The sequence below is a fragment of the Mauremys reevesii genome, unplaced genomic scaffold, assembly GCF_016161935.1.
Source record: "Mauremys reevesii isolate NIE-2019 unplaced genomic scaffold, ASM1616193v1 Contig7, whole genome shotgun sequence".
NCBI lineage: Eukaryota > Metazoa > Chordata > Testudines > Geoemydidae > Mauremys > Mauremys reevesii.
The window spans coordinates 798,602-870,149 of NW_024100884.1; the positions used below are offsets into that span (position 1 = coordinate 798,602).

General features: G+C 50.4%; 1 protein-coding gene across 1 annotated transcript; it reads right to left on the reverse strand.

Annotated features, from left to right (window-relative positions):
- Window positions 1–5,449: 5,449 nt before the first annotated feature.
- Window positions 5,450–53,890, reverse strand: LOC120394623 (butyrophilin subfamily 1 member A1-like). Its single transcript, XM_039518861.1, has 10 exons — window positions 53,638–53,890; window positions 41,162–41,443; window positions 33,548–33,664; window positions 29,495–29,527; window positions 29,157–29,189; window positions 29,036–29,068; window positions 20,344–20,364; window positions 18,107–18,112; window positions 17,992–18,018; window positions 5,450–6,101 (listed from the first exon to the last, which is right to left on the reverse strand). Exons 1-10 carry the CDS (start codon window positions 53,888–53,890, stop codon window positions 5,542–5,544), a joined length of 1,365 nt encoding a protein of 454 aa, XP_039374795.1. The 3' UTR covers window positions 5,450–5,541.
- Between the last annotated feature and the right edge of the window lie 17,658 nt (window positions 53,891–71,548).

Here is a 71,548-nt window from a genome sequence, read left to right on the forward strand (position 1 = left end):
AACTACGACATGAGATTGCCTGTGGCATTCACGGATGTGCTGACCACCATGGAATGCCACTTTTGGGCTCGGGAATCGAGCACTAAGTGGTGGGATCACATCGTCATGCAAGTCTGGGATGATGAGCAGTGGCTGCAGAACTTTCGGATGAGGAAAGACAATCTCATGGGACTCTGTGCTGAGCTTGTCCCCACCCTGTGGTGCAAGGACACGAGAATGAGAGCTGCTTTGCCGATGGAGAAGCGTGTGGCAGTTCAGAGTAAGCAAGTCGACTGTTGGACTCATGTTGATGGAAGTGTGCAGGGTCATTAATCACATCCTGCTCAGAAAAAATGTTGCTCTGGGAAACGTGCATGACATTGTGAATGGCTTTGTACAAATGGGATTCCCTAACTGCGGAGGTGTGATAGATGGCACGCATATTCCAATTCTGGCATCAGACCACATAGCCTCTGAGTACATTAATTGGAAGGAGTATTTCTCTATGGTTCTCCAGGCGCTTGTGCATCACCGTGCAGGCTGGTCCGGAAAGGTGCATGATGCACATATCTTTCAGAACACGGGCCTGTTCAGGAAGCTGTAAGTGGGGACCTTCTTCCCGGACCAGAAGATCATCATAGGGGAAGACGAAATGACCATTGTGATCCTAGGAGATCCTGCCTACCCCTTGATGCTGTGGCTCATGAAGCCTTGACAGCAGTAAGGAGCAGTTCAACAAGAGTTTGAGCAGGTGCAGAATGACTGTCTTTGGCCCTTTAAAGGCCTGCTGGTGATGTCTGTATGAGAAGCTGGACCTGACCAATGACCACATCCCTATGGTTACAGCCGTGTGATGTACCCTGCATAATATTTGTGAAGGGAAGGGTGAAAGTTTCACTCCAACCTGGAGCTCTGAATCTCAGTGGCTGGAGGCTGAATTTGAGCAACCAGAGACCAGGGCCATTAGGGGGGCCCAACATAGGGCCATGAGGATTTGGAATGCTCTGAGGCAGCAATTCGATGCTGAAAGCCAGTAATGTTTGGTGCCATGCACAGGAGTGCAGTGGTTGTAATGCTAGTAGGTACCTAGTGCTCCATATGATGCACTGACTATCAGTGCTTGTTGCTTTCCTGGGCTATGCTTGCTTTCACTTAATGCAATTGTGACATTGCACGCCATATACTTTATGAAAATATGCTTATTAACATGAATATAACGTAACTGAAATATGCTTTATTCTCAATGCCCCATTAGAAAGGTTATGATCTACTGTGGTGGTGACATGGGGGCACAAGGGAAAGAGATTTGGGACACCGGCTGCAGGTGCAAAGCTGCTCCGTATGCAGTTCTACGAGCACCTGCATCAAGTCCGCTTGCAGCTCCATGATGTTTACGAGCTGCTTTTTGTTCTCCTTCCATTCCCTCATCTTGCTGTCACACCACTCCTGCATTTTTCTGTTCTCACCAACGGCCTGCTGCATAACTTCACGCAGCAGGTCCTCTTTACTTTTTCAAGGCCTCTTTCTGAGTCTTTGCAGCCGTTCAGTCGGATGCCAAGGTTGCCTCTGTGAAGGCAAAATGCAACATTTTACAGAGGCACCATTGTTAACACTAGACAGAGCAATGATACGGCCAGTCTTAAACACAAGCACAACTCACATACTTATCACAACTGTCTGTCCCAAGGGAAAAGCACATAAGCCATGAGACCCCAAGAATGGTGAGAAACCTCAGGGGCCAGGGGAACTCATTGCTCAGGGACCATGTATAATGGGGAGAGCTAACACTGCAGGGTGAGCAGGGAAGCAAGTCAGGGTTTTCGGCAAGACTGCGGATTCCACCCTGGCCTTTATGTGGCTTCCCTTTGTGCAGCAATGGTCTTGACACCACGATGGCACAATGGAGTGGGAATGTTACTCTTAATGGGACAATGAACACAGCAGCATTGCCAAGGAACCTACAGAATTGGATTTCCCGGTATCTGCATGAGATCTTTGATGAGATCTGTGAGGCCAATTGCCAAGATGTGAGAGATGCATCAATGCCCTTTTCCACTTCTAGGCACTGCACAGACCCAAGCCTCTTTTCTGCAACTCTCCTGGCCCCACCAACCTGCCCCCAACAACTCGCTTCTCAAAATCAAAGGCACTTACCAGGTGCTTCCTCTGATCTTTGCGATTCCCCAAGTTCCAGCTGCTGCGACTGACTAGCTTCCTCCAGGCTTGAAAACAGCTCCTGGATGCATGCATCTATGGATGCAGAGTCATCCTTGGTCTCTGGGCTCCCCTCTTCCTCAGCACCTTCGCTCTAGATTTCCTCCTCCTGGCTCGTTGCACTCTGGGCTGGCATGGCCTGTGAAGTGTCCATGGGGCTCCTTGGAGTGGAGGTGAGTGTGATGGGTTGGGTCAAAGAGATCCCCTTGGGACTGTCACCTGATGTGCTGAAATCACCTCTGAGCCCATTTTCCATGCCAGCCTGGGCCCCCCAGAACCCCATCTAGTTAAGCCAGACACGTTAGCCTGCCCAACACAGACCTAAGGTCTGGGCCAAGCCCCAAAAGCTGCAGGCTTCACTGAAAACAGCTCAGCAAGTTACCTGCCTCCAGACCCCAGATACCCAGCTTCCAGTGGAATCCAAACCCCAAATAAATCTGTTTTACTCTGTATAAAATTTATATAGGGCAAATTCATAAATTGTCCGCTCTCTATGACACTCACAGAGAGATATCCACAGCTGTTTGCTCCCCCAGGTATTAATCACTTACTCTGGGTTTATTAATAGACAAAAGTGATTCTATTAAGTATAAGAGGTAAGATTCAAGTGGTTTCAAGTAATAACAGACAAAGCAAGGAAGGTCACAAAAGTAAAATAAAACAAAATGCAAGTCTAAGCCTAATACATTAAGAAACTGATTACAAGTATTATCTCACTCTCAAAGCTATTCCAATAAGCATACTGCACAGACAGGATTCTTTCCTAGCCTGAGCCCAATCCTTTTCAGACCAAAGCTGTAGTTTATGGCCTGGGTCCAGCAATCTTGAGCCAGCTGAAGACAAACTGGAGGGGTTTCCAGGGCCTTTTATATTCTCTGCCTTATGGGAGGAAACCCCTTTGCAAGATTACAGCAGCTAGATGGAGTTTGGAGCCACGTGGGCAAGTCACATGTCCATGAATGATTCAGCTTTCTGCAGGCCGACCCACCATTGTTTACATGTTAGCTTAGCACATGTGGATTGGTGTCTCCCACAGTCCATTGTTAGTCACCTACTTCCAATTTACTTGAGTAGTCCTGACAACAATTTGGCTCACCCTCCCTTATGTGTTTCCCACAACAAACACTTAACATACTAGACTAGAGCCAACGCTCATAACTTTAGATATGAAAATGACACATACATACAAATAGGATGAATATATTCAGTAGATCATAACCTTTGCAGAGATATGTTACATGGCATATTTAGCATAAAGCATATTCCAGTTATGTCATATTCACATTCATAAGCATATTTCCATAAAACATATGGAGTGCAACATCACAGTGGGGTCGCCCCCAAGTATCGCATCCAGCTCTTTGTAGAACCGGCAGGTCATGGGGGCAGTACTGGAGCGGTGGTTTGCCTCCCACGCCTTGTGATATGCATTGCACAGCTCCTTCACTTTCACCCTGCACTGCACTGCGTCCTGGTCATGGCCCCTAAGTATCATAATTCCTACGGCTGGAGCTCACCTGGGACTGGATAGCCTCCTCTTCTCAAATGCTGATGAGGTCTAGCATCTCAGCATTGCTCCACGCTGAGGATCGCCTGGAGCGTGGAGGCATGGTCACCTGGAAAGATGCGCAGAGAGTGCTCCACGCCTTGCTCAGCAAATAGGAAGGGGACTTTCAAAATTCCCAGAGAATTTAAAGGGCGGGTCTTACGGTTGGTCACCTGAGGTCAGGGCAGTAGAGTTCAAATGGATGACCAGAGTGGCTAGAACAGGCATTGTGGGACATGTGGGCATCCACACTGGCACCGTGGCACTTTAGCCTGGGCGCAGAAAGCTCTATGCCTCTTTTTACCAGGAGCGCTCCAGCTGCTGAGTCAGGGTGCTCTAAGTGCCTTGCCAGTGTGGACATCTCGAGAGTGATAGTGCCCGTGACTGATTTAATGCTCTCCAGCATGTGAGGTGGAAAGAGGACATGTAAAATTATATATCAACATGGCTGTCCAAAGCAGATACTGGCAGATCTGGGTTCTGAATGTAATAATGAGGTAAAAGTTTACATTTGGTGTTATTTTCACTATATGGTCAATTACACAATCATGGCCATGTGACAAGGTGCTGAAAGCAGCTACAAACTGAGCCCTTTGGAAGCCAGCACCCTGGTCACTGAGCACATCCAGGGTACCGGGTGCAATTAGAGTAGGAGGGACTGAGTAGTTTGGGTTTGGAAGGGCAGAGGGGATCGCTTGCACCTGTAGGGAGCCTGATGAGGTCATTAGCTCAGCTCTGAGAAGAAAGCAGCAGTATAAAAGGCTGAACCAGGAGCAGGAAGGGGGCTCCTCGTAACTGCTGCTATCTTGTGATGCACGACAAATGGTAATAAAGACACTGGGTGGAGGTTCCCTGCAGACTGCCTGCTGCTTAATTCACACAGAGGTCTGCCACCCAGGTGTTGCAGGTGACCCTGCCAGCAGGTAGGGGATCTTGGGGGACATCTACTGCACTGGTGGGGTGCAAAAAAACTTTATTAAGAAAATACAAAAAACAGGGAAATTTTCAAAGGTGTAATGCAGGAGGAGGGTGTATGTACCCTGCCTTCCAGAGAGAACCAGTCAAGACACTAATGAGAGAGAGAGAGAGAGAGAGAGAGAGATGTAGTTGTGATATTTATGACATGTACATTCTAACGGAACAACCCAGTCTGACAGTTTTTAATAATTATTTTGATAAGATAAATATTTTGGATTTTCTGAAATGACACAATAGAAATACAAATGATGCTATGTAGAGAAGTTAAACCTCAGTACAGATTTGAGGGAAGAATAAAAAAAATGTAAATAATTACATTTCTAAAAATATGCTTGTTTCTGAAGTACTGTTGAAATGTAAATGAAAATGGTTTTGTTTACAATAACAACATTTTCTAATTTAGAATAATTTTTTTTCATATTTTGCATGGAGATTTCACAGGGGTAAAAAATTCTTACAAGAGTGAATGATCCCTGTCCGTCACCATCTGCTACTCCTGGGTAGGGGACGGGGAAAGGTGAGGGCAGCAAAACCCACCAGCTGTCTGGCAGGATTTCTTACCAGCATTGCCCTGTGCCAGGGGTGGAGCAAACACAGGGGAAGGGGGTAAAATCTGTCTGGCTCCTTCCAGCAAGTGGGTCCCATTCACCCAGCCTGAACTGGGGTTGCCAGGTGTCCAGGTTTCTACTCCAGCTGAAAAGAGAAACTGGCAGCATCTGGACAGCACAAAAAAATCCAGTTCCCTGCAGTAACCGGCCTCCACCACCAGGGGGCGGGAAGAGCAGCAGGGCTGGGAGGGGCCAGTCTGTGCCGCGGGGTCACTGTCAGGGACCGAGATTCCCTCCGGCCGGAGCTGGGACCGGGCAGATTATCAGGGGAGCCGCGTTTGTACCCCCAGCGTTGACACCAGGACGGAAATAAGGGCGGAGCGTCCCGGAGAAGGTGCCAGTGAAAGTGAAGAGATGGGACCTGTCAGTCACATTGTAAAACGAGACCTCGCCCGCCTCATAGTCCAGGAAAATCCCCACCCGGCTGGGCCTGACGCTAACGGGGAGGGGGGTCGAGGGGGAGGTGCCGGCCTCGTATTCCCCACCCCTCAGCCACACGGCCCAGTATCCATCCTCAGGTGTGTATGTGACCGTCCCCTTCCTGCTCACAGATTCCCTACAAACCCCCAGGTACCATCTCGTCTTGTCTCCCACCTCCACCTCCCAGTAACGCCTCCCACCCGCAAACCCCTCAGCACCCAGGACACAGACACAATAATCAAATCTCTCAGGGTTGTCGGGCAGATCCTGTTCTGTGTCGGAGTCTCTCACACGTTTCCGATCCTCAGACAGGTCGAGCCAGGGATTTGCCGTGTCTGGATCCAGAGTCACGTCCACTGGGGAGAGAGTCACAGAGTCAGGGCCGGGGGCAGGGGCTGGTCACTGGGATCAAAGGGAAATTAACCTGTGTCCCCGTTAATCACTGTGCGGGGGGGGGGGGGTTTGTTTCCTTAGGGGAGTCAGGCCCTGTCTGCCTGTGAGGAAATTGCAGACACTGGGGGAGGGGGTGGGAAGGTGTCAGTGGGGACGGGAGAGCAGCAGAGGGATGGGGGAGGGGAAAGCGTGATGCTGGGAGAGGCAGGGCTGCCCAAAGGATTCAGGGGGCCTGGGGCAAAGCAATTTTGGGGGCCCCTTCCATTAAAAAAAAGTTGCAATACCACAGAATACCATATTCTTGTGGGGGGCCCTCTGGGGCGTGGGGCAAATTGCCCCACTTGCCCCCACCTCTGGGCAGCCCTGGGGAGAGGAAAGGGGAAGGGCAGGTGATGGGTTCTGGGGAGAAGAGGGGCAGGCACAAGGGCAATGGGAGGGCAAGAGGAGCCGGCACCAGGAGGGCAGAGGGGAGGTGAAGGGGGCAGTTTTGAAGGGGCTGCAGGGGTGAGGGGTGGAGCAAGGGGAGAGGAGGGGAGGGCAGACACAAGAACAAGGGGAGGACAAGGGAAGGGGTGGGCACCAGGAGAACAAGGGTGGGGAAGGGGAGAGCAGGTGCCAGGGGGTGAGGGGAGGGGTGGGTGCCAGGGCAGAAGAAGGCGACAGACCCCAGGGGCACATGGAAGCAAGGGAAGGGGTGGGCACCAGGGGGCAAAGGAACATGAGGGAATGGGGGGGGCTCCAATTGGCTAGGAGAATCAAGGGGAGGGACAGGTGCCAGGGGGTGGGGGGATGAGCAGTAGGGCAGATGCCAGGACCTTGGAGGGAGGGAATGGGCAGGCACATGGGGGATGAAGTGATGCATGAGCCTGGGGACAGAGGAGCTGGCTAGTGCAGGGTCAGTCACCAGTGGGCAAGAGGAGAGGCAGGTACCAAGAGGCGGTGTGTGTTGGGGGGGGGGGGGGTAAGCTAAGGAGCATGTGCCAGGGGGGCAGAATGGGGTGATAGGAGGGATGGGCACTGGGGGGGCTAAGAGGGAAGGGGAGGGGCAGGCATCAGGACTGTAGAGTATGAGTGAGAGGCAGGACTGGTGCCAAGGGAAAGAGAGAGATGAGGGGAGGGGTTTGCACCGGGGGACGCAAGAGGTGAACAGAGGGACAGGCGCTAGGGAGGCGGGGGGGGGGGGTAGAAGGAGAGACTGCCACCCGGGGACAAGGAGGGGGCAGGAGAAGGTGCAGGTGACAAGGAGAGGAAGACAGGTGAGGGGTAGGGCAGATGCCAGAGGGACATGGGGGGACAAGGGGTGAGGCAGACCCCAGGTGGCAACAGTGGGGCAAGGGAAAGGGCAGTCAAAAAGGGGGAGAGGGGCATGAGGGGCATGTGCCAGGAATACAGAGGTGGGGTGAGGAAAGGGGTACTCACCAGGAGGGATGGGGGGGTGAGCATTGGGGTAGATGTAAGGAGGGAAGAGAGAAGAGGGGTGGGTATCAGGGGCAGAGTGGGGCGAGGATCAGGTGAGCACAAGGGGTCAGAGAGTGGGGTGTGGAGATGTGGGCACCGGGGGCAGAGGGACGATGTGGTTAGGAGTGGCAACCAGAGGTTAGGAGAGGGGGAGGGGAGGGGCAAACACCAAGCGGCCCAAAGCGGGGCAGGGGAAGGGGTTTGCACCAGGCAAGCAGAGGGGGCAAAGGAAGGGGCAAGCACCATGGAGGCAGATGGTAAAAATGGTAGAGATGGGCCTCAGGGGGGCAGAGGAGGAATAAACAAAGGGGCTGACACCAGGGGACTAAAAGGGGTGAGGGCACTGGTTTCAGGGTGGCTGTGGGTGAGGGGCGGGGGAAGAACTACGGGGAAGGTGGCAGTGGGGGTGTGTGAGGGAAGGGGCAGTCACCAGGGGTGGGGGTGAGGGAAGGGGCTTTTGCTGAGGGGAGAGGTGGGGACCAGGGCGGGAGAAGGAAGGGGCAGGAACCGGGGGCAGAGTGGGGGAGAGACAAATGCCGGAGGGGACAGTAGTGGAGCGTGGAATGGGGAAAGCACGGGGCAAATGGGAGTGTGTGAGAGAAGGTGTGATCATAAGTGGGTGGGAGGGCAAGGAATGGGTGGGTGCCAGAGGGCTAGCGGGGTTTGAGGGGAAGGGTGTAAGTTGGGGGGCACAGGAGGGAGAGCAGATGGGCAGGCAGCAATGGGGCAAGGGGAGGGGCAGGTGCCATGGGGACAGTGATGCAGCATGGAATGGGGCAGGCACCAGGGACAACAAGGGGCAAGAGGAGGTATTGGGGGTAAAGGGGCATGAGGATATTGGCAGATGCTGGGGGCAGAGGTGGGTGAAGGGCAGGGGCACATGCCAAGGAGATAAAGTGGGAGGAGAGGGGCAGGGGCCCAGGGGAGCAGCAGGAGTTTGGGATGAGGAGCAGGGGACAGGATAGAGGCAGGGGTCAGGTGAGCACAGGCGTTGAGAGAAGGGTAAGGGAGTAGTAGGAGGTAAAGGGGGGCAGGAGGGAAGGTGAAGGGAGCAGGCCCCAGGGAATCTCTGTTGCTTTGGGGCTGTGTGTGGCTAGTTTGTTGCTAAGAGCAGGTTGGTGCCGTCCCCACACATACTTGTGGTGCAGCCCTGCCCCATGGGGCCCAGCTGGGACTCTTCATGCTAGGGCACAGGCAGGGTGTCTGGGCTCGCTGGAAGGGGACAGGGTACTGGGGGGATGTGAGTTGAGGGGTTCTGGGGGGAACAGAGGCCATTGCTAATGAGGCTGGGTCAGTGGGGAGGGGAGGGGGCATTTCCCCATTTGCTGCCCCCTCCATCTGGGAGAAGCTGCACCGGGGGCCAGTCCCAGTTCACAGCACGTCTGCACTAGAGGTTTGCAGTGGGTCACTGACATGGCTGAGATACTGCTGTGCCAGGGGCTGTAACCCCTCCCCTCAGTGGGGTTTTGGATCAATAATTACAGGGTCATTGGAGCAGGGGAGCTGAATTTTGGGACTCCCAGCTGGGGCCCAACCCACTGGGCTGCAGAGTCATTCTCACTCCCATGATCTGGCCGGGGGCCCATGGCAGTGTTTAGACACAGGAGGCATCTTCATCAGGAGAGATTGAGGGAGCCCCACATCAGACACCTGGAGCCCAGTGGTTCCAGCCCTCACCTGATGGGGGGAGACTCACATTCTAATTCCTGCCCCACATCACATGGGGGGGTTGAACCTGGGGCTCCCAGCTGAGGGCCCAGCCACTGGGCTAAAAGCTAGAAGGGAATTGGCAGTTGGCACCTTTTTCTGTTCATTGATACTATTCAGCAAACTCAACATGGATTCAGGAATAGTTTCAATTGACCCAAAATATAATTTTTCAGCCAATAAACTATTTTCCCCCAGAATTACACCCAGCTCCCTTTGAAAAGTGTCCCAGCAACTTAGGAGCCCAAATCCCAGCGACTTGCAGTGAGTGACTGTCAACATCCTCAGAAACACACAGTTACGGGCAGGCCAGGCTCAGGACATGAAACACTCCAGAGCTGCTGTTAAATTTGCCCTTGATAGAAAAATTCCCCTTGGGTTCCCATAGCTCTTTCTCTGAAGGCTGCGGGGAAAAAAGATATGGCCAGTAGTAATTAGCAACACTAACAAGAAGCTAGTCTGAATGAAAGAGACCTTGGAAGAGACTCGTTGCAGATTTATGTGAATTCAGGGGATACCTTTACCTGGTAGTTGTGGACTATATTTTCAGGTCTATAGAAATTGTGTACTTGAAAGACGTAACACACCAGAGTGTTATAGAGCAACTGACGTGCACTTTTGGTCATTTCAGGGTTCCAGAAGAACTTGTGACCACAATTCACTGAAGTAGAATTTAATTTATCCCAACAAAATATGATCTTCCTCATATGACTAGCAGCCCATATTACTCACAAGTGAATGGAGAGGCTGAGAGCTGTACAAACAGCCAAGAACATCCTTCAGCAGGGAGATCCATTCTTTGCTCTTCTGAGTTATAGATCAACACCAATAGCAGCTACTGAATATAGTGCAGCACAACTCCTGATGGGAAGACAACTCAGAACTGCCCTCTCAACTTTGGAAAAGAATCTATATCCAAAGTAGCCAGATACGTAGAGAGTAGCCAAATCGAATAAAAAGGCAAAAAGAGCTTACAAACACTTTTACAACAGACATCACTCAGAAAACTACCAGGCCTAGAACCTGGCGACCATGTTTTTGTCAAACTGGATGGAGAAAAAGAATGGAATACTCCAGCTGTTGTAAAGAAAAAGAATTCAACACCCAGGTTGTATGTGATCGAGACCAAGAGAGGAGAGTTCAACAGAAACTGTCAACAGCTACAGTTTGTTCCTCATAAAGAACAATCAACTGAGCAAACTCTACAGACGGTGGCTGCAGAACAAGATGATGACCTCAAGTATTCCAGACCGACCATAGTCAGTCATTGGAACTAATGGAAAGCCTGATGACCAAGCTGTCACCTGTTCGCATCATGTAATTGGAAGACCAGCACCATTCAGAGACACCTAACAGACTGATCTGCACTGAACTTCAAAGACAGTGCGATAATGTAAATATTATAAATGGTAGGAATGTAGAAATTAAAGGGGGAGATGTAATGGAACGCTAAACTGTATTATGCTGTTCAACCACTAGGTAGCGCTGTGTGTAAAATACTATATTTAAGCTGACCTCAGCCATACTTGGCAGAACATGAAAGGATTTTGTGATGAGCACATCTGGTGTGTATCTGGCTGAGAGGGAAGGTCTGTAGCCAGCCCATATCTGCTATGCGACCATCACAGCAGTGATGAAAGGCCAGTACTATTGACTATCTCTGCTATGGCCAAAAAGTTGTTCTGAACTATAACATGCTGAAGACTATGTGGGATTTTACCCGTGACATGAGCTACATAGAAAGTTGGGGCATCAAACTCCTGGTCTCTTCATACTTCAATGATGAGAATAAAATTATGGCCAAGAGCCTTGCAGTTTTCCTTGTGGCAGCAGGGCAGAAAGTACCCCCCACTTTACCCTGGCTGCAGAACATAACCAAGTGTCAGCCAGGGTCAAGACTCCCTTTGAATACAGGTTGGCTCTGAGGTTGGGGGGAAATGTGCCAAGAGAGCTGGCGCTTTTATGGCAGTCAGGGACCAGACTACCTGTGACAGGCTCCTGTAAGGGAGAATGAGACAACCCAGATCAACTTGGAAGTAATTAAATCCCTAGGTGTCTAGTTGGCAGCTAAACAGCTAATGAGCCTGATAAAGGGTTCCCAGGGCTCAGCTGAAGGGATCCCAGGGACAGGAAGGTGCTGAGGAGAGGAGCTCCCAGGAGAGCTCACCAGAGCAAGGAGCCTGGAAGGGGAGCTCCTAGAGCAGTGCTCCCCAAACTGTAGGTCGTGCTACCCTACAGGGCATGGAGGAACATTGGAGGGGCATGTCTGGGCCTGGACCAGCCCCCATGGGTGGTGGGAAGGAAATGCCACTCAGACCTGCTTTGCCCCCAGGTCCACTCTGGCCCCACCCTAAGCCCCAGCTGCAGCTCTGGCCCCAGCCTCAGCCACCGACTCCTGGCCCTCCTCCGGGCTGCGACCCCAGCTACAGCTCCAGCCCCAACCATGGTTCCATCCCCGGCTGAAGCCTGCAGCTCCCATCCCCAACAGCGGGTCCACTCCCAGTCACAGCCCCCGGCTCATGGGCCCATTTGTGGCGCCGTTCCTGGCCCAGCTCCTGATCACAGCTTCCAAGGTGGGGGCACAAACCAGGCAAGGGAGGGCATGCTCAATAAAGCTTCAGGACCACTGTCCTAGACAGAGGAGCTCCCCTAACGGGGAGGAGCTGCCAGAGATGACAATGACAGCAGTAGCTGTAGCAGGACAGAACCCTGGAGAGCTGCACCCGGCTGGAGAAAGTGGATACAGAGAATAAAGGCACCGTCTGAAATGACTCCAGCTCCGGGAAGAAGGGCTGGAGTCATCTCATTCCACGATGGAAACTAATCCAAGCCCAGCTCCAGGAAGGAGGACTGACTCCTCCTGACTTGAGGACACTGAGGAGCTTGAGTGAGAGTTGGAGGCTGGAGCAGAGTGAAGGAAAAGATTTTATTTTGGGGTTTACTGGGGCTCAGAACGGACCCTGGCAGGGGACTTTTCTCTCAGATCTTTTAGACTGTGAGGCGTAATTTAAGGAGTGCTGAAGAGGGTAAACTGAGGCAAGATGCTTGCCAAGACACCCTGAAACGGCCGAGGTTGGTACCTGAGGGTGCCACCCCATGATGAGTCTACAACCCTGGAACCCATTTAACAGAACTGCTGCCTTGCTCTCTTCAATCTGTCTGCATGGGCCGCTCACCGCAGCATCTGACCCCAACAGAGCCTGCAGCACAGAGTGGGTACCTGGAGCGAACAAAACACAGGGTTTTGGGCCACCCACCTGGCTTCCAGTGTCCTTGTCCCAACTCCCAGGCAGATCCCACTCCCCCACACCTCCAGCTCCCCCTGACCTCAGGCTGCCTCTGCCCTGTCCTATTCCCTGGGGGGGTGACCCGGGGCCCAGCAAGGAGCCATCAGGGTTACTACAGTACTGTCTGCCACACCCAGAAGACAGTCACAGGATGCGATCGGGGAGTGGCTGGCCCCACAATGAGACCCTCATGCCTCCTCCCCCAACGTTTGCTGCTGCCCTTTCTGGGCCTTGTCTGCACGGCAGCCCCTTGTTCTGTCTCTGCAGTGCCTGGCTCACTCATGGGCGCTATATCAATAATAACACTCACTGCCCAGCCCCTAAGGGCTGTGTGACAGCAGGTGGCCTTCCCCATTGCACATGGGGACCCTGGGGCACAGGGAGCCCTGGTTACTCTGCCCCACACATTCACCCTAGGACTCCCCTGAGCTGCTAGACTCAGGTACCTGGGGTCAGAGCATGGGCAGTTGAGTGGCACTGACCGGCCGGGGCTGCTGGGGTGGGGGGAAGGAAAGAGTTAATCCCAGCATGGTGGCACTTTGCTGCCCAGCCCTGGCTGGTCTCTGCCCTCTGGGTGCAGCTCAGGGCATGTGTCTCTGAGCAGGTCCCTGCCCACTCACCCGCCATTTGCCCCAGACACAGAGAACCCAGGTGCCAAGGGAAGGAGCAGCCCCAGCAGCGCTGCATTGGCCCTGGCACAGGCTGAGCCTGCGAGCGCAGCAGCAGAGGCAGCGGCAGAGAGAGGGGCTCAGCCATTGAGAGCAGCAGCGTCCCCACCCGCAGGGGACAGGTCAGCGCTGGGACAACAGGCCAGGCGGGGTCAGGGGCTGGGAGCTCTGGCAGTGAGCGCGGTGTCAGCACCAACAGCCCTGCAGGAGATCCCAGGCCTGGCCAGCCGGGAGCAGCCAGTGAGTCTCTCAGGGCCTGAGACCCTGCCCAGGAAGGGGCTTCTGGTGGGGCTTCCAGGAGGGTGAAAGGAGGCTCCCCAGGGGCTGGTGATCCCCTAGAATGAGGCACTGAGCTGACTGGCTCAGGATCCCGACTGGCTCAGGGGCCAGGGCTGTGGAATGGTCCAGAGCCCAGTCGTGTTTAGGGTCCAGTGGGCACAGACTGTGCTGGTCTGGGAGCAGCGAGCGGGGAGGGGAGCAGGGATGTGCTGGCTCCAGCCAGTCACAGAGAGGAAGCTGCTTCCCCCACAGCCTGGGGTTCCTGATGAGCGGCGGGGGTAGGATGAAAGGGCCAGTTCAACAATTGCAGACCGAGCTCACTGGTCCCCCACTCCTCTGCCTCAGTTTCTTCTCTGTCCCCCCTCGCTGTCAGGTTTCTGCCTTTGCCCCCAGTCTCTGGGCTGGGGTTGTGGGGAGGGGTTTGGACGGGGGCAGCTCACATTCAGACATTGTGACAGGGTCACACTCTTGTGAGTGAGTCTCACTCACTCAGCAGCAAATCACTGACCCAACCTCACACTGGGCTCTGCTCAGAGCAGACGAGGGTCCCGTAGGATTCAGCTTGTTACCGAGTAACACACAGCCCAGGTCAGATCACAGCAGCCAGACCGGCCCCTCCTGCAGCTCATAAGCTGGGCCAGCCTTGGCTAATGGGGGCTGGGGAAGTGCTTTGCCAGCTTCACCACAGGCTGCCCGTGTGACCTTGGACAAGTCACCGAGTCTCTCTGTGTTTCAGTTCCCCAGCCGTGAAATGGGGATAATCGTCATGGGCGGTGCGTAAAATAGGCCAGGGTCCGGTCCCGCCCATGTTCCGTGCTCTCCCCCAAGCCATTGCCCAAGCCGGCGGGAGCTCAGCTTTGCTGCTGGCCAGAGGCTAACAACCTGGTGCTGGGGGCGGTGCTGAGGCCAGCCGGCGACCTGGCACTGGGGGCCGGCACTGGAGGCAGTACGGTGCTGGTGCCAGCCAGTGGTTCAGGAAAGTTTGGCCAGGATTCCTCTGTCTGTGGGGGTGGGGCGCATTCAGGGCGCTGGTTGACAGTGTGGAGGGGACATTTGGGGCTCCAGCAGATGGGAGTTGGGGGTACGGGGCCTTGGTACGGGGGTAAGGGGCTGGGGCGTGTGGCTAGCTTCCCTGAAGGGGGGCTCATGTGCCACCCATGATAATCATCCTTCCTTCCCCCACCCTGTGTCCGTCTGTTCTATTCAGACTGGAAGCAATTTGGGGCAGGGACGGGCTGTTCTGTGTTTTACAGCTCCCAGCACCAGGGCCCTGAGCGTGGCTGGAAACTCCAGGCCATCCTGCACTGCAAATAACATCAGTGTGTTTAGGGTCAGACTGTGCCCCACTGACTCACGCTGGGCAGCCCCTCGAGTCCCATTGCACCAGGGTGGCAGAATCCAGCCTTTAACTCAATATGAAATTCTATTTGTTTTATGCTGCCCTCAGATTTCCCAGATGCTGCAGATGTTCCTGTTGAAGCCTGAACCTGGGGTGTGGAGTTGTCATGGGGGAGCTGAAGTGTGGACAACCGAGCAAGGGATAGTCAGGGCTTGTGGTCCAGGGGAGAGGAGGGTGGGGATGCTTCTCCTCTTCCCCTTGAAAGTAACTTTAAGGGTTTGTCTACACAGGGAAAAGCCCTGAGTAGCTAGTGCAGAACAGCTAGTCAGCATGGAGTACCTGTGTGGACACTCTGATTCCATGCTAAGAGTGCCTTTGTCTGCTTTGGGGTTAATCCCCATTGGAACTGAGTGCCCTCACCCCCTGCTGCAGACTGAGTGCAGAATAATAGTGTCCACACAGGGAGTTAGTGTGGAATAGCTTTAAATTCACACTCTCACGATTATGGCGCAGAACAGCGATTCCACACTAGCCATGCTGGACTCTTCCCTGTGAATTCCCCACACCGACAAGCCCTCAGTGTGGGGAGAGGAGGTTTGGATGCCTTGTTCCTCACCCCAGCAACCCTTCTAGAGCCACCAGCTGCCCCTCTGCCCTCCACCCACCCTCTGCCACTGCATCCAGCAGGGTTGGATAAGCTCATCAGCTGGATGTTTCTGTCAAAAAATGGTGAGCAGTGAAATAAATAATTAATTGACTAGAGGCTATAACATAGCAACAGAGAGCAGTTAAACAATTGCCTGTGGCACCAGCTTCCCCTTCACAGCAGGTTGGGGCGGGGGGACTGGGTATTCTCTCTCTCTCAGGCCTGGTCTACACTAGGCGTTTAAACCGGTTTTAGGAGCGTAAAACCGATTTAACGCCACACCCGTCCACACTGAGAGGCCCTTTATATCGGTATAAAGGGCTCTTTAAACCGGTTTCTGTACTCCTCCCTAACGAGAGGAGTAGCGCTAGTATCGGAATTACCATATCGGATTAGGGTTAGTGTGGCCGCAGATTGACAGTATTGGCCTCCGGGCGGTATCCCACAGTGCACCACTGACCGCTCTGGACAGCAATCTGAACTCGGATGCAGTGGCCAGGTAGACAGGAAAAGCCCCGCGAACTTTTGAATATTTCCTGTTTGCCTAGCGTGGAGCTCAGATCAGCACGTGTTGCGATGCAGTTAAAAATCAAAATAAAGAAAGAGCTCCTGCATGGACCATGCGGACGTGATCGCTGTAAGGGCAGGCAAATCTGTTCTATCAGCGCTCCGTTACAGAAGACGAAATTCAAAATCATTTTTAAAAAATCTCCAGACAGACGCCATAGCAGGGGCTCAGCGCACTGCTGCGTGACAAACGTAACGGAAAGCCAAAGAATCAAATGGACGCTCATGGACTGGAGGACTCAAGCTATCCCACAGTTCCTGCAGTCTCCGAAAAGTATTTGCATTCTTGGCTGAGCTCCAAATGCTTCTAGGGTCAAACACAGTGTCCGCGATGGGTCAGGGCATAGCTCGGCAATTTACGCACCCCCCCCACCCACCCCCAGAAGTGAAAGGGAAAACAATCCTCTCTTGACTCTTTAACATGTCACCCTATCTTTACTGAATGCTGCAGATAGACGCGATGCTGCAGCACTCAACACCAACATCCTTGCTCCCCCCCGCCATGGGTGGCTGATGGTGCAATACGACTGGTATCTGTCCTCATCATCAGCCTATTGGTACATGGGGCAGTGCAAAAGGACTGGTAACCATGCAGACTAGTATCAGTGAGGTCTATCAAGGGTGCCTGGCCCTAATTTTTCCTGGTAGATGGTACAGTATGGCTGATAACCATTGTTGTCATAGCAACAGGGGGCTGAGCTCTGTCAGCCCCCACCCTTCATGTGTAAAAAAAAGATTCAATTGCTCCTGGACTAGCAGAGGGATGCTGGGCTCCTCTCCTCCACACTCCTTACTGTCCTGTCTGGACTATCATAGCAGCTGGAGGCTGCCTTCCACTCATTTCTCACTAACAAGTCAGTGTGTCTTATTCCTGCATTCTTTATTACTTCATCACACAAGTGGGGGGACAATGGTACAGTAGCCCAGGAAGGCTGGGGGAAGAATGGAATCAACAGGTGGGGTTGTTGCAGGAGCACCCCCTGTGAATAGCATACAGCTCATAATTTCTGCAGGATCTGACACAGAGCAGCTGTGCTCTCTGATACAGTGGTTCTCTAGTACACTTGCCCATATTCTAGGCAGGACTGATTCTATTTTTAGATACCAAAAAGGAGGGATTGACTCTGGGAGTCATTCCCAATTTTGGCTTTTGCGCCCCTGGCTAAGAGCAGCCAGGGGCACTTATGACAGCAGCATATGGTGCAAAACGACTGGTAGCCATGATCATCTTTTTACCAATTTATGGATTGGTAGATGGTACAGTATGGCTAGTAACCATCTCTGCTGTCATGCAAAAGCATGCTGCTGTGTAGCGCTGCTGAATCGCCTCTGTCAGCGGCATCTAGTACACATACGGTGACAGTCACAAAAGGCAAAACAGGCTCCATGATTGCCATGCTATGGCATCTGCCAGGGCAATCCAGGGAAAAAAGGCACGAAATGCTTGTCTGCTGTTGCTTTCCCAGAGGAAGGAGTGACTGACGACATTTACCCAGAACCACCCGCGACAATGATTTTTGCCCCATCAGGCACTGGGATCTCAACCCGGAAATTCCAAGGGGCAGGGGAGGCTGCGGGAACTATGGGATAGCTACGGAATAGCTACCCACAGTGCAACGCTCCAGAAGTCAATGCTAGCCTCGGACTGTGGACGCACACCACTGATTTAATGTGTTTAGTGTGGCCGTGCGCACTTGATTTTATACAATCTGTTTTACAAAACCGGTTTATGCAAATTCGGAATAGTCCCGTAGTGTAGACGTACCCTCAGAGGTTCACATAGACAATGACATTTTGCCCGACCCCTTAGTTACTGTGAGAGCTGTAAGAGGACTGAGCAGGGACAGCGTATCCCAGGGGAATGGGACTGAGAGTGGCTGCGGCAGTATCAGCATTAGTTACCTGCATATCCTCGGGCTCTGGCGAGTCCTGAAATAAACAGACATGAGAATTTACACAAACGAAATGCAGCGTCAGCAAGTCACATACTGGGAAAAACAAATGACATGGAGCTTACCTAGTTCTGCCAGAAGGTCCATGGGAATGAGAGAGGAGAAAAGGGAAAAAAGAACATAAATGAATCATCAGGAGAGATTCTCAGTAACAAAAATGCCCTCTTCTAAACCCACATTACATTGGCCTCAGAGGGAATTTTGCCTGAGTAAGGACAGCAGGATTGGGCTCCTAATCAGTAGTTAGGGCTTCTACTTTATTGCACCTGATCCCGCAAAACGTCCCCCCAGAAATCAATGGGGCCGCACCTGTGGGGATCACTCATGTGAGTCCAGGGGGCAGATAAAGGGCCCAGTTCACTCCCTGCTCTGGTCACTGTGTGCTGGGATGGTGCAGACTGGCTGGGACCAGCCCCGGGACATCAGAGAATTCCCCTGGCATAGGGAGAGCCCAGCTGGGGTAAAACAGCGTTACTGGCTCCCCTGCCAATTGCCTCTCTCATCCTGGTGTAGGGGGAGTGTCAGGGCTGGGACTGAGGGGCTGGGTGTGTGTGATGGGGCAGAGAAGGGCACATCACCAAATCTCAGGGACTACGGCAAGCTGGAGTGAATCAGAACAGCCCCTGGGGCAGCCTGAGAACCAGGGAGCCATAACCAGCCCCCGCCCTGCCCCCGCCCCCCACCTCAAGCAAATCCTGGCCCAGCAGAGAACCTGGGCCTGCAGCTCAGAGAACTCTTCCTTCATTAGTGTCTCCATCATCTGGGTGATGCTGGTGACCCCAAGAGGTGCTGAGCTCCTACAACTCCTGCTGGCTTCAGTGTGATCAGACCCATGTGCCTGATCCTACAGCTGCAGTGTGTGGAGTGCGGGAACCAATAGGGCTCAGAGGGCTCGATCCTGCTCCAAGGAAACCTATGTGTGTGGGAGAACATCCATGGAGAGTTCGCAGGGTGAGCCCTATTCATGTGAAATAATTGTTCTCGTTACAGGGTGTCTCTGGTGTCAGTAAGGGAAGTGTGTTTGTTTGTGTTTAAGACTGTATTTCCAAGGGTTAGTGTGAAAAATAAAACGATTAATATTAGGGTTGCCAGGTATCCGTTTTTTGCCTGGAACGCCTGGTCGAAAAAGGACCCTGGCGGCTCCAGTCAGCATTGCTGCCCGGGCTGTTAAAAGTCCAGTCGGCGGTGCAGTGGGGCTAAGGCAGGCTCCCTGCCTGTCCTGGCTCTGTGTGACTCCTGGAAGCAGCCAGCATGTCCCTACAGTCCCTAGGCACAGGGGTGATCAGGGAAGCTCTGAGCACTGCCCCTGCCCTGAGTGGCAGCTCCACAGTTCCCATTGGCCGGGAACCAGGGCCAATTTGAGCTGCGGGGGCAGTGCCTGTGGGTGACAAGGCACCTGGCTGACCCTGCGCCTAGGAGCCAGACATGCTGGCTGCTTCCAGGAGCTACGCAGAGCCAGGGCAGGCAGGGAGCCCCGCTGACTGGGAGCTGCATGAAGTAAGAGCTGCCAGGTTGGAGGCTGCACCCCAAACCCTCTCCAGCACCCCAACACCCTGCCCCAGGTCAGAAGCCTATCCTGCACCCTAACTCCCTCTCAGAGCCCACACGCCAAACCCCTACCCCAGACCTGAGCTCCCACTGGCACCCAAACTCTCTCCTGGAGCCCACACCCCCTCCTGCACCCCAAACCCCTGTTCCAGCCTTGAGCCCACTTCCACACTTCAAACCCCTTGGCTCTAGCCCAGACCCCCTCCTGAACCCCAAACCCCTCATCCCTGGTCCCACTCCAGAGTCTGCATCCCCATCTGGAGCCTTCATCCCCTCCTGCACCCCTGCCCCAGCCCAGAGCCCCCTCTGACGCCCTGAATCCCTAATTTCTGGTCCAACCCCAAAGCTCAGACCCCCAGCCAGAGCCATCACCCCGTCCTGCACCCCAAACCCTTGCCCCAGTCCAGTGAAAATGAGTGAGGGTGGGGGAGAGCGAGAGATGGAGGGAGGGGAGATGGAGTGAATGCGGGCGGGACTTCAGAGAAGGCACAGAGCCTAGGGGAAGAGGCGAGGCAGAGGGTGGTGCAAGGGTGTACGGTTTTGTGCCATTGGCAACTGTAATTAATATTCATATTTCAGTACCACACATTTTCCATCCATTATGTCAGAGTAATATCTGGATTTCCCATTGTCATGTACATTACCTGTAACAGTAACACATTAATTTTTTACACTAACACGTCTTTGCACACACAGCTCTGAGTGTTCCTTTTCCAGTTTAAAGCATAATCAAAACTAGTAAGAACACACATACCTTTCACTGCCTCATATTCCGCTGGAAAGTCAAAGACATCAGGAGTTAACAAAACTTAATGCACAATAGTCACGCTAAAAGCAAAGTCTCCCTCACTAGTGATGCGAATGTTTTGTAAAATGTGTCCATAAGACGCTAGGCAGAGAACAGCACAGGAGCCGGCTTCTTATGGAGGCAGGGACCCAACCTGTCCTGCCCCAGCTGTTACATGTACTATGTTATACACCTCAGACACTGCACAGGTAAACCTGGACCAGAGAGCAGGGCTTCCTGGCTCCACATCACTACTCTCAGTCCCTCCCATATTGATCCCTGATCCCACCTGCTTCTCTTCAGCCCCTGTTCTCTGCACAGACAGACACACCTTGAAGTAGGGTTGCCAATTCTGGTTGGATGTATTCCTGGAGGTGTCATCACATGACATAATCTATAATTAAACATTCATCTTTAATTCCTGGAGACTCCCGGCCAATCCTGGAGGGTTGGCAATCCTACCTTTCTGATGTCATACCTGCATATCCCAGGACCAGTCTTCTGCCCCCACTGCACATTGTTATTTTCATTCCAGTTGCATCTAGAGGTCGGACTCAGAGCTGGGCCCCACAGCACTAGGTCCTGTTCACACACACTCCAGACTATAAGAAGACAGAATCCCTACTCCAAGGAGTTTACAGTTTCGGGGCCTGACAGTGCAAATATTTATGCCTCGGTCTAACTTTACTCACAAACCTCCTCCTCTTCCCTACCCACCCCTCTAACTCCTGCCCCATCTCCTTCCTCCCTTTTGTCTCTGAACTCAGTGAACCCAGGCTGCAAACAATGCTTGTGTCTCCAGCTCTCCTAGATCCCTTCCCGTCTGACTTCCCGCTCCACTCGAACCGCTCTCACTGGGGTCCCTAGTGATCAGCTTGGCCAAATCTCAGTGCCCACAGCCTTGTGGTTATTTTTGGTTCCTCCCTCTGTACACTCAGGCCATTTCCAAACACTGCTGCTGCTTCTTGAGCTTTATCTCCAGTATCTGCCCTTTTCTCTCCATCCCTGTAGCACAATCTCTCTCTCAGGCCTTCATTAGATCCTGCCACAACTAAAACAACAGCCTCTTCTATGGCTCCCATACACACTCACTGTCCCCTTCTGTCCACAGAAACTGCATCTAAGAAAGTGACAGTCCCTGGCCCAGGGAGCTCACCCTCTGCAGGCAGACTGGGTACAACAGGGGGATGAAATAGACAAGTGGGGAGAAGGGGATGGAAGAGGGAGATAATGATAAAAACAAACCAAAGCCCAGCTCAGCAGGTGCCCAGTGCCAGATGGGAGAGATTCCCACAGCTGGGTTTGGAGGAGGGATTGAAGAGAGAAGGGGGCAGGTTTACTAACACCAGGGCTGCCCGGGTGGGGGGGCAAGTGGGGCAATTTGCCCCAAGCCCTGGGCCCTGCAGGGCCCCCCCACAAGAATATAGTATTCTATAGTATTGCAACTTTTTTTATGGAGGGGGCCCCTGAAATTGCTTTGCCCCCGGCCCCCTGAATCCTCTGGGTGGCCCTGACTAACACTGAGGGGATGTTTTTCCATGTATGGAGTGGGAGGGGGAGAAACCACTGAGGTGTTTAAGGGAGAAGCAGACAGGTGGGTGACCCAGGCTGAGGGTAACCAGACAACCCAATATTATCAGGACCGTCCCAATATTAAGGGCTTTGTCTTATATATGCAACTATCTCTCCCCTTCCCTCCCCTCCCTCCACCCCCGCACACACAAACTGTGTCCAGATTTTTCACACTTGCTACCTGATCACCCTACCCAGTACCCAGGCTGTCAGGATCAAAGAAAAAAAAGCCCTATGGCAGTATGGCTCCCCTAGAACCGGCCCTGCGTGCTCACCCCTGGAACTGGCCCCGCAGGCTGCCATCACTAGCACAGGGAAGGCGGTGCCAATCGCTCAGACATGGTGGGACCCAATGTTGAGTTGAGAGGCCTGAAGGCAAAGACAAGGAGCTTGTTCTGGAGCGGTGCTGGAGGGGCCTCATGGAACTAAGGGGTGGATGTGGCAGGAGAGACGAGCCTGATGGCTGAGCCTAGCAGCCATGCTTTGGATGGAGGTGTGACATTATTGATATAATCTGGGACCATTATTGATATAATCTGGGACCATATAGAACATGGTTGCAACCAAGGTCCTATAGTGGCACCAAATCTTATGTAAAGGGGGTCATATAAGGTGTTTAAAACCAGGTTATGGGTTGCTGGTTATGGTTATGCTGTCTGTATGCATGTGTCGTTTTTTAGTTGAAGTTATGAATATTGGCTGTATCCTGTCTGTATTTCAAACTTGTGCTATGCTTCTGGGAGACATTCCAGACAAGTTGATGTTAGCTCTGCCTAGCCTGCTTGATGGCCCATTAAGGACCATCAGCTATACCAGGGGTAAGCAACCTATGGCACGGGTGCCAAAGGTGGCACACGAGCTGATTTTCAGTGGCACTCATACTGCCTGGGTCCTGGCCACTGGTCAGGAGTCTCTGCATTTTAATTTAATTTTAAATGAAGCTTCTTAAACATTTTAAAAAACTTATTTACTTTACATACAACAATAGTTTAGTTATATATTATGGACTTAGAGAAAGAGACCTTCTAAAAATGTTAAAATGTATTACTGGCACGAGAAACCTTAAATTAGAGTGAATAAACGAAGACTCGGCACACCACTTCTGAGCTATAGAATTGACCCATTGAGAGAAGGCAGATACGCCTTGTAACTCAGCAAAGTATGCAGGGACTTGCCCATGTGACTCCAGACTCCATTTTGCTGTAATTTTCCACAGTAAGAACAAAGAGGTGTTCTTACACCTGGAAAAAGACTATAAAAGGCTGATGCCTCATCTCCATCTTGTCCTCAATCCTGCTTCTTACCTCTGGAGGAACTTTGCTACAAACTGAAGCTCTGAACAAAGGACTGATGACCCATCCCAGCAGGGGATGTACTCCAGAGACTTGATTTGAGGCTGCAGTTTACTCCATCACTGCTACAAGCCTAAACTAAGAACTTTGCCATTACTGTATGTAATTGATTCCATTTAATCAATTCTAGCTCTCATCTTTATCTTTTTCCTTTTATGAATAAACCTTTAGTTTTTATATTCTAAAGGATTGGCAACAGCGTGATTTGTGGATAAGATCTGATGTGTATATTGACCTGGGTCTGGGGCTTGATTCTTTGGGATCAAGAGAACCTTTTTCTTTTATTGGGGTGTTGGTTTTCATAACCATTCATCCCCAGGACAAGTGGCACTGGGGGTGATACTGGGAAACTGGAGTGTCTAAGGGAATTGCTTGTGACTTGTGGTTAGCCAGTGAGGTGAGACCTAAGTCCTCTCTGTCTGGATGGTTTGGTTTGCCTTAGAGGTGGAAAAAACCCAGCCTAGGGCTGTAAGTGCCTTGTTTAAGCAATTGATCCTGAATTGGCACTCTCAGTTGGGTCCTGCCAGAACTGCATCGTCACAGGAGGTGAGGAGACAAAGCAGCTGGCATAGAGGCCAGGCAGGAGGAGATCACAGCAGTGGAGGTGTGAGATGATGGGGTGAATGAGAGCCTGGGCTGTCAGGACAGACACAAGAGGCTGTATCTGTGACGTGTTACACTCGCAGGAGCAGGGAGACTGGGGTGAGGTCAGGACGTGCGGGACCAGTGAGAGGTTGAGTCAGAGACGATGCCCAGATTTCTGGCCTGAATGATTGGGCGGATGGAGGTGTTTTTAGGTGGCCAACACTGTATTTCAAAAATACAGGACAGTTTTTTCTGCCTCCTCCCTCCTTCCTAACCCAGGCCCACATCATGGAGTGATTCTCCCAGCAAGGGCAGGGGAAATAGCCCTGGTCCCCTCCCATAAGGAGTCACCTCAAGCAGGGCTCAGACCCCAGGCCTCCCACTCTGCTCTGGGCTCCTTCCAGTCAGCTCAAGCCTCAGACCCCAGCTCAGGACCACAATCCCTGGCCCACAGGAGGGGCAGAGACTCTGGTACCTTGTTCTGGTGGGGTCCAGTGTGGATGGGAGGCAGGGAGGGAGGCAGGGAGGACAGCCACAGCACCCTGCCTCTGAGAGGGCTCATGGTGCTATCCAAAGAGATGAAGAAACTAGGAAGTGAGGAGGGCTCTGAGGGGTGCAGAAGAGATTAAACTGTTGGATCTAAGTTGCCCTCTGGACATTGATGAGGAGATGTCAGACAGGCCGAGATGTGGGAACAGTCTTTAGTGAAGAAGGAGTTTGAGAGACATTGGCACAGAGGTGGTATCTGAAGCTATGCATGTAGGTAAGAGCTACTAGAGGCAGGGTGTGGAGAGAGGAGAGCAGGGAGCCAAGTACTGGGCTCTGAGGGTATTCTCTGAAAGAGGGAGACAGGAAGAGACCAACCCAACAAAACAGACACCGAAGAAGTAATTAGAGAGGCAGGAAGAGAACTGGAAGAGGATGGAGCTGTGAAAGCAAGTATTCTCTGTGGAGAAAGAAGTGGTTCAGGACTACTTAGAAAAACTGGACGAGCACAAGTCCATGGGGCCAGATGCACTGCATCCAAGGGTGCTAAAGGAGTTGGCAGATGTGATTGCAGAGCCATTGGCCATTATCTTTGAAAACTCATGGCGATCAGGGGACATACCGGATGACTGGAAAAAGGCTAATGTAGTGCCCATCTTTTAAAAAGGGAAGAAGGAGGATCTGGGGAACTACAGGCCAGTTAGCCTCACCTCAGTCCAGGGCGGCTCCAGGCACCAGCACACCAAGCGTGTGCCTGGGGTGGCAACCCACGGGGGGGGGCACTCTGCGGTCGCCGCGAGGGCGGCAGGCAGGTTGCCTTTGGCGGCATGCCTGCGGAGAGTGCGCTGGTCCCGTGGCTTCGGCGGACCTCCCGCAGGCGAGCCGCCGAATCTGCGGGACTGGGGACCTCCCGCAGGCAAGCCACTGAAGACAGCCTGCCTGCCGTGCTTGGGGTGGCAAAATACCTAGAGCCACCCCTGCTTCAGTCCCTGGAAAAATCATGAAGCAGGTCCTCAAGGAATCAATTCTGAAGCACTTAGAGGAGAGGAAAGTGATCAGGAACAGTCAGCATGGATTCACCAGCGGCAAGTCATGCCTGACTAACCTAATTGCCTTCTATCATGAGATAACTGGGTCTGTGGATGAGGGGAAAGCAGTGGATGTGATATTCCTTGACTTTAGCAAAGCTTTTGATAGTCTCCCACAGTATTCTTGCTGGCAAGTTAAAGAAGTATTGGCTGGATGGATGGACTATAAGGAGGATAGGAAGCTGGCTAGGATCGTCGGACTCAACAGGTAGTGATCAAAGGCTCCATGTCTAGTTAGCAGCCGGTATCAAGTGGAGTGCCCCAATGGTCGGTCCTGGGGCCGGTTTTGATCAATATCTTCATTAATGATCTGGAGGATGGCGTGGACTGCACTCTCAGCAAGTTTGCAGATGACACTAAACTGGGAGGAGTGGTAGATACGCTGGAGGGTAGGGATAGGATACAGAGGGACCTAAACAAATTAGAGTACTGGGCCAAAAGAAACCTGATGAGGTTCAACAAGGACAAGTGCAGAGTCCTGCACTTAGGATGGAAGAATCCCATTCACTGTTACAGACTTGGGAACAAATGGCTAGGAAGCAGTTCTGCAGAAAAGGACCTAGGGGTTACAGTGGATGAGAAGCTGGATATGAGTCAACAGTGTGCCCTTGTTGCCAAGAAGGCTAATGGCATTTTAGGCTGTATAAGTAGGGGTATTGCCAGCAGATCGAGGGACGTGATTATTCCCCTCTATTCAACATTGGTGAGGTCTCATCTGGAGTACTCTGTCCAGTTTTGGACCCTACACTACAAGAAGGATTGTGGAAAAATTGGAAAGAATCCAGCGGAGGGCAACAGAAATGATTAGGGGGCTGGAGCACGTGACCTACGAGGAGCGGCTGAGGGAACTGGGATTGTTTAGTCTGCAGAAGAGAAGAATGAGGCAGGATTTGATAGCTGTTTTCAACTACCTGAAAGGAGGTTCCAAAGCGCATCATTTTGCCTGTAGCCAGTAGCTTTGGGAGAGTTTCCCCCAGTGGGCACAGACAAGGTTCCCACACTGTGAGCAGGTTGTAGCAATTTTCCCTGGAGAACTCGTGTAACCCCCAAAGACATTTCAGAGCTCCCGATACAATGAATGGGGAGAAGCAGGCGCCTTATAATGGGATCCACAGAACCCAGTGTGTTAGGAGCCATGTAAGCCAGCCAATGGGTGAAGCTGACAAGAGGGGTATGTGCTAAGCCCCACCCGTCTCCTGATGTTGGTACCTCTCTCTGCTAGTGATCCACAGCCAGGAGCCCCACATTACAAGAAGGATGTGGATAAATTGGAGAGAGTCCAGCGGAGGGCAACAAAAATGATTAGGGGGCTGGAGCACATGACTTATGAGGAGAGGCTGAGGGAACTGGGATTGTTTAGTCTGCAGAAGAGAAGAATGAGGGGGGATTTGATAGCTGCTTTCAACTACCTGAAAGAGGGTTCCAAAGAGGATGGATCTAGACTGTTCTCAGTGGTAGAAGATGACAGAACAAGGAGTAATGGTCTCAAGTTGCAGAGGGGGAGGTTTAGGCTGGACATTAGGAAAAACGTTTTCACTAGTAGGGTGGTGAAGAACTGGAATGGGTTACCTAGGGAGGTAGTGGAATCTCCTTCCTTAGGGGTTTTTAAGGTCAGGCTTGACAAAGCCCTGGCTGGGATGATTTAGCTGGGTTTGGTCCTGCTTTGAGCAAGGGGTTGGACTAGATGACCTCCTGAGGTCCCTTCCAACCCTGAGATTCTATGATTCTATGATTCTGGAGCCAGATTAGGCACCTCTGTGTGTCTGTGAGACAGAGTAAAGTGTGGGCCACGATCCACACAAGATGGCCGAAAGGCAGAGGGGTGTTATAGAGTGATTCTGAGTTAATATTTAATTAAAGTGTAACAACTTGAACAAAAGAGACAGAGAGAGCCTCACATGAGAATGTCCCACAGCCCAGAGGTTAGAGGTAGAAGATCCTTGTTTAAATGCTTTCTCCTCATCTAGCAGAGATGGTGGACTTGAACCAGAGTCTCCTACAGCCCAGGTGGGTACTCTAACCCCTGGGCTAAATGTTACATGGGCAGCTCGTTGCCTCTCCATCTCCCACCTCATTCTATGTGCTGCTGGATGGCCTCTGAGCACATCTACTGAATCAGGCCCCACGAGTGAGCTAGATGTTCCTCCCCTCAGTTTATGTGTCTCCAAGGGCATAGGTGCCCAGATGTCTATAGCAAGGCAGCCGTGTGCTCCACGTGCCCAGAGGCAGAAACTTAGACACTGAGAGAACTTTTACACCAGAGATTCCCAGATAACAACTACATTAATGGAGTTAAAGCTGAGGGAACGTACTTATAACTTAAGGGTAAAACACATTAGAGGAGGAATGTTGTTATTATTCCCAAACCAAGTGTTATACACCCAAGAAATACAAATTATGGTTAAATTATAAAAGAAACCTATGGTCTAGAAATGCAGCTAAGGCACCTAAACAACCTTAACTCTGCCCTGTAGTAAGATCACGAGGGGGAAACTGAAAAGCATTGTTCCTTTAAAAATCAGTTTCATTTAATGTAGAAGCCCACACACTGCTCTGTGCTGATCAGACCTGTATGGTTATTGTCTGGAGTCACTGCAGAGTGGGGCTGAGGTTGTGGGTGTGCAAGGTCACTGAGGGTAAAATCCCTCCCCCCACATATCACATGGACACAGAAGGGCCAGAACACAGGGGGTTCCCAGGTGAGGGATCCTGTCAAACACTGGACAAGTCTCTCCGGGTTCATCTACGCTGCAAAAAACCTTGTGTCTGTGGGTCTGAGCCTGGGGTGACTGACTCGGGCTTGCAGCGCTCGCACTACAGGGCTGAAAATAGCAGCATAGAAGTTTCTGCTTGGGCTGGCACCTGGGAACGGCTACACTGCTAGATTTAGCCTTGCAGCACAAGCCCCAGGCAGTTGACCCAGACTCTGAGACTCGCAGCCACAGGTGGTTTTTTGCACTGTACATGTACCCACAGTCTCCAGCAATGAGACTGACCGAGCTGGGCTGGTGTATTCAGGGCCCTGGGCTCAAGGTGCCATTTCTGTAATTCCCATGGGGTTTATTAGGACAAATAGGCCCTTCACCCTTCAGAGCCTCTTTGTGTCAGTGTGAGCAGCCCTGAGCTGACTGCTTGGGCTCTGGTGCCAATACGAAGACTTTCCTTGTCACTCATTCAAACAGGCTGTAACTCCTCTTGCTAACATTGAGCTCAAGGTGTTAAACACTGACTGCTCTGGCAGTAAATGTGGCTTTCAATTGAGTTAAGTTGGCTCGACTGAGCTGACTTGACTGACTTGACATGAAATCTTCAACGCATCCCATTGGTCCCAGACACTGACCTTTCTGCCTCTTCATCTCAGCTTGCAGGGTCTCTAGGGGGGGAAAAAGGCAAGAGGTGAGATTTCACTGTCGTGTTTATAACAGTAACACCACTATGTAACTGGTCCAGATACTGACCTTTCTGCTTCTTCATCTCAGATCGCAGGGTCTCTAGAGGGAGAAAAGAAGAAGAGGTGAGATTTCACTGTCATGTTTATAATGGTAACCCCATGATGTAACTGGTCCAGACACTGACCTTTCTGTCTCTCCATCTCAGATCGCAAAGTCTCTAGAGGGAGAAAAGAGCGAGAGGTGAGATTTCACCCTGTCAAGTTTATAGGGATAATGTTAATTTTGTAACTGGCCCAGACACTGACCTTTCTCTTGTTCCCGTTCAGACAGCAGGGTCTCTAGAGAGAGAACAGGGTGAGAGGTGATGCATCAATTCATAGATTCTAAGGCCAGGAGGGCCCATTGTGATCACCTGGTCTGACCCCTGTATAACACAACCCCGGGGGCTTCCCCACAATAATTTCTAGAGAGGATCTTTTAGAAAAACATCTAATCTTGATTTACAAACTGCCAGTGCTGAAGAATCCACCACAGCCCTTGGGAAATTGTTCCAATCATTAATTAATAATGGTGAGATTTCACCCTAATTTATTTATGGGGATAACTCTACTGCCAGCTAGTGTGATGGGATCCAAACACTGACCTTTCTCGCTCTCCATCTCAGATCGCAGAGTCTCTAGAAGGAGAAAAGGGCAAGAGGTGCGATTTCACCATTGTGTTTATGGTGCAGTTCCTGCTGTTAATATAATTGTGCTGTAACTATGAAAGTGAGGCAGACAGACTGACAAACAGGACACACAGACAGATCTGTCTCATCATCCCTGCACTCAGCATCCCTGCTGCCTCAGCCCCACTGACCATCACCTCTAGGGGCTGCTCTAAGTGTTTCCCCCAGGAGCCATCCCCACTTCCTGGGACCCATCACACTCCTGTCTGATCTGGCTGTTGCGGGGGGAGGGGGAGAAGAGGGTCTCTTTTTATCCAGTTCCCTGTCTGCTCTCATCTGTGCCTATCCTCTGAAAAGCCCTAGCTCTCCCCAGTTCCTGGCAGTGGGGCTGAGGGAGGGAAGTGAAGGATGGGAATGGGTCATTGACCTGAGCTGGGTAAGGGACAGAGTCTGATTGACTCCATCATAGGTCAACTCCTGGCCATGTATCACTCGGGCCATGTCTGTTCCCTGATCATAGTGATATCTGGAAACAGCTCCTTCTAGGGCTTGAGTAGATGAGGAGCCCCAGCTAAGAATAGGGTGAAGGGGTGTGTCTTTAGCTGGATGCTGGGATACCATGGGCCAGGAAGGGGTGTGTGGATGGGCCCCAACAGGCATGGTCTCCAAGATTTGCTCTTTCCTATTTAGAGCTCATCCACTTAGTACATTAGCCCTGGGGTACTAACACTGCAGGAGATACCATCATGTCTGTCAGTCACTGCTGAGAGCAGCCTGAGTGAGACCATCTTGTGACTCAGTGTGAGCAGCATCTCAGAACAGCCGTGCAAGTCCTGAGTGTGTTTGTGTTATTACAGCATTCTAGCCACAGCTCACCAGTGCAGCTGGTGCGGAGAATTCTCTGACAGGCCCAGGGAACCACACAGTGACAGTTAATTGTTCTGGTTTTTTTAGTGCTTGGAAATGAGCCCAACAGAGCCTTCTCTGGACACATAGACAAATTTTACATATGCCTGAAAATGGGTGAATCCCTGTGTGATGGGGTGTATAAACCCTGCACTGGTCCAACAAAGGCTGTACACAGCTTATGGGTGCAAGAGGCCATGCTTCCTCGCCCCTCTTGGATACGCTCCAACTTGATGCTGGATATACAAGGGAGCAGTTCAGCTCAGTCTGGGCTGACAGGGGAAGAGAACATATGCATGTTCTGAGCTCCTGCCAGGAAGCTGCTAGAGTTGCAACTGAACACACTGAGTCCACAGCACGACCCTGGTAACAGAGGGCTGCTGTTGGTGGAGGAAATGCCATCACTGGAATCACGGGTGGGAAGCAGCCCAGGAAGATTATTTATTGAGGTTGGAACCTGAATCTGAAACCAGGGTTATGGATTTAAAAGGCCCTGGGTTGGGACCCAGTGGAGCAGGATGGGTCTGAGTCCCCCCTACCCTTTCCTGCACCTACCACTGGGTGCAGGGGCCACCCCCAGGATTGGGTGCTTCTGCCTGAGATGGCGACTATTGGGCATTGCTACTGGAGGCTAGAGCCACTGGTGTTAAAGCCCCGGATTGACTGACTTTTGCTGCTAGGCCTCACTGCCCTGAAGATAGCGGCAGCTGTATTGATTCTGGCCATGGGGCCTCACTGCCTTGAGGGCAAGGGCAACCCCATAGATTCTGGTCACAGGTCCTCTCTGCCCTCCACACCCACCCTGCCTAGGTGCTCAGCATGATGGGATTGCTTTGCCCAAATGATCACTTTTGGCTGATGTGGGATCCCCCATCTCCTTGTTATTGGAGCAAGAGTAATAAAGGGTTATTATCCTTGGTGTGTGAATCAAGGGCAGCAGAACTGTACTTGGCATAACTGATTGAAGGACTCACCCTCAATGAAATGACACTCGCTAGGCAGGGGACATGGGCTTGCTTCAAAGCATAAAGATGCTGGCCAGCTAGCCATTTATTTGATCCTTTAGCTCTGCTGTGTAATAGCAAAATTAATTTTGATTCAATTGAGAGTTTTGTTATATACCCCAGAGCTGAAATCACTGATATCTAGGTCTAACAGTTAGACCTGCTTTAGGACAGTGTCTTTGATGTAAGAGACTTCCTAGTGTGCACCAGTCAGTGAGGATCCCACATTCTAACAGCTGAAATCATGAGAGCTGTGCTAAGCCAGGGGGGACCTGAAAACATCCTGGTGGATTGGGGTAGCAATTGGCTAGCAGGGTGGCCAGGGAAGAGAAGCAGAGGGGCAGTTGTCTGTCAACAAAGAGTAGAAAGCAATTGCTTGGGCAGCAGAGCTACTAATGTGCCTGCTCATCCCCTCTCTTTCCCTGGTGTGAGGGGAACTCTGCAGATGCACCTCTGGACTCTGGGTCTGCACTGACACAGAACAACAACTGTGAGTGGGGTGCAGAGAAGGGATGGGAATGTTAAAGGGACATTTGGTTGCTGGACTTAAGAATGTGAGGGGAAAGGACACTGCCTGAGTTTTTGGCTCATTGTTTATGTTTATGAACCCTGTTTGTGGTGTTTTCTCAAATTAATGCTGGACTATTTCCCTCCTTTTATTAAAAGTGTATTTATGCACTGAGACTTTGTGCTTGCAAGAGGGAAAGTACTGCCTCTTAGAGACACCCAGAGGGTGGTATATAATTGTCCCAGGTTACTCAGTGGGGGCTCAAACTGGTTTTGTGTTGCATTGATGAAGAGAAATCCCTAGATATTGCACCTGGCCCTTCTTGCTGCCAGTTCCAACAGACAGAAGGTTTACAGGTGACAGTTCTAAAGGTGCAACAGCCAGTTCCAGCTTTCACAAGTACAAAGCACAGCTCCTCTCTGCTTCTCTGAATTATCTGCTTCCATCCCCACTGGGAAATCAGTGTAACAGATATTTCCCCTTCCCAATTCTTCAGATACTTGTAAATTCCCACACAGAACTTCAGGCAAGAAAACCCTGGCTGGGACTTTCACAGATGTCTTGCAGGGTTGCACACTTGGTGCCCATTAATTAAAACCAAAATTGAGTATTCAGATCCCTTAGGCAGCTTTGAAAACCCCAGCATTGCTAGAAAAGCCCAGATCACTGGCGGCCAATTTCTGCCCCTTGTGATCAGAGGCAAACCTACAGTTGAGAACTTGTTCTACAATAGACAGTTTATTGCCCTGTCCCTGTAACAGAATCCCAGGGCCTGTTTACACCTACAGCACTGCAGCTGCACCAGTGCAGATGTGCTGCTGGAGCGCTTAGTGGAGATGTTACCTATGCTGACAGGAGAGCCTCTCCCATTGGGGTAGGTACTTCACCTCCCTGAGAGCTAGATCGGGATCACTGAGTTGCTCACAGGTGAGGATTTCCCACACCCCTGAGTGAGGGATGTAGTTCTACCAACAAAAGTGTGCAGTGTAGATCCACCCTCAGGCTGAGCACAGCAAGTTTCAGCGCAATAACTTGCCAGTGTAGACAGGCTCCCAGCACCTCATGGAGTGGATTTCCTAGAGTGCATGTAGAGCTCTCTCTAAGTGCTGGCCCATGACCACACTGTAGATAAGATAATTGCTAACCTCTCCATTATCACTACTTTCCCATTTGCAGCTCCTACTCATCTAGATGGGGAGAGGGAGGGGAAGGGGAAGGGGCATGCACAGACTTGGGGGGCAGAACTGGCACTGAAGAAATCCCCTCTCCCCTCCTACTTTATATTAGTTTTTTCTTGCCAAACTACAAATGTCAGGGCTCCAAGCCCAGCTCACCGAGCCCCATCCGGATGTTTCAGTGTAAGGAGGGCTGATCCCCGTGGAATGGTTCAGAATCCCATTCGACTGGAATCCTTTAGTGAGCATTGAAGGGGTGAAGCCATTTGACACCTCTCAGCTTCAATGTAAAGTCATTGTTCACCCTTCTCCCACTGCCCATTGCCTGAAACTCTTCTGAACATGGAATCAAAGCCCTTTAATCCCAGTATCTTTACTTTTGTTTTTCATTTTTATCTCTCCTCCACCCCAAATTCCTGCCCCCCAATTATTTCACCTGTTGCTCTGTGTCGCCTCCAGAAGCAGTAACCGGCCAGGGCCATGAGAACAGCCAGGAGAGCCAGGATCACCCAGAGAGCCACTTTTGGGGGATTGACCCTTGGGAAAAATGGCTCTGCAAGAGAAAGTGGAGCAAACACGTACAGAATGAAGGCAGGACGCTGTGACAGTGGTGAGACTGTGACTAGTTAAAAGACTCTCACAGGGAAATACACTTTGAGATATGGCTCCTTTGTGCTTTATTATTGAGTCAATGAAAGTCCAGGCTTCATTCTTCTTACCGATCATGGTTCATTAATGAGAAGGGGCATGTTGGAGGTAGGGACAGGATGGAGCTCAGCTGTGTTACATCAATCCCCCACTGGCATAAATTCAGGTATTCCTTAGGCTGCTCTAACTGATCCCCAAGCTGCAGACAGTGCAGACTGGCCCTGAGAATCAGAGAGTTGTGACCAGCTCCCTGACACCCCCAACTCCCCTGTGCTCAGAGGGGCTCAGCCACATGAGAGAGTCTGGCCCAAAATCTGTTAATGCAGGATTTTAATACAAACAAAACTTGAGCCTGGAGAGTCAGATTAAAAATTCCTCCAGATTCCTCTTCCCTGGACCCTGAGGCGATGCTGACGACAGGGTCCTTGCTATGTGGTTAGTGTGGTGTTTTGAAAACTGTGTAGAAATCACAAATTGTCACTCTGAATCCTGAGGGGTTTGCAGGCTAGGGGGCTCTGTAAGGAGCATGCAGTGTGGGGCCTCTGCAGTCACTCTGCACAGAGCCAGGTGGGCTGTGTTCTGCCTCCCTGCCTCAGGGAGCAGCCTGCTTTGTCTCTCTCTGTATTTGGCTGTTGTGTGTTAGAGTTCTGGATTCTTGGGAATAAAGCAGTGTTACATTGCACCCTTCCAGGAAGAGTATTTGTTTTGTTTCTAACTCTCTGTTGGTATGCTGTGAACACAACAATCATGTGATACCGGTCATAGCATATGCTTATCAGCAGTGCAGCACTATGAGATCTCAGATGAATAGTGATTAACATATGCAACATTGTTATTATTATAGTGATGAACTACTCATTCTGTATTAACAAAGTTATTTGGCAGATAATAATACAGAAAATATATGAATCTTTTTTCTAAAAATTAAGATGCTTTTTAGCTAAAAGTTTGTTTCTGCATGTTTTGGGCCTGATTCTTTAGTGTTAGCACTGCCAAAACTCTCATCAACCTGGTTATGCAGGGAAAGTAGGATCTGTACCACTGTGTGACTGTGAAATAAAAAACCACAATGTACATTCATGGGCAACGCTGGCTGTGGAGCACTGTGTTTATGGCCTGTATTGTATTTAAACTATGCTACTTTGGGTGACAGCCACTGGTAACATTTCGGGTACAACAATGGAGAAGCCCAACAGGGCTGATGGCCCATCAATGAGGACAATGGACTGTGAAAAGTCTTGGCCTTCCTACGGATGCTCCATACTGCCACTGATAGACGCTGTGATGCTACAGAGTTAGGTGACCTGGTCACCCGATACTAACCTCCATTTTGGACTACTGAACTTTTCCACTGGGGGATGGGAAATCAAAAAAAGGATTCACACCTTATGGCAATCCTATATAAGGTGGGGATGGAAACAATCAAGGTTCTTGTCTCCTCTGCCTCCCCACCCAAAGAGAGACTGAAAAACATCTGGAAACAAGAACTGGAAGGGCCGGGGAAGGGAAGAACTGCTTGACCCAGGCAGGAAAGAGTTCTGGCCTGTGAAGTAATCTACCTAAGACCTACCTCTATCTAGGGTGAGAAATTGCTATATGAAACCAATTTCCTTAGTGAATCTATCTTAGTGTGTGTGCTTTGTTTTATTTTCTTAGTAGTCTGTTTGTTCTGTTTGCTACCTCTTTAACCTCTTAAAATCCATCTTTTGTAGTTAGTAATCATATTTCATGTTTATAATATAACCCAGTTTATATAATTTTAATGGGGGGGTGGTGAGTTGTGCGTATCTTCCTCCACACTAAGGCCTTGTCTACACTACAAGACTATTTCGAATCTACTTAAGTCGAATTTGTGGATTCGACCTTATGAAGTCGAATTTGTGTATCCACAGTAAATACACTAATTCGAATTTCTGAGTCCACATTAACAGGGCCGGCATCGACTTTCGAAGCGGTGCACTGTGGGAAGCTATCCCACAGTTCCCGCAGTCCCCGCTGCCCATTGGAATGCTGGGTAGAGCTCCCAATGCCTGCTGGGGGAAAAAATGTGTCGAGGGTGGTTTTGGGTAACTGTCGTCATCGAACCATCAATCACGCCCTCCCTCCATGAAAGCGCCGGCGGGAAATCTGTTCGCGCACTTTTCTGGTCGGTTACAGCGCGGACGCCACAGCACTGCGAGCATGGAGCCCGCTGCGATCATCGCTGCACTTATGGCCGTTGTCAACTCCTCGCACCTTATCGTCCACCTCTTCCACAGTCAGCTGCTGAGAAATCGGGCGAGGAGGCTCCGGCAGCGCGGTGAGGAGAGTGGCGCAGACCTCTCAGAAAGCAGGGTACGCCGCGCAGTGGAGATCATGGTGGCAATGGGTCAAGTTCATGGTGTGGAACGGCGATTCTGGGCCCGGGAAACAAGCACGGACTGGTGGGACCGCATAGTGCTGCAGGTCTGGGATGAAACAGAGTGGCTGCGAAACTTCAGGATGCGTAAGGGCACTTTCCTTGAACTCTGTGACTTGCTGGCCCCTGCCCTGAAGCGCCAGGACACACGGATGCGAGCAGCCCTGAGTGTGCAGAAGCGAGTGGCCATAGCCCTCTGGAAACTTGCAACGCCAGACAGCTACCGGTCAGTAGCGAACCACTTTGGTGTGGGCAAATCTACCGTGGGGGTTGCTGTGATTCAAGTAGCCCACGCAATCGTTGAGCAACTGCTCTCAAAGGTAGTGACTCTCGGAAACGTCCAGGTCATCATAGATGGCTTCGCCGCGATGGGATTCCCAAACTGCAGTGGGGCTATAGATGGGACTCACATCCCTATCCTGGCACCAGCCCACCAGGCCAGCCAGTATATTAACCGAAAGGGCTACTTTTCAATGGTGCTGCAAGCACTGGTGGACCATAGGGGACGTTTTACCAACATCTTCGTCGGGTGGGCGGGCAAGGTTCATGACGCGCGTGTGTTCAGGAACTCTGGTCTGTTTAGACGCCTCCAGGCAGGTACTTTCTTCCCGGACCACAAAATAACGGTTAGGGATGTGCAGATGCCTACAGTGATCCTCGGGGACCCAGCCTACCCGCTAATGCCCTGGCTCATGAAGCCCTATACAGGCGCCTTGGACAGTGAGAAGGAACTCTTCTACTACCGTCTGAGCAAGTGCAGAATGGTGGTGGAGTGTGCTTTCAGACCTCTCAAGGGGAGATGGCGAAGCTTACTGACTCGCTCTAATCTCAGCGAAACCAATATCCCCATTGTTATTGCAGCTTGCTGTGTGCTCCACAATCTCTGTGAGAGCAAGGGCGAGACCTTTTTGGCGGGATGGGAGGTTGAGGCAAATCGCCTGGCTGCTGTTTACGCTCAGCCAGACACCCGTGCCAAAAGAATATCCCAGCGGGAAGCGCTGTGTATCCGGGAGGCTTTGAAAGCAAGTTTCCTCGGAGAGCAGGGTAACCTATGACTCTCCACTTGATTTTAAGAGAAGCTGATCCTGGGCCTGTGTCTCTATGTGTTGAGTGAAATCTGCGGTTACATACCCCGTTCTCCAAGTTTCCCCCACTTCCAAAACATGTTTTAAAACAAATTAAACGGAACAGTTATTGTTAATAAATCTTTCTTTTACTTTGCATTTCTGTTCAGGGTTTGAAACATGGACGCATACTGTGCTGGGTACGGTGTGCACTGATGTACAGACCGCTTGTACAATACAGGACGGACAGCCTCCTGCTCCTACATAGGTCTCTGGGGTGGGGGACGGTTTCAAGTGGTTGTGCATGTAGGGGTGGGTTTGCAGGAAGGGGCGAGTGGTGCCGTCTTTGGATAGGGATTTGCATGCAGGCTCTGGGCTGTGGGTTTGGGCGTAGGAAGGGGTGAGGGGTGTGGGGGAAGGGTGAGTATCTGTCCGTGGATGAGGGCTCTTGTTGGGGCTCAGGGCAGCGGAGAGGATCGCGCCTACGGTGGAAGTGCATGGTAAGGGCAGCATGCCTTAACATTAGGGGGTGGCAGGCGCTAGGACCGTGGACAAGCGTACACATCACAGAATGACCCGGGGCAGCATACACCACACAGAGTGACCCTGGTGACTACTGACTGCAGTCTGTGTGTGCCCTGCAGTTGATCCTGCCCCCGATAGTCTGTACCCTGCTAATGTAGGCTATCCCGTGCAATTATAAATCCCCTGCCCCCCCCTACATACACAGTCTTCTGACACGAAAGACGTGATGGAAAGAGTGAACAACAGCCAACAGCTTTTATTAATCTACTACATAGTGGGGTGATGAAACTTGGATTTGGGACTGAGTGATCCTGTAAGGGAAGCGCTTCTACACAGTTATAGCATCAGAGGTGTGTGGTACATTAGCGCTCAGCTGTGGTGCAGTGACAGTTCTCACGGCCCCTATCGCCCCTCCGTCTTGTAATTTTCGGTGAGGGGGGGACAGGACTTCTTGGCGTTGGAGGGTGGTTGCAGATACAGTGCAGGGGGGCTCTCTCCTCCTGCCTGCGGTCCTGCAGAACATCAACAAGGCGCCGGAGCGTGTCCGTTTGCTCCCTCATTAGCCCAAGCAGCGTTTGAGTCGCCTGCTGGTCTTCCTGCCGCCACCTGTCCTCCCGTTCGCTGTGTGAGTGCTGCTGCTGAGAGAGGGTCTCCCTCCACTGGCTCTGCTGGGCCGCCTTGGCTCTGGAGCAGGCCATCAGTTCCGCGAACATCTCGTCCCGAGTCTTTTTCTTTCGCCGCCTAATCTGAGCCAGCCTCTGCGAGGGGGATGCCGGGGCAGTCTGGGAAAGAGCAGAAGCTGTGTGATGGGAAACAGTAAGTGATTTCCTTGAACAGATACATGTTTGTGAACAGTGAACACAGTGTAGTCAGTTTCTCTGAACAAGACCATACAGGGCACCAAGTTCCACGAGATCTCAGGACAAGTTCGAGATTTCGGAATACGTTCTCATTGGCGGCGCCATTGCACAGGAGAGCGGACAAGTGGGGAGAGACAGCTGAATCTGTCTTGCAGACAGTCCTGGTAAGCCTTAAAGTAGATAATGCTTATCAGTTAGTGGATAGCTGTGCTCTCCTGCTAAAGGCAATCTGGAAAGCAGAAAGGCTGAGTCTTTTCCAGCCCTTCCCGCTAGTGCACGGGAAAGATCAATGTATGCTTGTTCTCTGTGGCCTCCAGCACGTGGCTGTTAAGCGAGGGTCGTTGTTATGCAACCTAATTTTAAACCATTAACAATAGTAACAATACACTAATTGCCCTACTTAGATGCAGCCTGTCCAGAACGACATCACCCTGAGGCGGGTCACTCGGAGTCAGAGAGAGCGGATGCTAAGGGAAGCCCTGCACAGACCAGGACCATATGCAGCAATGCTGGTGGAGGCGATGATTCCTCTCTACATTAGGATGTCCTGGCGCGGAAGAGTGTGCTTCCACGGAACACCCAATAAGGCACCTCTCCCCAGGAACCTCCTGCAGAGGCTTTTCGAGCAGCTCTCTGAGAGCTTTGTTGAACTGTCCCAAGAGGATTATTGTTCAATCCCTATATGTGTGGACCTACTATTTATATAGTTTGACATTTAAATTTTTTTATATAGTATTTCTATTTTTTCTATACCTGTTTTTAAAAAAAATAAATGTTTCCATGTTTATAGCACTTACCGCCTGATCCTTCCCCTGATTCTGAGTCCGGGTTAACGGGCGGGGACGGTTGGTAGGGGATCTCTGTGAGGGTGATGAAGAGATCCTGGCTGTCAGGGCAAGCGGTATTGTGTTCGCTGTCGCCTGCGCCGTCCTCCACAAACCCTTCCTCATCTTCCCCATCAGCGAACATCGCCGAGGAACTGTCCAGGTACACTATGCCATCCTCAGAGTCCACGGTCACTGGTGGGGCAGTGGTGGCAGACCCACCGAGAATGGCATGCAGTGCCTCGTAGAAGCGGCATGTCTGGGGCTGTGCTCCGGAGCGTCCGTTTGCCGCTCTGACTTTTTGGTAACCTTGTCTCAGGTCCTGACTTTGACGCGCACTGCATCGCATCCCGGCTGTATCCTTTGTCTATCATGGCTTTGGAGACCTTCTCGAAGGTCTTTGCATTCCGCTTGTTGGAGCGCAGCTCCGAGAGCACAGACTCCTCGCCCCACACAGCGATCAGATCCATGACTTCCCGGTCAGTCCATGCTGGGGACCTCTTTCTATTCTTGGATTGCCCGGACTCCTCTGCTGGAGAGCTCTGCATCGTTGCAGGTGCTGCGGAGCTCGCCCCGATGTCCAACCAGGACGTCAGATTCAAAGTGCCCAGACAGGAAAAGGAATTCAAATTTTCCCGGGTCGTTTCCTGTGTGGCTGGTCAGAGCATCCAAGCTTGGACTGCTGTCCAGAGCGTCAACAGAGTGGTGCAGTGTGGGATAGCTCCCGGAGCTACTAAGTTCGATTAGCATCCACACCTAGCCTAATTCGAGCTAGCCATGTCGAATTTAGTGCTACTCCACCTGTCGGGGTGGAGTACCAAATTCGAACTAAAGAGCCCTCTAGTTCGAATTAAATGGCTTCCTGGTGTGGACGGTTGAGCGGTTAGTTCGAATTAACGCTGCTAAATTCGACTTAAAGTTCTAGTGTAGACCAGGCCTGAGGGAAGGGACGAATTTCATATAAATTTGGGTTTGCAATCCAAAGGAGGTGAACACCTGGGGCTGTGGCATGTCCCTTAAGTTGAGTCTTCCCAGAGCTGATCTCAGTGTCTGTATCATTCTGCAGCAGGATGCGGCCCTGCCTGTGTGTGCTTGGCTGGAAGAGGCTTGTGAGGCTGGCCCAGAAAGACCAGGTAAAGGGGACCCAGGCTGGCAGAACAGACTGGCTCAGTGGCATCCCAGCACATCAGGTGGCATCCCATGCGGGCCCCACCCATCACAGCTCGGTACTGAGCTATTATGAAAATGTGGCCAATGGTGTCCCAGCCTGCAAGGTGCTAAACACCCTCAACTCCTACTGGAGTCAACGGGTATATTTATATTGCAATTAGACACCCGCAGCTGGCCTGTGCCAACTAACTCAGGTGCGCTTGGCTCAGGCTAAGGGGCTGTTTAAGGGCAGTGTAGATGGACTTAGGCTGAAGCTCGAGCTCTGGGACCCTCACGGGGTCCTAGAGCCTGGAATCCAGCCTGAGCCTGAACGTCTACACTGCCATTTAACAGCCCCTTAGTCTGAGCCCCTTAGCCTGAGCCAGCTGGCACAGGCCACCAGGAGGTGTCTAATTTCAGTGTAGACATATCCAAAGAGAAATGAGGTTGCTCAGGACTTTCCAAGATGTGCTCAGCACCTTGAAGTTTCAGGCCAATAAATAGGAGACACAATGATAAATACTCTCCGCCCATGTCTGCAGTAACTGAGTCTATCCATGTGTGGCACGGACGGGCACTGACCTGCTACGGAAATCACTGACTCTCTCTCCTGGTTGAGTCGCGGGTTCCTGACACAGCAGGACACTTTCTGGTTGGACTCTTCTGTTAGAACAATGACAATCTCTGTTTGAAACAGGCCATTGGCCTGTGGGGTTATTTCTTCAGAGGTCGATGGTAAGAGCTGCCCCTGGAGATTTCTCCACATCATCTCGGGCTCTGGGTACCATCCGGATGATCGACATATCACCCGGATCCCTCCGTCCTGATGTCCCTCCACAGAGATGACAGGAGCAGAGCCCATATCTACAGAAGAAATAAATGAATTTATGATAATCCTGCAGTGCCCATTAATGAGCCAAAAGCTTTATTACACTGTTATCAAAAGCCTTTTCCTGTTGAACTAATAATCAAATGTGAGTCCATGAGTGTGGCCAGTCAGTTAATCTGGTCAGATTCATATTTGATATATGGTAAAATTAATATTATATTAGGGCTTTTCTATGCACAAATTTGCTCCAGTTTAGTTAAACTGGTTTAGTTAATCAAGTGCTACTTCCTTTGTGGACACTCTTAAATCAAGAAGGAATTGACGCAAGATAAATCATTATAAACCATTTCCAAATTTATTTAGGATTCTCTACACAGAGCTTTGCAGTAGTTTATCAAAACCAGTGCCCATGTATGTGTAGACAAGCATTAAATTAATTCACAAATCGAAAACCTTGTTATAGGGGATTTCAGGTTTCATGGCAGTGCCTTGTACCCTTCCAGAATAAAGATGTGAATAGCAGAAAACTGGTACAACTGAAAGCCAGGAAATACACTCAGGCCATGTCTACACTGCAAATTACAGCACAGTAACTTGCTCGCTTAGGGGTGTGAAAAATCAAACCCCGCCAAGCGCAGCAAATTTGGGCACTGTAAAGCGCCAGTGAAGACAGACTCTGAGCACTGGGAGGCACCCAGAGCTATTCCCCTCATTTAGGTGGATTACACAGAGCGCTGGGAGAGCTCTCTCCCAAGTGCTCGTGGATGAGCACTCTGTCAGAACAAAGCGCTGCTGCAATAGTGCTGCCACAGCAGCACTTTGAGGTTTTTAGCCCATGTCTACAATGGCAAATTAAAGTTCTCCAACTTGCTGGGTCAGGGGTGTGAAAAATCACCCCACCGAGTGCAGCAAGTTTGAGTGCTTTAAAGTGCTAATGTAGACAGGCTCCAAGCTCTCTCCCAGCACTACAGCACGTCCACACTCGCACATCAAAGCACTGCTGCAGCAGCACTTTGAATTTATGAATGTAGACATAGCCTCAGTGTAGACATAGCCTCAGCAAACCAGAAAGACAAACACTCAACAAGAAAATGTAGGATTTAAGGTAACACCTCCCACACCTGATCACACTTAGAGGGTTTTTTTTATTATTGATCAGCTAAACTGAAATAAAATTATCTTACTCTGAAACAAGAGTCTTGTACCTTAATCACAGGTATGAATTCAAACAGATTTCATTATTGTTGGGTCAGTGTGTGTCCAGAGAGGCCCTTAGGCTGTTTGGAAATTTCACACAGACCATCCTAGAGAGGGAAATGACCTACAAAGAGAGACAAAGAAGCTACAAGTGTCTGGACCCTTACCGTGGGATTCTTGCCCAGAAGAGCACAGGCTATGGAGTGCTCACCCAGCAGGAGTGAGACTCAGAAGGCTTTGGTCCAACAGACTCATAGGAAATGCCCAAGAGCCACAAACACGGACTGAGGTTAAAGTGCCTAAGGTGAAAATTCTATGTACCTCCCCCCCGCCCATGCTTCTGTTGCTGTTCCTTTTAAACAGCCCATTGACTGCAGCTAGATGGGGACTCGCAGGTAAACAAAGGGAAAAGTTCATGAGCTCTTGCAGCAAGCTCAGTAGAGCATCTCCAAGGGTGGGAGCCAATTCCACTCCCAAATACAGTAAAAGCTGTTTTATCCGGCATGTTGGGGCAATGGGGGGTACCAGTGAGTGAAAGATGCCTGTTAACTGAGAGGAAGGGAGTTTGGGTTCAGAATTGGGAGTTGGGACATGGGCTGTGGGAGGGAGTTTGGGTGCTTGAGGGGGCTTGGGGCAGCGGGGTGGAGGGTAGAAAGGGGGTGGTGTGCTAGATCCTGGGGTGCTCATCTCATGCCGCTCCCTGCAAGCGGTGACCTGTCCTGGCTGCTCCTTGACAGAGGTATGGCAGGTGTCTCTGCGTGCTGCCCACACCCCACCCTGAGGGAACTACAGCCAATGGGAGCTGCAGGGGCGGCACCTGTGGGCAGAGGAAGCATGCAGATCCTCCTGGCCACCCCTCTGTCTAGGAGCGGCAGGAACATGTCGCTGCTAACAGGGAGCTGCTCAAGGGTAGTGCCCCCCAAATCTGGCACCCCACATCCCCTCCTGCCCCAAGCTCCCTCCTGCACCCAAACTCCCTCCCAGAGCCTGTGCCCCAGCCCTGCATCACAACCCTCAGCCCCACACCCCCTCCCATACCCAAACTCCCTCCCAGAACACGCACTCCACAACCCCTTCTATGTGCCAACCCCCTGCCAGCCCTGAGCCAAGTGGACCATAAACCAGAATTTCAATAATCAGAAATGCCAGTTTATAGAGCTTTCTGGTTGGTTAAGTGCTGGATAAAACAGCTTTTACTGTATAAAGAAAAAAAATTGCCAAAATCTTAAGTTATTTCAGCCAGACCCAGAGGGAGACAGCCATATCAGATCTCCACCCTGAGCACTGATAGTCACAGGCCTGTTTTACTCATTGCAGCAAGAAGATAGCCACAAGGAGAAGGTTACCAGCCTATTTGAAGAACTAGAAGCTTGCTGCATGTTCAGCTCATGGCGGTGTGGTGACATTAATGCCACATCAGTAGTGTATGTTTTAAATGCACAGTAATGGTGATCTGTGAACCATTTGATATTGAAGAAATCTGTATGTCTGATGCTAATTTTATTGTTGTTTGCCAAGTATTTGCTGTATGGATGCCCTGCTAAGATTGTATCTAGATTTATGAGGCGCCTCAGTTAACTATCAGATTGTCCTCTTATGATCCTAATGATTGTTTTAGTTTCAGCAGCTTTATTCCATTGTGGTGTCTTGGGGCATGTCTACACTATGGGCTGGATCAATGCATGGCGATCAATCCCCCAGGGGTTGATTTATTGCATCTAGTGTAGACGTGATAAATTGACCGTTGAGTGCTCTCCCATTGACTCTGGTACTCCACCAGAATGAGACGCGCAGGCAGAGTTGACGGGAGAGTGTCAGCTGTCAAATAACTGCTGTGAAGACACTATGGAAAGGAGATCTAAGTACGTTGACTTCACCTACGCTTTTCATGTAACTGAAGTTGCGAAACTTAGATCGATCCATGCAGTAAGGTAGACAAGCCCTTGCTCCAGTTTGGAATAAATTCAGGCTATGAGCATCCTCGACTGTCCAAATGTGCATATTTATCCCTTGTTGTTATCCACAGGTGGGAGTTCTGCTGTCCAACCAGACTGAACGCGGTCACTCTCCCTGCAGTAACACGGAATATTAGTGGGTGCTTGTGCAACCAAAGTGTGCTGGGTTATGTGTACAGTACAGAAGGAATTACCTTGTTGTGGTTATAATGTGAACTCTGTGTAATACCCAGTCGTGGCTATGATGGTGAAAGTGGGCTGGTGAGTGCTGGAGCAGCACTCTGGCAAGAACCGGCTGCCGCTCCGGCCCGCCGACTTTTTGCTCCCCCTGTTCGCGGGTCTGCTGGTAGGGTCCGGCAGTGCTGCTGCACCGGTGAGTGGGGGGGGCGGGAGCAGGCCCAACCCCTGCTGCTGGCTTCAGGCCTCTGCTAATCCCCCAGACTGTGTCACTCGGGGACAGGGCTTGGGTGCAGTGCAGGCACATAGGGGCAGGGCAGGAGACAGTCTGTGCCATGAAGAGTTTACAGTCTAAACAGGCAGGACGGACAAAGGGTGAGAGAGGAAACAGAGACACAGAGACTTGCACAAGTTCTTGCACTGCTCAGTGGTAAAGGCAGGACTAGAAGCCCTGTCCCTTGACACTCAGTGCACTGTGCTATCCACCCGGTGATTGTGTCTCTCATTTAGTGCTGTTCTAGCTTATGTGCACATGCTTCATATTTTCTACCAATAGTGGGGAGCTGGTGCTGCTTCATAATCCTGCAGTTTCCTGAGCAGGAACATGTTAGGATATAGATATTCAGGCCTGTCTGCAAAGGCCTATACTTTAAGAATGTAGGTGTATTCTTATCACTTAGCTAGTTATAGAAGTATAAAAGAAAGAATAAAATATCACTGTCTGTCTGTGTAATGGCCTTCTCTTACTGTGACAGGCTAAGGCCTTCAGCTAAGATGTAGTTAGGCAGCCATAAGCTGGGAAGTGTATGGTCACATCCACACATTCCAAACTAGTCACATTGAAATAAGGTGCTATTGGGCTATTAGGAATACAATCCTGTCCTGATATTCCTATCACCTCTAGAGAAAGGGAAGAGCCTAGAAGATGTAAAAGGAAACTTAGTTTGATAGCATCTTATCTGGCAAGAAGTCACTTATCAATAGACACAGCTGGAAAACCCTTATGTCTGTATAGATGTAGTTGTGAAATCCTCACTTCTGTATTGTTTTGTATGTTTATTTGCATGGTCTCTGTCTGGTTCTGGGATTGTTTCTGTCTGCTGTATAATTGATTTTGTTGGGTGTAAACCAATGAAGGTGGTGGAATATAATTGGTTAAATAACCATGTTACAGTATAGGATTGGTTAGTTAAATTTCAGTAAAATGATTGGTTAAGGTATAGCTAAACAAAACTCAGGTTTTACTATATAGTCTGCAGTCAATCAAGAAGTAAAGGGGGAACGGGAACTGGGGATGGGGAAATTGGTATCATGTTTTGCTGAAGGGGGGGAAATGGGAACAGAGGATGGGAACAGAAACAGGGACACAGGCAAGATTTGTGGTGTCCGAGCTGAGAAGGGGGACACTAAGGAAGGAAACTGGAATCATGCTTGCTGGAAGTTCACCCCAATAAATATCAAATTGTTTGCACCTTTGGACTTCAGGTATTGTTGCTCTCTGTTCATGCGAGAAGGACCAGGGAAGTAGGAGAGGGAAGGAATAAGCCCCTAACAGAACAAGAGACTGGCTCTCCCTTTTATGAACACAGACAATGCCTCTCAGCAGGGACAAAGGGTTGAATCAGAAGAACCATTGGAAGGAGCTGAGCACTGCTTAACTGATGGGCAGGGAGGCTAAAGTCTTCCACTACTTCCACATGAATAGCGTAGTTGAAGTCGAAGTATCTTAGATCGAGTCACTTACCGTCCTCATGGTGTGGGACCGACGTCCGCAGCTCTCCCTGTCGACTCCGCTACCGCCGTTCGCGTTGGTGGAGTTCCGGAGTCGAAAGGAGCGCGTTCGGGGATCGATATATCACGTCTAGATGAGATGCGATATATCGATCCCTGAGAAATTGATTGTTACCCGCCGATACGACAGGTAGTGAAGACGTACCCTTAGTTACAAAGATAATTTTACAAACATTTGTGACCCCCCTGGGGGCTTAGAGAGCACGGCCCCTTCAAACCTGTCTTGGGGCAAAGGAAGTGCTGGGAGTTCCAGGGGGAGGAGGGCGGAGACAGGGCAAATGTGTCTGTAGCTCCCAAACAAGAGGGCTACAGCGAAAGGCGCTCACACAGTGACAGCAGCCAAGAACCTGCCCAAAGCCTGGGAGTGACAGAGCGGCTGGCTGGTGACACCCCAGGATGAGAGCTGGGAGGATCACTGTGCTAGGGAGAAATCACCTGAGAAGGAGAAACCAGAGACAGACCCAGTTTTGCTGTCACCCAGAGCTGTATGGGGCTGTGAGTACTTGGTTTTGTGACTGCATTTGGGATTAAGGAGGGAGGCTATTAGCCAGGTAAGTGGGGAGGTTGTCACTCTGTGTGGGTTTGCAGAGAACGGCAGAAGAGGGCACTGGAGGGGTTTGCTGTGGAAAATTCATTGGTGTCAAAGAAAACCAGGAGCACCCAAGACTCACTGCTGTATGGGAACTCGACCCAGGACTCCTGAACTATGAGTGTAGACGGAGTGTTTGGCATCTCCCATTTTTGATTGTGGTATCACTGGGCCCGTGGTACCTTGGGCTGACTGTAACCTGTTTTACTGGCACTCCCATATTTCCCCCCTGTTGGTTATCTATCTTCATCCCTTGGTAAATAAATATTTCCCTTTTCTATATTCACTGATATTCTGGTGTGTCTGTATTTACACCGGTGGGGTTTGGAACAGGAGTCTCTGGGGTGGAAGGGAGTTACCCCACTGTGCTCCAGTGTGCACCTGTTCTTGGCCACAACCGCTCTGCAGAGCAGACTACATCTTGGCCATGAGGGCTCTATAGTTACATATTAATTCCCACAAAGTACTTCCCAATGCTGAATTACAGTTTCCTAGCAGGGCCTTGTGCCTTTCCAAATGCAGAGACTGGCTAAACATTAGGGTGACCAGACGTCCCGATATTATCGGGACAGTCCCGATTTTAGGGGACTTGTCCCGCGTCCCGACCTTACATCGGTCGGGACGCACTTTGTCCCGATATCGGGACCGTCTGGCTAGAACCGTCTGCAAGCTGCCACCGGCGCCGCTGGCTCACCTCCCTGGGGCAGCTCCCGGCGCGCGCGCCCCCCCGGCAGGAGCCTGTAGTGCAGCCCCAGGCAGGCGAGGAGGTCTCCGCCGCGTGCTGCGGGGGCGGGGCTTGCAGGCGCCGGCAGCAGCAGGGCCAGCTCCACGTTTTGCCACCCCAAGCGGCAGGAGAGGGGGAAAAGAAAAAAAAAAAAAGCCGCGACCGCGATCGGCGGCAGCTCCACCGCACCGCTTTCTTCCCCCACCCCCGCCCCGCCTTCCCTCCTCGACCCAACCTGACCCGCAACCCTAGGAGCCAGAGGGACCTGCCTGCCGGATGCTTCCCGGGAGCCACTCCAGGTAAGCACCCGCTGTGACTCACCTTGCTCCTTGGCAGGTCCCTCGAGGGGAGGGAGGGGCTCTGCATGCTGCTGGTGCCTGCAAGCCCCGCTCCGCGGCTCCAGCAGCTCCCATTGGCGCCTTTCCTGGCCAATGGGAGCCACCAGCCACGGAGCTCGTGCTTGTGGCGGGTGCAGCACGTGGAGAGTCTGCAGACTCCATTTGCCGCTCTCACCCTAGGAGCCAGACACCTCCCAGCAGGGCTGGTGAGTGCAGCCAGGAAGGGGGCAGGTGTGATGGTGAGTGTCTGGGAGGTGTGTGGGATGCTGGGCTGTGAGGGTGTGGAGGGCGCTGGGCAGTGGGGAGGTTTGTGTGTTTTGGGGTGCTAGGCAGTGGGGCCTGTTGGGGTGCTGGGAAGTGGGGAGATCTGTGTGTGTCACGGGGCCGGGGGGATCTGTGTGGGGCATTGTGTAGTTGTGGTGGTGGGGCTGTGGGGAAGGGCACAGGGAGGGATGGAGGAAATCTGTATGTATTGGGAAACTAGCAAGTGGGGTGTTCTGTGTGGGGTGCTGGGCAGCTGTGGTGGGGCTATGGGTGGGGGGGTGCTGGGTAAGGGTGGTGGTGTGCACAACACTGTGCATTTGTTGTGGGGGAGCTCTGGGCATAGTGGGTTCAGGGGGTGCAAGACATAATGGATCCAGGGGGCACTGGGCAGGGGAGCTGTGTGGCGCAGCATGGGCCCACCCCCAACAGGAAGGGGCATGCTGGTAGCACAGGGCCAGCCGGACCAGTGTGCCTCTGGCCACGCCATGCATGCCCCATTTCCCCTGGCCGGCCCTGCCCTTCCTGCTGCTCACCTCCTCAACTGAAGGCGGGGGTAGGGAATGCAGGCGTGGGTCCCGGCAGTGCTTACTTGAGGTGGCTCCCAGAAAACGGCTGGCAGGTCCCTGAGGTAAGTGTCAGAGGCTGCATCCTCCTCCACAGCAGAGTGTGTGCAGACCGGTCCACCTTGCTCATGGCAGAGCTAAGGAAAGGAGGCACCTGCCTCTGCACATGCTGATTCTACGTAGGGCAGGCTGGGGCTGAGAACTGCTAAGCTGCTGCCCAGTTCACTTACCCACATTAGCAAGCAGGGATTGCACCTGGCAGCGTACATCTGCTTGATGTACAATCGGGACGCCATTTGTCCCGATATTCAGGTAAAATTTTACATTTGGTAGTGAAATAGAAAATTAGTTGATTGGGAATGTCCCATTAAACCCGATTGTGATCGGTTATCTACTGGCAATTTTGGTTTTTCAGGTTGTTTTCCGGTGTAACACAAATTTACAGTAGGAATATGTAGTTTACAGTTCTGAACCACAGTGCATACCGTAGGACAAACTACAGTGGGCACGTAATAACACGTAAGAAGCACAGAGACTGCTCAGTTCTTTTCAGTGGCTAGCTATCTAGCTAACGGTCTTCAGCCGAAAACCCCACCTGAAATGGCAACGGCAAGGGAGGAGCGAACTACCAAAAAACAAAAAAGACAGTGCAGATACAGGACAGAATGGGAAGCCACTTACACCTGGATTCGGAAATCCTATGAGTGTGATACAAAAGCCTTTTGTAAAGCATGCAGGAAGGAATTTAGCATTTGCCAAGGTGGTGAGTCTGATGTTAAGCATCATGCTGAATCAAAAAATCATGGACAAAACACCCAGACTCACAAGAGCAATACCCTGGTCTCACATTTTTTCAGCAAGCCAAATGAATCCTTCAGTAACAAGGTTATCGCTACTGAGCTAACTCAAGTTTACCACACAGTAGTCCATCAACACTCCTATCGCTCATGTGACTGTGAACTTAAACTGGCGCCTACCTTGTATCCAGATTCAACGATTGCAAAGCACGTCAGCTGTGGCCGGACTAAAGCGGAGGCATTGATCAAAAATGTGCTGTCACCGCTCTCAACAGAATATTTAAAAGACCTCAGCAAACCAGATGGTCCCTATTTCTCAGTTGCCACAGATGCATCTAACAAGGGCAATCTGAAAACTTTCCCCTTATCACTGAGATACTGGACACCTGAACATGGGGTCCAAGATAAACTGTTAGACTTCTATGAGCAAAGTGAAGAGACTGCAGAGGCAATAAGCACCACATTACTTGAAAAACTTGCGACACACAAACTAGACCTAAACAAAGTGTCTTCCTACTGTGCTGATAATGCAAACGTGAATTATGGAAAGTGACAATCCGTGTACCAGAATTTAAAAAAACAAAATGAAAATATCTTGCCAGCAAACTGCCCTGCCCATGTTGTGCACAATGCCGTGAAACATGCTAGCAATACCCTACAAGTTGACATTGAGACTCTGGTGATTAAGATGTTCAATCATTTCAGCAGTTCCACTAAGAGAGTAGCAGCATTGAAGGATATGTTTGACTTTGTGGATATGGAGTATGCCACTTTACTGTGCCATGTTCCGACGTGCTGGTTGAGTCTTTTCCCAGCTGTAAACAGGCTTGTAAATATGTGGCAGGCTGTTAAGTGCTACTTTGTTTCTCTGGGCAGTGAGAAGTGCCCAAAATTTCTATGGATGCTGTTCTCAGACAGGGAAAATGGTGAACAAGGTGAGGGGCCTAGCAAAGTTGAGGTTCATCTGTTTTTCCTCCAGAATGTCCTGAAAATCTTCAATGATACTGTGCTCTGTTTGGAAAATGAGAGTATGACAGCATGTGAAGTGTGTGCCATAATGAATACTCTGAGAATTAAACTTCAGCAACGGAAAAATGACATATTCTTTGGCTCCAAAGTTGAAAGTGCATTAACTGAGATGCTGCCTGTCACTGCTGCATGTCTCCAGAAAGACTTCATGAAATTTTACGATGTGTCGATCCTATATTTGGAGAAATGGTTTGATTTTTCAACAACTGGCTACTTGTTCAATACCCAGTGCTTGAACATCAAAGTTAATAGGGTATTCGAATACAAGGATCTGTCTGCGGCCGTGACAGCTGTAAACCTTTAGAAAACAGTGGATCTTGATCAGCTCTATGATGAATACTGTATCATCAAAGATATCAACTCCAAGTTGGAGCCTGGAAACTATTCAGTTGGGGAACTCTGGTCTCAAGTGCTGAGAAACAAGGACAGTAGCACTGAATTCCTGAACATGGCAAAGCTGGTGTCATACATGCTCAGTATACCCGTAAGCAATGCATACTCAGAGCGTGTATTTTCAATCATGAAAGGTGCATGGACTGATGTCCGGAATCGAAGCAGCATAGACTTGGTGCGGAGTTAAACCCTTGTCAAAATGAATTTCCGGATGAGTTGCAAGGACTTCTACAGCTTTGTGATTGCCCAGAAGCAAGTCATGACTATGGCAAAGTCATCCAAGAAGTACTAGACTTCTGGCATATCTGAGAGGTCTGCAAATTGGGAAGTTGATTTATTGACTGAATAAAAAACCCGGCCCTTTACCCCTGTTGTTTGTTTAGTGTACAAATAAATCTGTATGTTTAAATATGTATTATGACTAAGTCTATAATTTAGACTCACTGATTCCAGACCTGTGTGATGTAGTTTGCTTCAGCTGTCAGTGGCTGAAGCTGGGGCTGAAGGCAGGACTGGGGGCCTCCCCTCTGTGACTGCGGCTGGAGCCAGAGCTAGAACCGGGACCCTTTGCTCCCCTGCCCTGCAACTGGATCTGACTTTGCAACCAGGATTCTGTGCCCCTGTCCTGCAGCTTCAGCCGGGGGCTGGAGCTGGAACCCTGTGCCCCTGGCCCCATGGCTTCTACTGGGGGCTGGAGCTGGGGCCATGAGTCCTTGCCATGTGGCTTGTGGTGTGGGCTGCAGCAGGGGCTGTACAACCCCTCTCACAGCTTCCTAGGGCTGTGTGCCCCCTCTCATGGCTCTGGTCGGGGCTGTGCACCTGTGTTTATCGTCATCGTCTCTCCCCCCTCCCCCCCCCCCGCTCGCCCAATGTGTCCTGATATTTCACTCTTGCGATCTGGTCACCCTACTAAACATACATTCCTGAAACCCAAGAGATACAAAGTAACAGCAAACAGAGCCCCAGCCCTGCAACCTTAACTCTGCCTCCTGCGACTGGCAATAGGTGCGGGGAGCGGTTCAGTGAAGGTGGTGCTGTAATACACTGGTGTGAGGAAGGATTCCAGCATCCCTCTACCTGCACTCCCACTGCCTTCCCCATATTAGGAGTCACTGTAGTGACTGGTGAAGGGATTCATTACAACAGGCTGGCAGAGCTGTCACTCTGATATGATCACGTATGTCTCATTTCAGTGCTGAGGTCTGTATAGGGTGACCAGACTGCAAATATGAAAAATTGGAACGGAGTGTGGAGCACCTATATAAGAAAAAAACCCAAATATCAGAACTGTCCCTATAAAATCGGGACATCTGGTCACCCTAGATCTGTAGGCTGTGTCAATAGAAGTGCACAAAGGTATCTTCCAGTCATGGGGATTGTCAGCAATCTGGTGTTTGCTGCATCTGCCCTAAGCCTCATGTCATGGTTACAGAACTAGCTACACCTGTGTCCTGGCTGATCTGTCTAGCAGCACCTTCAGCAGTCAGGGGGAATTCCCCAGTTATCTCATGCTTAGACCAGACTCTGGGTTATGGGACCCTGTGTATCAACCACTGTTACCCTGTGGGTGCCAGACACAAGCTGAGAATCAATCCCAACTGGTGACATCAGTCTGGGGAGGATCAGCCATTATTTGTCCCAGGTGTGCACAAAACAGTTGTAATAACTACAACATGCTAATATCACCTGACTTTTTATTGGTGTTTGTGTATCTTCTTAACCCCTTGCTTTCATGCAATGTCTCTTAACCTTTCCAGACTACTGTACCCCTTTCAGGAATCTGATTTGTCTTGCGTACCCCCAAAGTTTCACCTCCCTTTAAAACAACTTGCTTACAAAATCAGACATAAAAATACAAAAGTGTCACAGCCACACTATTCCTGAAGAATTGCTGACTTCTCATTTTTACCACATAATTATAAAATAAATCAATTGGAATATAAATATTGAACTTACATTTCAGTGTATAGCATATAGAGCAGTATAAACAAGTCATTGTCTGTATGAAATTTTAGTTTGTACTGACTTCGCTGGTGCTTTTTATGTAGCTTGTTGTAAAACTAGGCAAATATCTAGATGAGTTGATGTACCCCCTGGGAGATCTCCACGTACCCCCAGGAGTACATGTACCCCTGCTTGAGAACCACTGCTCTAATGACCTCAAATTTAACCTACTAACCCTATCCCAGACTCCAATGAGTCTCAACAATTTTCAAGACAATCTGAGTATGAGTGTGAATTTTTGAGCCCTTAGGGAAAAAATTATTGTTAAACAGTGAGCTAGAACAAACCTTAACCAGAGCAGAGCTACTGCCCCACTATAATGAGACACATCAGGTGGCATCTCACAATGACCCCTCTGACTCCACTTATTACCCTGTTGAAGACATCAAAGTACCACAAGTCACTGACCTGCCACCTGCAGTTCCAATAAAGCTTCTTCATATGAGACACTGGACTGAAAAAAACACATGTACTGCCCATCATCAGAGGGTTGGACATTGCGTATTCTCAGGAAAACTCTCCCGTTGGTGATGTCATCTTTCAAGAGTGCAGTTCTTCTTTGATATTTCTCTCCATACTGATCCTGCCCATCATGGTACAGGTGCACGACTGCAGAATCCTGGGATCGTAACCATCCCACCTCCATGTTCTCAGCGCTCATCCTGGGGGAGAGATGGCAGGGCAGGATGGCCTCACCCCCTAGGGAGGCAATGACTGGACGGTCAGGTCCAGTCACTGTGAACTGTGCTGTGAAAAATGGAAATTAAATTGGAGAGAGGCGGCATTAATTCAGCAGTAAGACCCAACAGTGAGAGCACACCATGTGTTAGAAGTGAGCATCATGTCCCCATGCAGTGACCTAGACATGTCTATGAGTGCAGGGAGTCACAGGTTTGGAGTAACTGCACCTCTGATCCCTCTGTAGTCTGCTTAAGGAATGTCTCCTTAGGTCTCAGCTCTCCAGCTGTCACCTCTCTCTGGGCAGGGACCCACATCCCTCTCCCTCACACTGGGGTTTCAGGCCCCGCAATTCACTGTGGTTTTCACAGCAGGCCTGACCAAAGACCAACATCTGTGCTTTGCTTTCTCTCTCAGGGCTATGAACAGTGTATGCCAGTAACCAAACAGCTCCAGCGCTTAGGATGGAAGAATCCCATGCACCGCTACAGGCTGGGGACTGACTGGCTAAGCAGCAGTTCTGCAGAAAAGGACCTGGGGATTACAGTGGATGGGAAGCTGGATATGAGTCAACAGTGTGCCCTTGTTGCCAAGAATGCCAACGGCATATTGGGCTGCATTAGTAGGAGCATTGCGAGCAGATCAAGGGAAGTGATTATCCCCCTCTATTCAGCACTGGTGAGGCCACACCTGGATTACTGCGGCCAGTTTTGGTCCCCAAACTACAGAAAGGATGTGGACAAATTGGAGAGAGTCCAGCAGAGGGCAACTAAAATGACTAGGGGGCTGGAGCACATGACTTACAAGGAGACGCTGAGGGAATTGAGCTTATTTAGTCTGCAAAAGAGAAGAGTGAGGGGGGATTTGATAGCAGCCTTCAACTACTTGAAGAGGGGCTCCAAAGGGGATGGAGCTCAGCTGTTCTCAGTGGTAGCAGATGACAGAACAAGAAGCAATGGTCTCAAGTTGTAGTGGGGAAGGTCTAGGTTGGCTATTCGGAAACACTATTTCACTAGGAGGGCAGTGAAGCACTGGAATGGGTTACTTAGGGAGGTGATGGAATCTCCATCCTTAGAGGTTTTTAAGGCCCGGCTTGACAAAGCCCTGGCTGGGATGATTTAGTTGGTGTTCCTGCTTTGAGCAGGGGATTAGACTAGATGACCTCCTGAGGTCTCTTCCAACCCTAATCTTCTATGATTCTATGAGCTCTTCCAAAGCAGAGAACATTTAAGGACAAAAGCCTGACAGAGAAAAGTCACCATAAACCCATCAAAAGTCTGAACACATGTTACACTTGTCCCAAAGGACTCTCATCGGGCACGTGGGACTCGTTGGTATGGTTCAGAGTCTTTCAAACCTTTCTGTAAAGGTTACCCCCTTGGTTAACAGGTCATGTCACTTTGTAGTCCAAGATTTTGGGCCTCTGGTCAGTTCAAATTCAGCTTTTAAACCAAAAATCTTTGTTCTGGACCTGATCTCAGAGCCGGCCTTAGGGGAAAGGGTGCACTGGGCAAACTTGCATTTTGGTGCCTCATCCATCAACCTTGGGACCCACAGTCTTCCTGCTCCCCCATCACCTCCTTGCCCCATTGCCTCCCCCCAGTGCTTAATTTATATTGAAAGAGGTGCTAGAGCTCAGTCCCAGCACAAATTAAGCACTGGCTGGGTGGTCTGATAGTGGTGGCTGCTGGTCAGGCACCCAGCTCTGAAGGCAACATCACCGCCAGCAGCAGCACAGAAGTAAGGGTGGTGCAATATAGGGTATAATGCTACCTTGACTGCTGCTGTGACTCATGGTACCTGGCACTCAGCCTGCAGCTCAAGGCAGGCTTTACACTATCACACGGTGGTTGCATCTTATCATAGAATCATAGAATCATAGAATCATAGAATTCAAGATCAGAAGGGACCATTATGATCATCTAGTCTGACCTCCTGCAAGATGCAGGCCACATAAGCCGATCCACCCACTCCTTAGCAAGTGAACCCTGCCCCATGCTTCGGAGGAAGGCGAAAAACCTCCAGGGCCATAGCCAATCTTCCCTGGAGGAAAATTCCTTCCCGACCCCAAATATGGCGGTCAGCTGAACCCCGAGCATGCGGGCAAGACTCTCCAGCCAAACCCTCTGGAAAAGGTTACATCATACCAGGCACATAATTGACCTATTGACTAAGCCCGTTATCCTATCATACCATCCCCTCCATAAACTTATCTAGCTTAATCTTGCCAGAGCCCGCAGCCCTATGGGCCACTCCTGGCTCACTGGTTGCCATTTCTGATTTTGGGGAGTGGGGGCAACTTTAACTGTGATTCCACAGGCTACGTAGGTACCTGAAAACTCTAGGGTTTGTTTTTTTCTATATATATATCTTAGTAATTAGCTGACAGGAGCACTGTATCTATTTCCTAGATGTAAGCAGGGTCTGAATGAGCTCTCCTTTGACAGCTAGCTGAGAGGGGGAGAGACTTCAGGAGCAAACTGTATTTACATGAACACACCTACTCTGTATAAATATCTAGCAGACAGGAGCTGTGCAGCTCCAAGTGATCAACTGTGGCTGGTGCTGGGTTACAAATCACTTTAGTACTGTGATGGAGCAAGGCCGGATGGCTACAGGAAAGTACTGAGGAACAGGTATGTTAGCCCCAGGCTAAGCAAATCCCTAGTACCATGGGAACCAAAATGGCAGTTGCTCCAGGGTAATCAAGGCACCTGGGGCCAATTAAGAACTTTCTAGAAGGCACCCGAGAGAGCTACATTGATTGGAGCACCTGCAGCCAATCAGGGCAGGCTAATCAGGGCACCTGGTATAAAAAGGGGAGCTCACTCCAGTCAAGGGAGGAGGAGCCAGAGGAAGGAAGTGTGAATGAGGAGCTGGGAGTCAGAGACACAAGGAACTAAGAACTGAGAGGGTGTACTACTGAAGGATTGAGGAAACACCATACAATCAAGCGGTACCAGACACCAGGAGGATCCTATGGTGAGGATAAAGAAGGTGTTTGAAGGAGGCTATGGGGAAGTAGCCCAGGGAGCTGTAGTGGTTGAGCAGCGGTTACAAGTAGCACTATAGAGACTGCTGCAATTCACAGGGCCCTGGGCTGGAACCCGGAGTAGAGGGCGGGCCTGGGTTCCCCCCAAGCCTCGCTACTCCTAATCAGACATAGGAGGAGTTGATCCAGACTGTGGATTTCATCCAAGGGGAAGACCACTTAGGGGAGGAAATCTGCCAATAAGCGCAGGACCTACTAGAGGAGAGGAGGAACTTTGCCACAGTACTGAATGCAGGGGCAGTGAAATGCTGTTATCAGTGTTGTTTTTATTGTCTGGGCAGAACTGTGCTTTACCTGTCCCAAATGAGAGGTCACCTCCCTTAGCCAGGGGCTCGAATGCCAGACCCCCCTGAGAAAGCAGAGAGGGGGTGGGAACAAATGTTTTAGCGAGGAGCTGTGGATGCTCCCTAGGGGTCCCTGGTCTGGTTTAACTTGTTCCTCCCCATGGTTCATTGGTAGAGCTAAATAGGCTCCATTAGGAGCCTTTTGTTATTGTAAGTGTTTAAAAGAGCTGACAATCACTTCTGGTGGGACAGCGTCTCTGCCCAGCCTCCGAGCTGACAGTCACTAAGAGCTGGATAGAACCTCAAGAGACCGACCTGCTGAGGTCACAGCAGACACAGGTGCCAGAAGGTGATTGGCAAGAGGAACTGGGGCTGGTGGGGTAACTAGCCAGAGCAAAAGCAGCAAAGAGTCCTGTGGCACCTTATAGACTAACAAACGTATTGGAGCACGTGAAAGACTGAATGGCTTGCCAACTACAAAACCAGTTTCTCCTCCTTTGGTGTTCACACCTCAACTGCTAGAAGAGGGCCTCATCCTCCCTGATTGAACTAATCTCATTATCTCCAGCCTGATTTTTGCTTGCATATATACACCTGCCTCAGGAAATTTCCACTACATGTGTCCGATGAGGTGGTTATTCACCCACGAAAGCTGATGCTCCAATACGTCTGCTAGTCTATAAGGTGCCACAGGACTCTTTGCTGCTTTTACAGATCCAGACTAACATGGCTACTCCTCTGATACTAGCCAGAGCAAGTGCTCAGTGGGTAGAGCAAGTGCTCAGTGGGTAGATCAAGCCAGGTGCCTTCTTCCCCAGGAGGGAGGTGAACTCACACAGATGCACCTCTGATTCCCTGTCTCCTCACTGACCAAGGACAACCACTGTGAGTGGGGTGTGGTGAGGGAGCAGAGAGGGGCACAGAAAAGGAACTTTTGGTTGTAGAACTCAAGAACATGAGATAGAAGACACTGCCCTATACACTCTGGGGTGAGTGTCCTGCTCACAGTTTTATGATTAGGAATCCTGTTTGTGGCAATTTTCCTAATTAATGTCAGCTGACTTCCCCCCCTCCTTTCATTACGTTTCTTTTCTACACTCAGATTCAGTGCTTGTGAATGGGGAAGTGTCTCTCAGAGGCACCCGGGGTGGTGTGTAATTTGCCCAGGTTACTGAGTGGGGACTGGAGTCAGTTCTGGGTTGTTGAAGAGGAACCCCTATGTAGCGGGGCAGTTACCCCTGCTCCTGGGATCAGAAGGTGAAAAGCAGCTGAGGTAGACTTATTGGGGAGGCAGCCACTGCTCTGGCCCCACCCAATCAGGCCAGGGCTGAGAGCTAAGCAAGCAGAAGCATCTCACTCCAGGGGTGGAGTGAGAAGGGTATAGCTGTCTGGGAGCATAGGGTACCTTAAACAGAGCAGAGCTGGAGAACTCTGGCTAGGTAAAACCCTATACTGAGGCCTTGCTAAAGGCCAAGGTGGTACTGGGGCTGCAGGGAGGCAGCTAGGGGCTAGAAAGGCAGCAGGTCCAGCCCCCTTGCTAATGATGAGTGGCCATTTCAGACTGCAGTCTGCCCCAGTGAGAGGGGGCTAGATGATGACTGGCAGCAGTGGAGACAAGGTGGGTATAGGGGGGTGGGGTTTCCCTGGGAGGGGAGACCCAGAGTGTGGGGACATTGCTGTGGGGCAGACCCCCAAGGTAAGGGGCACCGGGGTCCAGGCGGGACACCAGCCAGTGTGGGGCGCTCTGAGGCTGGTGAGCTAATTCCCAAGGTGACCAGCAGGAGGTGCTGTGCTGGGAAGTCTGCACCTTGTTACACCCTAGATATTGAACCTGGCCCTGGTTTCTGCCGACTCCAGCTGGCAGAAATTTTACATATAAAAAGAAAGAAAATGTATATACAAACTCCAATTAAAGCCACATTCTAAGTTTATATGTAAATTTAGAACAATTGGGAGATAATACAGCAAGATATTCCCAAGCCTTGAGCTATCAGTTCTGGAGCTTTAACACAGATATAAGAAACACAAGTGTGATACTTTGAACTCATCTTTAGTAGAGAGAAATAAAATCTGCTTTCTTTCGCTAACAGACACCCTCTCTTACTGCCATTATCTGCTCTATTCTAGTCAATTGTTTTTCATGCCATTAAAAATGTATTTACTTTTTAATTTTTCCCCTCCTTTTATTACGAACGAGATTTTATTTTTCTAATTACTTTGGCATTTGTGTTTACCCACCATAATCACTAACATTTGACCCCATCGTTGTTATTAGTATCAGACTTGGAACTGCATTTATTTTTGTATGAGTTTTAAGTTATTTTACAGATATAATTAAAAATGCCATTTGAAAATCAGTGACCTTCATCTGCACAATGGCTAAAGTTACGTGTTTAGCATTTGTTGTTGTTGTTAAGCTGGCACTGCTAAGGTGACTACAAGCTAAATTTACACTTTAGAAGGATACTATTATTTGATTGTACTGCTTTAAGTAATGAATGGCAGAGCACAATACGGTAATAAAAGTACTAATGATAATTACTCCAGCCAGGACAGGTTGGGCATTTTAGAACTTACCACTCAAAGAATTAAATTTAATCATAAGAGAGAAATAAGATTATGAAATGCACAGACAAGTCAAAAAAATAAAATAAAAATACAGCCCTGTAATCCTTAAACTTTGAAAGTATAAAATTACAAGGAGTATATGTGCATTTTGACAGGAAGTACTAAATTAATAACAGAAGTACAAGTGTGTGTTGGGGGAGAAAGTTTGTGTGTGTGTTGGGGGAGTGTCAGAGACAGTGTGTAGGGCTGCCCAGAGAAGAGGGGGACAAGTGGGGCAATTTGCAGCACTCTTTTTCAAATTCAAAACAAGCAAACTCAGGGAGTGATTGTGCTTATGTCAGAGGAGCAAGCCCCCTCCTTGTGACACCAGTAGACAGGGCTGCTCAGGCGGGGGAGGGCGGAGGGCTGGCCACTTCACAATGAGGTTAGAAGCCCAGCTTTGGATGTCAGTGTGTCACTGCTAGAGCAGCAGAGCTAAAGAATGAGCACCTGGGATCTTCCCCTGCTGGCAAGAAACAAACATGAGGTATCACACCACAAACATTGCTTAAATTACACTAAAACTTCCCATTTTTTTACAACTCTCTAATTTTGTAGTGAAATGGCCACACTGGGCACTGCCATTATTCTACCATTTGGTCTCACTTGTCTGTGGGAGTCCTTCCTTTGCCAGCAATGGGCTTTGGGTCAGGTCCATCAGCTGTGACACAGAAACACCAGTTTCCCTGGGAATGTCTGGATTTTACCAAATCTCCCCAAAGTGGGGCTGCACTTTTCTATTCTAGGACCTTTTCCCCAGATACCTTTTGAGGAGCTGCTACCCTCAAGTAGCCATTTTGCAGCTTTCTGCTTTATCTTCTCTTCCAGCTGGTAAATATTCGTATCTCCTGTTGTACTTACTGTTTAACATTTGTGAGGGTGGCAGAGTCTCACAAACTTGAGCACGATCAGTGAATTTCATGGAGGTGATATTTACTCTCAAATCCTTACAGCAACACACCAGAAACCTCCATCAAACTTAACACTTTCTATTTATTATAACTATTTGTATAAACCCTTCAGTAAACATAAACCTAAACCAATCTGAACAATTTATATGATTTGTCTGCCAAAATTAGTTATATGCTGCTAACATCCATCATTTAATTATACTCCTGATAGTGATTCTTTTTAAAGGTATAGACAATGTTTAAATAAATATATTGGGCTACTTTTGAAGTGACTGTGGACTATTGATGCAGTAAAAAATAGCCCTGGGAATCGTGGTTAAAGCCCCCCCCCCCCTTCAAAAAAAAATAAAAATCTAAAAATATGTCCCAATTGTGCTGCTCCAGCACTGGGGCCTCGTCATCTGCAGGAGGGGTGCTGTAAAAGCTAGTAAGGTGTAAAGAGACGAAAACAGATCATCACCACACAGGCGATGGCTTTAAAGATAAAGTCAGAGGTCAGATAATGGAAGAGAGAAGGCAGCAGATGAAAAAGTGAAGGACACAGAGAACCAGTCACTGTGGAACTGCACAGGATGTGGTGGGGAGAGGTGTCTCGGTACAGAGACTCCATCCATTAAATTAGCAGGATGGAAACCACAGAGGGAGGGAACCAAAATGACTGAGTGGCTGTGGAGGCAGCCCGGGTCACTTAGTAGAAGGCATGGGATGAAAAAGCCAGCAAATAGCCTCACTGTCAGATGAGGTCTAGCTCTGAGTCCTAGTCAGATGTGCCTAGTGCAGCATGAATGACATGTGGGTTGTTACTTCTAAACTGGAGAGTCTAGGATTCAGGACTCCTTCGTGGCTGAAGAGTGTCATTTGTGACGTATATGGTCTGGCAGTGCAGTGTCTAGCAATTGGAAGTGTTTTTTTAAATAGTTTGCAAGCCCTGTAGTGGTGCTCACTGTGTTCTGTGTTTTCGAAGCTGCCAGAAATCAGGCAGAGCAATGGGATGGATGTAGCATGAAGGCCTGACATGAAGTTGTATATATAGTAACTATGGTCAGTGGGGATCTAGCTGTGCCCTGTGCTTTTTCCATGTTGCTGGTTGTGGGCAGGTTGAGCAGATGTGGTTTGTAAGCAGGTGCGGCTCTAGCTTTTTTGCTGCCCCAAGCACGGCAGTCGGCGGAAGCACTCCTGTGGAAAGTCCCCGGTCCCATGGATTCGGCATACCTGCCGCCGAATTGCCGCCAAAGCTGTGGGAGTGGTGGACCTCCCACAGGTATGCTGCTGAAGGCTGCCTGACTGCCGCCCTTGCAGTCACCAGCACAGCGCCCCCCGCGGCTTGCCGTCCCAGGCACGCGCTTGGTGCGCTGATGCCTGGAGCTGCCGCTGTTTGTAAGACAAGGAAGTGATGTGAGATGGATGCTAATGACCAGCAATAGAAACAGCAGCAAACCCAGCAAGGAGGATGGAGCTCCTACCTGACACCAGCCTGTGAACCTGTAGAGCAAGGCAGAGAGTGACATAGCTGGGGAGAGCGGAGCTCACAGAGGAGCCGGGGGAGAACGAGGGAACCTTCCCCGTCATCGTAGCTGGGTCTGGGGAACAGGAGAAATAACAAACCAGACGGTGAGTGAGTTGGACACAGTGACAGTGCCACGGTTATCGGACTTTCATAGCCCTGGTCCATGGATCAGTTACGTTTACATGAATGCACTTCCCAATATTCATAGACTAAAGTCAGAGGGAACCATTAGATCATTTAGTCTGATCTGTGCCATGGGCCAAACACTCTCACCCATTTACCCCTGTGCTCAGCCCAAACTTGTGTTTGACTAAAGCATCTTCCAGAAAGTCATTAACCCTTGATCTGAAGTCAGCAAGAGATGGACAATTCACCACTTCCCTGGGTAGTTTGTTCCAATGATTAATCACCCTCAGTGTTATAATTCTGTGCCTTATTTCTAATTTGAATTTGTCCAGTTTTAACTTCCAGCCATTGGTTCTTGTTATGCCTTTCTACCCTATACTAAAGAGAACTTGAGCACCCTGTATTTTCTCCATGAAGGTGTCACAGAGTGTGCAGGAGTCCAGGCCCTGCACCCCCCACTTCCTGTGATTCACCGTGACTCTCAGCCAGCCAGTAAAACAGAAGGTTTATTAGATGACAGTTACACAGTCCAAAACAGGGCTTGTAGGTACAGACAACAGGACCCCCTCAGTCAGGTCCATCTTGGGGGCCAGGGAGACTAGACCCCAGTGCTGGGCCTCTCTCCATTTCCCCAGCCAGCTCCAAACGGAGACCCCCCTACAGCCTTCTCACTTACCCTGCCCCCCACCCCACCGGCTGCTCCTCCAGCCTTTGTCCAGTTTCCTGGGCAGAAGGTGTCACCTGGCCCCAACCCCCTCCAGAGCTCAGGTTACTTGCTCACGTATCATCCCCCAAGTGAAGTTACACCCTGGTATCACACCACCATCCAGCACCAATGCAGACAGTACCAGTAAAACTCCCACACAACATTCCAAGGTCAATACTCCCCACTCCCTGCTCCATCACCGAAGGTGTGACAGATGGGGAACTTTACTCAAATATTTTAATGAACTATCAGTAGGACTCTCTACCGAACCCCTTGGCATCGCTACTGCTTTGGGGGAAAGAATTGCTTCTCTCACTGGGACTAGGCTGAACAGGCTAGATATCTGAGATATAGAGCCACTCAGAGTGTCTGGGCTGGAATCAACACATATCAATGAAAACAATGAGGAGTCCTGTGGCACCTTAAAGACTAACACATTTATTTGTGCATGAGCTTTCGTGGGCTGGAACCCACTTCATCAGATGCATGAAGTGGAAACTTCAGTGGGCAGATATATATACACATGCAGAGATGGGTGTGTTACATTATTGTGCGGAGGACCAGTGCTAACAAGATCAATTCAATCAGGGCAGATGTGGTCCACTCCCAACAGTTGATGAGGAGGTGAGAACACATTATAATAAAGGAGGCTGACAAAGGAGGTGCTGTAGTCATCATGAACAGGTCAGATTACGAACGGGAGGCTGCCAGGCAACTCTCTAACACCACATTCTACAATCCACTATCCTCTGATCCCACTGAGGAGTACCAAAGGAAACTACACCATCTGCTCAAGAAACTTCCTGAAGAAGCACAGGAACAAATCTACACAGACACACCCCTAGAACCCCGACCAGGGGTATTCTATCTGCTACCCAAGATCCATAAACTTGGGAATCCTGGACATCTCATCATCTCAGGCATCGGCACCCTGACAGCAGGATTGTCTGGCTATGTAGATTCTCTCCTCAGGCCCTATGCTACCAGTACTCCTAGCTATCTTCAAGACACCACTGACTTTCTGAGGAAACTACAATCCATTGGTGATCTTCCAGAAAACACCATCATGGTCACTATGGATGTAGACGCTCTCTACACCAACATTCCACACAAAGATGGACTACAAGCCGTCAGGAACAGTATCCCCAGTGATGTCACGGCACACCTGTTGGCTGAGCTTTGTGACTTTGTCCTCACCCACAACCATTTCACATTTGGGGACGATTTATACCTTCAAGTCAGCAGCACTGCTATGGATACCTGCATCGCCCCACAGTTTGCCAACATTTTTATGGCTGACTTAGAACAATGCTTCCTCCCTCAGCTCTCGTCCCCATGTGCCCCTCCTCTACTTGTGCTACATTGATGACATCTTCATCATCTGGACCCATGGTAAGGAGGCCCTTGAAGAATTCCGTCGGGACTTCAACAGTTTCCACCCCACCATCAATTGCAGCCTGGACCAGTACACACAAGAGATCCATTTCCTGGACGCTACAGTGCAAATGGTCACATAAACACCACCCTATACTGTAAACCTACTGAGTGCTGTACTTACCTACATGCCTCCAGGTTTCATCCAGAATCCATTGTCTACAGCCAAGCCCTAAGATACAACCGCATTTGCTCCAATCCCTCAGACAGAGACAAACACCTACAGGATCCCTATCAAGCATTCTTAAAACTACAATACTCACCAGGAGAAGTGAAGAAACAGATTGACAGAGCCAGAGGGGTATCCAGAAGTCACCTACTACAGGACAGGCCCAACAAGGAAAATAACAGAGCACCACTGCCCATCACATACAGCCCCCAGCTAAAGCCTCTCCAGCACATCATACAAGGATATACAACCTATCCTGGAGGACGATCCTTCACTCTCACAGACCTTGGGAGACAGGCCAGTCCTCGCTTACAGACAGCCCCCCAACCTGAAGCAAATGCTCACCAGCAACTACACACCACACAACAGAAACACTAACCCAGGAACCAATCCCTGCAACAAATTCCGTTGCCAACTCTGTCTGCATATATGCTCAAGTGACACCATCATAGGACATAACCACATCAGCCACACCATGAGGAGCTCATTCACCTGCATATCTATTAATGAGATAAATGCCATCATGTGCCAGCAATGCCCCTCTGACATGTAGATGGGTCAAACCATACAGTCTCTACACAAGAATAAATGGACACAAATCAGACATCAAGAATGGACCAATGGTAACACTCAAAAATCAGTTGGAGAGCACGACAATCTCTCTGGACACTCAGTAACAGACTTAAAAGTTGCCATACTTCAGAAAAAAACCTTCAAAAACAGACTTCAGCGTGAAACTGCAAAGATGGAATTCATATGCACTGTCAGACTGGGTGTGATTAGAGACTGGGAGTGGCTGGCTCACTACAAAGTGTAATTTTCCCTCTTTTGGTATTCTCACCTTCTCATCAACTGTTGGGAGTGGACCAAATCCAGCCTGATCGAATTGACCTCGTTAGCACTGGTCCTCCCCATAGTAATGTGGAATTGTGTGGATCGTGGGGTCCACCGCAATAGAAGGTCACTCCCAAGGGACTGGCTGAAGCCAAAGCATAGATCAGACCTTGTGAATCCATGACAGAAAGTCACCTCTCAGTTTTCTCTTTGCTAAAGTGAACAGATTGATCTCCTCCGGTCTCCTACTGTAATCATTTTTTGTGACCTGTTTCTGCAGTGTCTGTGATATTTTGGTGCAATCCAGACCAGTTGTGTCACCACCTGCCCTGCCCTCCCAACTGCAGCTGCTCAGAGCCCCGGAAACCTGCCCTGTCACACCAGGAGCAGTTCAGAGCTGAGCTCTTTTGGAAACGTGGCCCTAGGCCTCTATGGCTCCCAGCACCTGCAAGAGGTTGTGTTGCTGTGAAGGGCAGTAGGGGGCTTCCGACAAGGGCTGACTTCACTTGGGGCTCACACCACATAGCGCTGATGGAAGCTCTGGCTGGGTCTGGACTGTGATGTGGTGAAGTGGCTGTAACTTGCCACAGGCCAGGATGGGTGCAGGGTCTGGTATGGCCCAATGAGCAGCCACACGAGGGAGGAAGTAGGTGAGAGCAGGGTTGCTGGGGTAGTCACTCACTGGGCACCTGTATTCGGTGGCAGCTGCTGATAGATGCCAGTGAGAGAGAAAGCTCTCCTGCCCTGCCAGAAACCCCCTGAGGGTGGCAGCAGCCTCCCCTGCCTCCATGGGTGAGGGCCCCCCTAGGATACAAAGGGCCTCGTGGGCGCAGACAGCTGCAATTTTCACGTGGAGGGGGAGATTTTTACAAACACAGGAGAGTTAGGATCAATGGGCCTTGTGCTCCTAAATGCCTTAGGATCTTTATAAAATCTCCCCCTCCCTGCATCAGTTGCACCCAGTCTAGCCCCAAGTGTTTCCCTTCCATCTTTCACCCTCTCGCTCTGGAGTGTCCCATTAGTGAGCTGAAGATGAAAACACCCACACACTCCCAACAGCGCCCCACGGGAACATTACACTGGCGATCGGCCTACCCCTGTCAGTAAATGGAGCAGAACAGCAAACAAATGCAAACCTGGCAGTGGACTGGGCAGGTCTCTGAATCTGTGTGAGCATTTCTACAGCCACAGCTGCGATCCCAGTAGGAAAGTGACAGTTTATCCACGAGATCCCAGGAACGAGGCCCGTTGATAGCAGCAGCTCGTCTGACTAATCAGCCTGGAACTATCCAGGGGAGCAGTTCAGCTGGGGTTTCAGTGAGTGACCCCCTACCTGCGGTGTCCTGTGGAGTCGTTTCTGAGCCGTTCCAGTCTCTCCAGGGGGCTCCCGGCTTCACTAGCACTCAGAGCCATTCCCTCTAGGCAGAGCTCCTGCTCCCAGTGACTGGTTCCCCTTCCCAGGCTGTGACATCCATCCCACCGAAGGGGTCAGGGAGCCGCAGGGGTTAACTCCAGCCTGCCCCTGAGCTTTTCAGTCAGTTAATGCATTTTATATTGAATGGAAGCCCTGTCCTCTCTTGGCACATCCACCAGCTTCAAAAGTGAAAGAAGGATCGAGGCTGGAATGTGACTGAGGCTGGATCCGCCTCACAGGATGGTTGTGGTACAAAGATCAAATTCCGCTGACACACCCACAGGGCTAGGGAGAGAGCAGCTTCCGTGCCAGCAGTCTCAGCTCTGCAGGTTGCCTGGTGACGGCCAGTTCTGCAGGGTGTTTGTCCCATCGCTCTACGAATCTCTGTAATTACTTCAGCCCTGTGTAAAGAATGGGACCAAATCCTGCTGCAGCAGCCTCTAGACTCAGTGGCCATGTTAATCATTCCAGTTCCCCGATGTAACATTAACCAGTGATTATTCAGGGGACGGGGTTTTGCTCTATGCTCTCCAGTGGGCCAGCCCTACTCCCTGGGCCTCCACTCCTGCAGTGTTATTCAGACAGCCTGGCCCAGATCCTCTTTCCTGGGCCCTGGCTGCTCTGCTCTTCCTTTAAAAACAAGTGCCAGCAGGGCAGGGAGACATAATATAAAATGGTACCTGGCTAAGTCATAGAATCATAGAATATCAAGATTGGAGGGGACCTCAGGAGGTCACCTAGTCCAACCCCCTGCTCAAAGCAGGACCAACCCCAACTAAATCATCCCAGTCAGGGCTTTGTTAAGCTTGACCTTAAAAATCTCTAAGGAAGAAGATGCCACCACCTCCCTAGGTAACCCATTTCAGTGCTTCACCACCCTCCTAGTGAAAAGGTTTTTCCTAATATCCAATCTAAACTTCCCCCACTGCAACTTGAGACCACTGCTCCTTCTTCTGTCATCTGGTACCACTGAGAACAGTCTAGATCCATCCTCTATGGAACCCCCTTTCAGGTAGTTGAAAGCAGCTATCAAATCCCCCCTCATTCTTCTCTTCTGTAGACTAAACAATCCCAGTTCCCTCAGCCTCTCCTCATAAGTCATGTGTTACAGCCCCCTAATCATTTTTGTTGCCCTCTAATGGTTAATGGCATTTTGGGCTGATCATTCCCCTCTATTCGTCATTGGTGAGACCTCATCTGGAGTACTGTGTCCAGTTTTGGGCCCCACACTACAAGAAGGATGTGGCATCATCGAGAGGCGTCACTGCCGAAATGACGCAGAAATTCAGCAGCATTTCGGCATGTATCCTTTCCCTACCCTCCAGCGTATCTACCACTTCTCCCAGTTTAGTGTCATCTGCAAACTTGCTAAGGGTGCAGTCCACACCATCCTCCAGATCACTAATGAAGATATTGAACAAAACCCCAGGACCGACCCTTGAGGTACTTCTCTTGATACCAGCTGCCAGCTAGACATGGAGCTGTTGATTACTACCCACTGAGCCTGATGATCTAGCCAGCTTTCTATCCACCTTATAGTCCATTCATCCTGCCCATACTTCTTTAACTTGCTGGCAAGAATACTGTGGGAGACCGTATCAAAAGCTTTGCTAAAGCCAAGGAATAACACATCCACTGCTTTCCCCTCATCCACAGATCCGGTTATCTCGTCATAGAAGGCAATTAGGTTAGTCAGGCATGACTTGCCCTTGGTGAATCCATGCTGACTGTTCCTGATCACTTTCCTATCCTCTAAGTGCTTCAAAATTGATTCCTTGAGGACCTGCTCTATGATTTTTTCCAGGGACTGAGGTGAGGCTAACTAGCCTGTAGTTCCCTGGATCCTCCTTCTTCCCTTTTCTAAAGATGGGCACTACAGTAGCCTTTTTCCAGTCATCCAGGACCTCCCCCAATCGCTATGAGTTTTCAAAGATAATGGTCAATGGCTCTGCAATCACATCCGCCAACTCTTTTAGCACCCTCGGAGGCAGTGCATCCGGCCCCATGGACTTGTGCTCGTCCAGCTTTTCTAAATAGTCCCGAACCACTTCTTTCTCCACAGAGGACTGGTCCTCCCCATACTGTGCTGTCCAGTGCAGCAGTCTGGGAGCTGACCTTGTCTGTGAAGACAGAGGCAAAAAAATCCATTGAGTACATTAGCTTTTTCCACATTCTCTGTCACTAGGTTGCCTCCCTCATTAAGTAAGGGGCCCACACTTTCCTTGACTTTCTTCTTGTTGCTAACATACCTGTAGAAACCCTTCTTGTTACTCTTAACATCTCTTGCTAGCTGCAACTCCAAGTGTGATTTGGCCTTCCTGATTTCACTCCTGCATGCCTGAGCAATATTTTTATACTCCTCCCTGGTCATTTGTCCAATCTTCCACTTCTTGTGAGCTTCTTTTTTGCGTTTAAGATCAACAAGGATTTCACTGTTGAGCCAAGCTGGTCTCCTGCCATATTTACTATTCTTTCTACACATCGGGATGGTTTGTTCCTGCAACCTCAATAAGGATTATTTAAAATACAAACCTCCTGAATTCTGTGGGATCTTGGAAAATGCTGAATTCACTCACTGTGTAATGTTGTGACAACTGGGCTACACATCTACTCGAATTGTGAGCTGAGCTGCAAGAAGTGAGAGAAAGTGATAAAATATCACAATAGCAGATAGGAATAAATGCTGATAGGAAAAGCTGCAAACAGAGCCGGTGCTACCCCATTGGGGGCCCTAAGAGAGAACAGTGTGTGTGGGGGGGGGGGAGTGGCCTTTACCCAGCTCTGTGAATTTTAACTGCATTATTTCCAAAAATCAGGGCCCCCTGAGCTGCCCAGGGCTCTAAGCAACTGCTTAGTCAGCTTATGCTGAGTGCCAGCTCTGGTGGGAGACAAACAGACTAAATCAATCCCCACAGACAGACTGAATCAGTCCCAAGAAATGGGCTCCTGGTTTAACTCCAGGACTGTGTTCAGATTGTATCTGTTTAACATGAGGAGGGTGGGATGGGAATTCAATGGAGCACAATGGGTGTGTCTGAAATTAGGCCTAGCTGGTGAACAAAATAATGAGGGGATGGGCTATTCCACCCACCAATCTGCTTGGGGACCTCTACAAGAGAACCTAGGGAGGGAAAATTAGCTGACACTGGCTGACTGGGAGCCGGGTGGGCCATAAAGAGTGAGTGTCAGTATCATGGCTTCCACCCCCACCTGTGTTAGGACCTCAGAATCCACCATTAGGCAGTTGGGCCTTCATAGCTGTGATCCAGGGAGATGCGCTGACTAGACCAAGCCAGGGAGGGTCCCAGGTGACATCACCACTGACTCTGGCTACATCCCTGGGTTAAGAGACCTTTATACACTCTCTCTCTCTCTCTCTCTCTCTCTCTGTGTGTGTGTGTAGTGGAAGTAGAGAAAGAACTGACAGGGATTTGTAGGGGATCTTAATGCATGACAGTCTGTTAGCAAGAGTCAGGCTAACTGTAACCCTACTAATGCGAGATTTGTAGAAGCGAGGATTGTGTGAAGCAAGTGGGAAAGAACTGTGGGAGAAGTCGTTGCAATCTTGTGTTCATGGGCGGCAGGTTATATATGTTTGCAGTGTCCGGGCTCCAGGAATATTCAGGGCTGGGTGCCCTGCTCCAGCAATATTTGGAGCTGGGTCTCTCCCCTGGCCCTGCCTGGATCGGGCCCCGGCCCCCGCAGGTCTCCCCTCACCGCGCCGCGTCCCTGCCAGACAGAAAGCAGCAGGCGGGTGTCTCCCCTGCCTGCTCGGTACTGCCAGAGATCAGCTCCCGGCAGAACAGCTGTCTGCTGCCCCAGGGTCCTAGCGCCTGCCCTCCACTAATGGCAAGGCACGCTGCCCTTACCCTGTGCTTCCGCCCTCGCCCTGAGCCTCTCCAATGCCCCAAACCCCTCATCCCCCGCACCCTGATCCTCAACCCCAGCCAGAGCCCTCATCCCCCTCACCCTAATCCCCAGCCCTGAGCACCCCCACATCATGAGCCACACAGCCCACACCCCAAACTTCTGCCCTAGCCCTGAGCCCCCTCCTGCATCATGAACCCCTCATCCCCCAGCCCCAGCCAGAACCCTCATCCCCCCACACCCTGATCCTCTGCCCCAGCCCTGAGCCCCCCCCGCATCATGAACCCCTCATCCTCAGCACAACAGCCCTCACCCTGCACTCTCTCCTAACCCCAAACTCCCTCCCAGAGCATGCACTACCCCCACCCCCAGCCCAGAGCCTGCACCCAAACTCCGTCCCAAAGCCTGCACCCCTCACCCCGCCTGCACACCCACCCCCTGCCCCATCCCAAAGTCTGCACCCCTCCTGCACCCTAATCCCCAGCCCAGGACCTGAACCCCAGACCTCCCCCCGAAACCCCGCCCAGAGCCTTAGGCAGGTGGGGGCAGAGTTTGGGTAGCTGAGTTGGGGGGGCGGGTTCTGGGGACCACCAAAATTTCTACAAACTTGCCACCCATGGTTGTCTTGATAGGATTGTGTGAAGCGAGTGGGAAAGAACTGTGGGAGAAGTCGATAATAAGGAATGTAAATTGGCATCTAAATAGAAGTGAGAAAAATAAGATAACAAAA

Excerpts from the sequence above, each read along its gene's own strand:
- LOC120394623 (XM_039518861.1), bottom strand. The coding sequence starts at position 53,890 with ATGAGCGCTGAGAACATGGAGGTGGGATGGTTACGATCCCAGGATTCT. Across the intron at positions 41,444-53,637 it reads ATTGGAACTGCAGGTGGCAG|ATATGGGCTCTGCTCCTGTC; the intron begins GTCAGTGACTTG and ends TTTCTTCTGTAG. Across the intron at positions 29,528-33,547 it reads GAGGCGACACAGAGCAACAG|AGACTCTGCGATCTGAGATG; the intron begins GTGAAATAATTG and ends TTCTCCTTCTAG.